The sequence below is a fragment of the Zea mays genome, chromosome 7 (genome assembly GCF_902167145.1).
Source record: "Zea mays cultivar B73 chromosome 7, Zm-B73-REFERENCE-NAM-5.0, whole genome shotgun sequence".
Classification (NCBI taxonomy): domain Eukaryota; kingdom Viridiplantae; phylum Streptophyta; class Magnoliopsida; order Poales; family Poaceae; genus Zea; species Zea mays.
The window spans coordinates 105,770,044-105,842,132 of NC_050102.1; the positions used below are offsets into that span (position 1 = coordinate 105,770,044).

Genomic DNA, 72,089 nt, shown 5'->3' on the forward strand with positions numbered 1-72,089 from the left:
ACTGCCCGGACTTAGAATAGTTCATTCGAGTTGATGGTCACACTGCATTGAAACATTTAGAGGTCAGCACGTAGAGACTATCTAGCTATCTGGTTCATCAGAGACAGAGTCAAGTGAGGAGGATCCGTGTGAACTGTTACCTGTTAGCATACACCCAAATATAATCCCTATTCCATAGCAAATATCTTGATGATATGGTTCTTCTGCACTTTGGCATGGTCATTTCCTCACCTTCTAGGTCTAGGATGGAGTGTCCTAGGCTTTCATTTATCAGCATCCGACATGGCACGCTACGCATTCACAACAGAGAGTGATTCAAGTATTACATCCCTCATGTGAGAAGCAGCAGCTTCTCCACACCGTGTCGCCAACTCTAGATACATGAGACACTTAACCTTGTCTCCTGCCTGTGTATAAAATGAGAGAGACAACGTCACGCCACTCGCCACCTGAGTTACAGGTAAACGCATGAATTTCTTAAAATTGAGGAAGCAATCATAGTACGGGAACCTGGCATGGGTTTGTGTTATGAGTAACTTATCATACTTCAATACAAGGGACTAAGGGTTGGTCTAGTTAATAGCATGCCGTGGAAATTATTATCACCTTGAAATGTGCACTGCTATGCCAAACATTTTGAAAAAAAACAAATCCAGAAAAGCAAGTCTGGCACTCCTATGAGAAAGAGATGAGACATACCGCACAAAGCTTAATACCACACTCATAAAGAGTTTTCTTGTGACCACAATCAGCAGCTAGTTGAAGCCACCTCTTAGCACGCACTGGATCCTATGCAAGCCCTTCACCATAGCTGTAACATAAGGAAATGTTATACATGGCCCGTACATTCCCTCCCTCTGCAGCTTGCAAATACCATTTTGCCTGCATTAATGTCTCTTTCAGATTTAGCACAACTCAAGTACTAAAAAGAGTATGGCGACCTGCTGGTAGTCCAGTATCTGCTGGTTAGTGTATTTTGATTGGTCTAGGTGATAAGATCATAATTACATTGATAGAGGAAACCCAACCAAGATTACCTTTTTTCAAATAAAAAGCTACTTTCTCTTAGCTGAGTTAAAGAGCTTCAAAAGAGTCTGGTACTCAAAGCATCATCAGATCAGAGGGTAACGAGTAGTTCATCAACTGAACATCAGTTGTCTATTCCTAATATATCTAGTAAGAGGTGTGGTAAATGCATAGATTGTATGAACAGGATAGTGTACCAACTATCCAGTTTTTTTCAACAACTGAATGCGTCTAGAAATAGAATTACTTCTACTGTAAGGAAATTTTAAATGGTGTGTGACACCGACATAGCAGAGGTATCATATCTTACAGCTTCCTTCTGATTCCATTTGACACCCTTCCCGTTCTGTAAGCACTAACTCAATGATTCAATAATGATTAGATTGTTTCAAAACACAGGTAAATAAAGACCACGACGCTTTCTTAAGTATGCCTTACAGAGAAATATATCTGGCTTTAAGGTATTCAAACATTGCCAAAAAACCGGGCGCGTGTGTTATCCTAGTGGCGCCACCAACTGATGATGTTCAGGAATTAGAAAATAGATATAACCATCGATCGTCAACGTCTCAATTATCTGGATTCCACGCGCGGATCAGATCATTCTACCAGCAAGATCCATAATCATTGGCTAGTAACTTATATATTAAATAGGGTCCGATTCCTAGAAAAATTGTGTACACAGACACTTGATATCAGCTTCCGAATGCGCAGAGCAGTTAATTAACAAACAAATCACATAGCTTCTTTTGACAACAAAGATGAAGTCATGAGAGCAAGGGCATGATATACGCATTACAGGTCACACAAGTGGATATAACAAAGAGTGCGAGTACCAAACAAATTCGAAGCACCTGGATTCCAATCTGAAAGCAATAAGACAGAGGCACTACAATTATTTGCAGCTGCTAAAGGAGAGGCCACGATACATGGAAGGAAGACAAAAACTCTCGGACACGCTCGACAACTACAGTCATACTGAGTACAGCTTGTATGTTTGGTTCCTTTCAGTTCATATGATCGACGAGGTGGAACTAAGCTGCATCCACAGGAACTAAGTTCCTTTCAGTTCATCCTGATTACAGGTCACACAAGAGGACAGAACTAAGCTGCGTCCATGGGCTTCCTGGCTGGGGCGACGGCGCTGCACCGGCTACGTCCTATGAGAGGATGGGAAGGCGCCAGGGAACTAAAAACATCTCAGGAGAAACAACGCACGAACATCTATAGATGTGGTGTCCGGAAAGAGAGAGGAGGATGAGGAGAGGAGCGGTTACCGTGGAACACCAGCGCTGCGGAGTGGCGGCACACCGGCAGGCGGGAGCGGGGCTCTTTCTTCGTCGCCGGCAGCGGCACACCGGTGATTCACGGTGGAGTACGCAGTGGAGCCACACTTGGAGAGAGCACCGTGGCGTCTACTGTGGACTTGGAGAGAGGAACGGGCAGATGTGGTCGAAAGGGAGGGAGAGAGAAGGGGGAGCAATGGGGGAAGGCAGCCGCAAGACCAGGTGGACGATTTGTGAGCAAAAGGAATGGGGGGAAGGCTGCCATGGATGGAAGGGCGTGGAGGGAGCGCGGCTGCCATGAAGGGGGAGCGGGGCGCGACAGCCATGGATGGAAGCTTTGTGGGCGATTCGTGGCGGATTTGGGAGATCAAGTAGGTGCTTGGGCAGACCAGCGATTTGCAGCAGATTTGGGAGAACTAAGCTGCCATGGATGGAAGCGTGATTTGGGAGGCCGAGTTCCCTGGCACAGCTGGGGAAGCGGGGCAAGGCTGGGGGAGCGGGGCGCGGTTGTTGGATTGGAAGCATCGCGGCTGGGGGAGCGAGCGATTTGTGGGCGATTCGCGGCGGATCCATCGCGGCTGCCATGGATTGGCGTGATTTGTGGGCAATCTCGCCGATCCATCTCGTGCAAGGAAAGGGGGAGCGGGGCGCGCAGGCAGCCATGGATGGAAGCCCAGCATGTGGAGAAGAAAGCGCGGCGTGGAGAAAGGCAGAAAGCGCGGCGTGCGGGCGGGATGCTGTTTCGGCAGAACCGTGCACCATCCGCCTCTGTGGACGTCTACATTAGGCACTTAAGTAGTAGTAGAGATTTGACATGTAGTTAGCTGCTTCCCGCGATATTTTTGCCTTGAGCGCAGTTTGTATTATGTATGTCCTGGCCCAACTGCAAGGATGCAAGGACACAAGCATGTAGTATCGGCTCGATTGTGTTTGTTGTGGCCCACGCTAGTTGTTTTGAAAATATTAGGGATTATTTATTAGCAGTATGATGTGAGTTTAGTTTTTTATGAATTTTTTAACAACCCCAATAAGATGTTTTGGGAATAAATTTTTAGTGCTCTTTTGGAGTTGCTCTTAATTCCTTGCTAGTCAAAATTAAATAGAAAAAGATTAATCTTCCTCAATTCCTTTGATCCTCATGCAACCAAACAAGGCCTTAGAGGATGTTTGGTTCCCTGACTAAAGTTTAGTTCGTGTCACATTTAATATTTAAATGACAACTACGAAGACTACCTCGAAACCATACACCATGAAAAATGGAGTTAAACAGATTGCCCAACTTAAGCCATGTTTGTTTCGGATTACAATCTCTCTAGATTATATAATTCAGCGCAAATAATCCAGTAGGTAAACAAACACATAGATTATGGGTTCAGATTATATAATTTAAAGCCCAAATTATGATAATCTCATAATCTCCTCAAGAGTAGCTTCAAATTATTTTTGGCAAAAGACCCACTACCCATGGTTATGTAAATAGAAATTACTATATATGCCATTCTTCTTCCCTCACCTCAAATAAATAAACAAGAGTACTATTGTCTTTGTGAATAATCTATATTTGTATAATCTAAATTGTCAAACAACTACATATAGATTATAATCTGGATTATATAATTTAGATTATAATCCATATTATATAATCTATAAGATGAAACAAACATGACCTTAGGGTCATTCTCAAGCTCCACGGTACCACCAGGAGCTTAGTGACCCATCGCCGACCAAAACTTGTTGAGGTGGTTGTGGATCCTTGGCTTGAGGCCTTGTAGTATCATGATTTTAGTGCGTTTGACCTACCCAATCATGAGGGGGTGTGCCTAGGGGTGGTAATGGATTGCGATCCAAATGTTTCTTCATAAAATGTTAGGGCTCTAAATAAATTCTAGTTCAAAAATAATTAGAAATAGAGTCCGATCCTAATTCAATCCATAAATCTCATGGTGTAAAATTTAGAGCCTATTGTCACCTCTAGGTGTGCCACAACTACCAAGTCAACCTGAATATGGTAGTCATCACAGAACTTGACAAATTTCTTCCCGATGATTTGTGTGCCATTATTGGTGATGATCGAGTTAGGAACACCAAACCGGTTGACGATGTCGAGCAAGAATTCCATGACTCACTTAGATCTGATCTAAGCAATCGACTGAGCTTCGGTCCACTTTGTGAACTTGTTGATGGCGATAAGCAAATGCGTGTAGCCTCTAGGCACCTTTATGAAGGGTCTGACCATGTCCAGCCTCCAGACTGTGAAAACCCACATGATGGGGATGGTTTGTAAGGATTGGGATGGCCAGTGGGTCTACTTCGCATAGTATTGGCACTCTTCGCATGTGCATAGGATCTGCTTAGCGTCCGCCACCATGGTTGCCAATAGAAGCCTTGTCAAAATTCGAGGAGGGTTCTCGGTGTGGTGTGTGTAACACCTCAAATCCATCAATTAAAATAATGCATTTAAAATATAGTAGAGAGTAAAGTAAAAAAATTAAATTAAGCGTTTGACCTTATTTATCTTTAGAATGATTTTTGTTTGCTCATAATCGATTGATGATTGTATTCATAAAATTTCTTTTATATGAAAACCTAATTAATTAATGTGGGAACCTTGGTCCAAAAGTAAAAACTTTAATGGTAAATATTTTTATATAATTATTATGAATTTTTAAAAATATTTAATATATTTATATTTATATTATTATGGGAAATAAGGCTAAAAACGAAACCGGGCCGGCTGAACCAGCCCGGCCGCCACCACCTCATTTCCCTCTCTCCCTCTCACTTCCACACGGGCCTCACCCGCAGACCCTTCCCCTACCTCCAGCCGCCGTGCCTAGCGCCCGGGCGAGCCGCCCTGGCCGCGTCGTCCCGCACTCGGCCGACCCACCAACACGCCCCCAGCGTCTCCTCGCCTCCCTCAGACCCGAAACCGCCGACGCCCCTTCCTCTTCCTCTCCCCACTTCCTCTCCCCACTCACTCCCCCCATCAATGGAGAAACTTCCGCCATCAATGGAGCTGCCACCTCTTCTTCTCCCCTGGCGCCCTCTCCCCTCCCTCATCTCTTCTATAAAAGCCGACTATGCCCATTGCTCCTCCCCTACCGAGCTCTCCTTCTTCCCTCACCTCTCTCACGTGCTCGCTCACCGGACCGCGCCACACCCTTGCTGTTCACGCCGTGCCGTTCTGGCTGCGCCGTGCTCGCGTCCGGGCCGTGCTCCGTCTGCTCCACGCCCTACCCTGCTCAGCCCACGTCGCGTAGTGCCCACGCTGCGCCGCACCCGTGCCCGTCCCGGTCGCGCCCCACCTCACCGCCGATCGCCTCGTCGTTACCAAGCCCCTCCATTCATCACAAGGTTGAAGACAACCCAGAAGTTTTATTATTTTTCAAATCATTTTTTGAATTAGTTATGAATTTTGTAATTATTTTGTTGTAATATGGGAATATTTTGATTTGGAATGCATGTGTATGTGAACTATTGCTTTTAGATATATATGCGATGAATTAGTGAATTATTATTAGTCATGATATTGGAATCACTAGATAAGTAATTTCATAGTTAACTTTGTTTATGATAAATTTTAGAATTAATCTGGAAGTTTATATTCATAAGTAGTTTCATAGTTACTTTTGTTTATGATGAATTTTAGAATTAATCTGGAAGTTTATATTCATAAGTTCATGTAAACCCACTAAATAAATAATATAAACTTTCTTAACACATAAGAAATAAGTGGTATAGGATTCATAATAATACAAATATTGTAGTCTAACCAGAGATTTACTTTATAATTAAAATGTTTTGACCTCTGGTTATTATAATGACATTTCTTTTAGAAAGAAAAGATAAAACTAAAAGGTTATCATAGTTCATAATAGAAATAATTATATAATAGTTATTTTATTTCTGTAGAATTGGTTAAATCATTACATCTAGGCTATGTTACGTAAAATAGTTTCGTAGTCAAATATCCATATGACCTTCACTAGAGACAATCCAAAGTAGAGTTATAGTGGATTAATAAAATGAATATGAATTAGGTTTTATTCTAGGCACTATCATAAGTATGGTTTGTATGGTATATGCTTGTCCATGTAATGGTGAATGTTATTCATGTAATGGTGTTTGTTTATTTATTTGGTGAATGTTTCCTTTTATATGTACCACTAGTAGGGTGCCCGTGCGTTGCAACGGAACCGAATCAAAACACGATAACTTACATGTCTCTGTTGTATGTTATAGATATATGCCCGTGTGTTGCGACGGAAGTAAAAGATTTGTATGAAACATTAATACGGAACGACAAATATCACTATAATATGTAAAATCCGTGTGGCAAACATTATCAATATCACACTAATCAGCTAATCCTTTTTAGCGATATCGATAAGTCTCTGTTGTATGTTTGCAGGGATGGCATATCGGCACGAATTATCCTCATAACTTAACAGATCAATCACAAAGTTCCTTCGAACAATCTTTGCATCCTATAGACAAAGACATAAGAGAACAAAACATATTATCTTGTAAAAAGAGATATCTGTAATATATGTTTTGAACATAGAACGAACGTACTACACTTACCCCAACAAATTTCATTCGTCTGTCATTCCCCCACATGGACATAGCTTGTAGAACGAGGTAGCTGGTATTAAACCTATAATATAATGTTTGGGCAACTATGTTTTATACAATGATTATCATAGGAAAAATTTAAACTGCTGATAAGGTGGTACTTAGAAAATACCCTCTTAAGTCAATTGGAACACCAGTCTGAATGGTATGTTCCCACTTAAAGATATCCTCCGCCCATCCAGAACGTTTCTTGCTGTAAGCAATCTTATATTTCTTTGAGGCCATGATAATCGCTTCCGCAAACCTCTTGTATGGCATGTGTTTACACCAATCTTGAGTCGGTGTAAAGTCGATAAAAGTCACATGCTTTTTAACATGATCTATTACGAAAAGGGCATGACATCCGTTGAATTTCCATGGCATAAGAACCTGCAAAATATCAGTCATTAGGATTGCAAAGAAGTGTCCTTTATAAATACATTCGAAATGAACACATACTTACATATCTACAACCTGTGATATAATAATTCATTGATGGCCAACAATCGAGTGTTTTTGCTAACTCTTCTGCTGTAGGGTCCTGATGGTACTTTGGAAGTTTACCAAAGCCAACCATTCTCTGGACAGTATATATACATGTCCACATGAGGATTAGATGTAGATATACTATATATTAATACATTAATGATTGGAAACAAACTTACCCAGAAACGCATGTCCATATAATGCTTTCTATTATTTATGATTTCTCCTTTCGGCCTACGTGACTCTTTATTGGCAAGCAGCCGAACAACCATGTCAAAACATCTTAGAATCATATCTTGATTTATCGTTAATATGTTTTGCAGGTCTTTGACAGAGATTTCTATCTTAAAAGGATTGAAACTTCGCACCCATGTCATCCTGTAATGTATCATGACGAAAGTCTATACCAAGAATCTAAGTAGTTGATATACATAAAATAGATAAATAAATGAGCACTTACTCGAGTGTCGTATCGTCTTCTATTGCCATGATATAATCACATAAAACATCTATTGAATCGGCTTTGGTCACTGGCATGTCCTTTGTGGAAAGACCAACCATTAAAAAGTCATTGGTGCACCCATCGTTAGAGACTTTTACAGGAGCTCTTTTATCCCAATCATCAACAAACCACTTTTGCAAGTCTGCTTGAGTAATAGGGCCTTCCTCATCTTCATACACTACTTCGCTATCATGAAGCACGTGGAGTAGTTTCCTCTTCTTAGAATCTATTGAATTTTCTAATATCTCAACATCTGATGGGCTTCCAGAGTCAACTTCTTTATCATTTTTGTATAACAGACACCCCCTTCTCTTATTCAGGTCTGAAGATAGTAATATAGCAGCCATTTTTTTCCTAAAGTGTGACATGTCATCCTACAAATAAGAAATAATTATTTAGCATTATATATGTAACATTGACTGTAGATGTGCATATATGTCGTAGTAGTAATAATATACCTGGGTAAAACTGTCAGACAGTTCATCCCCTGTCCAGTATTCGATATAGTTCAAAATAAAGAGGCCACATGAAGAGCTACAATATACATTAATAAAAACATAAAGATTAGTATGAATGAAGAAATTGGTAAAGAAGATTTTAGGGCGTACCTATCTGTCTGCTTTGCATATCCCATGTCTATTTCTCTGAGCGGCCAAGAAGCAACTTGGAGGTCTGGCCACATGTGGTCTTTTAACTCCTTACGTTGAGATATCATATCAATTTGTCTTTGGAGACCTTTAATCTTTATATATTGTAAAACAAAATTAGAGATTGAGATAAGTTAATAGTGAATTCATAATTGTTTAGTTTGTGCATACTCACAGAGTCAGTGAGGTCTTTACGGTCTTGTGAAGTACAAAGTGAATCGAGAACTTGAATCTCCATATTTATTGCATGGATCACGACAAGATACCAGTGCGTCTCTCGGATGTTTATCGGAATAAACACCAACAAAAACAGTTATAAATACTTGCATAAGAATAAAATACATGTACACACTAACTTTTTGTTTAGATTGTAAACTCATATGTACCATGTCATGGTCTAGGTAAAGTAACACCCTTCGTTCAACGCTACATATTTGTGTCATGCCTTCAATTGGATATAGCTCCTCTGTTTTAATTTCAACATCGCCATCTCGCTTCAAGAAATTAAACTAGAAAGCATTTTCTATGTGAACGCGACCTCCAGATCGACACTTTAGATGCTTTTGAGTTTTTATCAAATTTATATAACAGTCTATAACCTGCAAGTGTGTAAGTTGTGGTTAAAAATACCAGGGTGAGTAAAAAAACCTATACATAACAAGGTCACCAAATTTAAAAACTAAGCATGGATTACCTCGTCACCTATATATGCATTCGGTTGAAATAAACATTCCATCGACTTTCTTTCAACAAAGGCATCATCAATAAGCATGACTTCTACCCTTGGTTCACAAGGGATTTCCTTAATAAAATCGATGAGGGCAAGATCACCCTGTGTGCAAATATAGTCTAGAGCAAACAATCGTGAGATAAAAATAAAATTAGTTATTACAATAAAAAACAAATTGATCCATACAGAACTAAGAAAATTATTAATACCTTTCGGAACTATTGCGGTTGCCGCCGATTTTTTTGCTTGTTATGACACAAGCCTACGGATAGAGATTCCATTCTCGGGACAAAAACCTACATTCATAAAGTAAGATACGCTAGTGTCCATGCTTTGCCATGTTAGTGGAAAAAATAAATGACGATTTAGGATAGTAAGCTAACATGCATAACAAATTGTTAGATGCATAATAAATTAATAAATAAATCACGGAGCCATCTCTGAACTAATAGAGTGGACAAAATAAAAAAATGACACATGATTGCTTCAATCTTTACGAGAACAAACATGTTAATTTCATGTCAGAAAATGAACCAAGACCAAGTTGTTTTTTGTAATAATGTATTAGCTTTTTTTCTTCACTATTCATGGTACTATAGAGTATTAGGAGATACATGGGTGTGATGGGTTCGTCTCTGGTGCAGCAAATGAAATTGTCTATTGGCAGCATTCCAGAAACCTAGCGCCGAGCAGGATGGGGGTTGGTGTGGCTGCCACGCTGACACAGAGCACACATGAGAACATGCATAAAAGAACCCAGACACGAGATCGATCTGAAGGTGAGTGAGTGACACAAATTAATACACAGAATGATTTGCTTGGGTACTGTTCTATAGCATCTTTTTGTTATACAATTTTATGCAACTTGATTCTTTTTTTTGTTCACTCTGCAAACATAGTTGATGAAACTTTATGATATTCTATATTTGTGTCCTAATGATGTGGTAGTATTGATTCACAGGTGTGCACAACAAACATGAAGCCGAACCTTCAGAAAATAGTTTTGAACTTCTGATGATGTGAAGTGTACTCATGGTGCCGAACCTTCAGATTATCACCAAGAACATGCAAACATATCAATGCCTCTGTCTATGTCTAGCTATAGTCCATCAACATTGTTAAGTTTTAACACGAACTGCTATTTTAAAATTCAGGCATTCCAACAGTTCACTTGTATCTCCAACTCGCCAGAAAACAATATAGATAACGATTAATCTAGATGATTCTATATTAAGTGAACATGTAGCTAAACTAGAACATATGCATAAAAGAACTCAGTCACGAGATCGATTTGAATGGAGGATAAAAAAGACAGAGAAAAAACGTTGGGATGGCAGGTTTCTTACGGCACCTTGTAATATGTCTTTGATGTCACAGGCAACTTCGATGGCAACTTCGATGGTAGCTTCTGCGCGGCCTCGAGTCGTCAGCGGCTCTGCATCACGCGATGGCACCAGCGCTCCTCTCCATCTACGGAGAGCAGAGTGGGAGCGAGCATCTGGTTTTTATCACGGCTAGGGATGGCAACGGGTACATACCCGTCGGGTAGTGCCGTTCCATACCCGTACCCACCAAAAAAACTTCTACCCGTTGGGTTACCCATATATGCTCGCGGGTATAAAATCGTACCCATACCCGTACCCGCGCGGGTAATTTTACCCATCGTGTAACTCGTACCCGCTAGGAAATTCTTAAATTCTAATATATCAATCACTCAAAACATTAAATAAACATAAAAAACAAGTCCAACTTCACGTATAACAAATCATATGATTACATAACTTGGTAGCTAGACAAATGATAGCTAGAGAAGAGTTTTATTTTAGCTAAGATGGACTCTATTAGATAATTATAGTGGTATTGTTGCGGGTATATTCTACCCATGGGTAGATGGGTATGGGTAGTACCAACCCGTACCCGTCTACCCAACGGGTAGAGGATCTTGCCCATTAACATACCCGCGGGTAGAGAAATCATCCCATACCCGCCTTCATATCGGGTAAAACCCGTCGGGTAGTCGGGTTTCGGGTACCCATTGCCATCTCTAATCACGGCTCTGCATCACGCGCGGGCACCAGCGCTCCTCTCCAAAGATGGAAGGGCGTCAGGGGCGAGCATCACGGGGCTGTCGCGGGCGAGGACCGTGGGGTGGGGCGGCTGCGGGGGCATCCACGCCCTTCCATCTACGGAGAGCAGAGTGGGAGCGAGGATGGCGGGGGTTGGCATGGGGGCATCCTGGAATGGCGCCCTTTCCATCCACGGATAGCGAGCGCGGGGCGAGGATCGTGGGGTGAGGGCGGCTGCGGGGGCATCCGTGCCCTTCCATCGACTCGTGGCAGAGTGGGAGCGAGGATGGCGGGGGCTGGCGCGGGGGCATCCTGGAATGGCGCCCTTTCCATCCACGGATAGCGAGCGCGGGGCGAGGATCGTGGGGTGAGGGCGGCTGCGGGGGCATCTGTGCCCTTCCATCGACGGGTCGCAGAGTGGGAGCGAGGTTGGCCGGGGCTGTCGCGGAATGGCGCCCTTTCCATCGACGGATAGCGAGGATGGCTGCGCAGACTGTTGGTAACTCAGTATCCGAGTTTCTGTCGGGCTTCAGCGATGGGAAGACAGACTCGGCAGCGAGAGTTTCTTTCAAGGTTAGCTTTCCCCTTCTGCGCCATGCTAGCGTTGGAAGCTCTAAGGATTAGTACCTTGAGTTTTGCTCGTTTTGCTGATGAAACTGCCCCGACTCCCGAACCTTTTATTGTTATGATTCAGTACGGGTGCACGAGGGGAGTCTTTGGCGCGCCGTTTTTCTTTGTGAACGGTTTCCTCGAGCCTAGGGGCGGATCGCCCATCGACTACAGCACGTGGATTGGCATCCTGGACCCCCTTGTTTCCCAGAACGGTGAACGGGTCGAGATGTTTACTTCGATGTAAGTGATTGAAGTGGCCTTGCTACGGAGGATACGACCGTACAGATGTTTCGCTAGTGCCGACGGCGGACAAGCAAACAACTATTATGCAATTGCAAACTGTGTGTAAGCTCTGCAGTGGTAAACAGCATCCCACTTTGCTCGTTGGACTGTTAAGCTAGCAGTTGTGTGCTAGCTACAGCTAGTATATCGGGTAAGTATGTGAAGAAACTCTTGCATTGGAGCCTGCGATATGTTAAACTTCGCATGATCCTATATTCGCATTCGCTCTTCTCCATGCTTTTTCTTAACTATTAGTACTCCTCTGCCTTGTCATTTCGTTGACTAACGATACTATGTTTATTGCCTGTCGTGTCTCAGTGTACACGTATGGTGCCCGTGCTTTGCAACGGTATACAAGAACATACAGAGATTTGCAGGCTTTCTATTGCAACATACACTCTCTAACATACAGATGTGAGATATTCACATACCACTCCCATATATACTTGTAACGGCGAATAGCCAGCTTCAGCCACGGTTTCATGTTTCCATTATATAGCACAACAACAGCACTCTCAATCAAACGATCATCTATGTCTACATCATACCCAAGACATGCCATCTGCGGTCTAGGGGCTCCATCAGGCCGTAAAATGTCAAAAGGCCTGCAGGAAGAATTCCCGTTCTCCAGAGCAATAGATCTGAATTTTGCTCTTGCCAATAATGGTACAACGATGTGGTGTTCGCCTTCCTCCAGGATATCAAGTCAAAAATGTTCATTCCAAAAGCCCATCCACAAGTATGTGGATCAATCTTGGAGCTGATGGTAGGGTGCGAAAAATTTAGATACTTGCTGTATCGATGAAACGACTCCAAACAGGTTTCCACAACTCCAATGACATTGCCATGCAACTCAATGGAGAACAGCTGAGTCAGGTCCTTTTGCACCACAACATCATCATCAAGAAACACCACCTTTCTCCAAGTTGGGAAGTGTCTGAGGAATGTAGAAACGTAAATGGTTCAGTAGAGAAACAAACTTTGGATTATGGAATTTTGTTTCTCTTTTAGGATTCTTGGAACCAGCTGAGTAATAGTAACCTTGAGTTTCCGCCTCAGATAGCTGCCGCCTGCCTGACAAGTGGAGATGAAGAAGCATTCAACCACGAGAACTCATCTATGCAGTGGGCACACCTCTATCAGTTTCACAGTTATACAGTACAGAATTGGATGCGGATGTGGATCTGGAGCCGCCTGGTCATGGCTCCTAAGCATCACGCCGAGGCCGGGGAGGATGCCCAGTCATGAGCACCATTTGTGGCTGAGCCTCTGGCGCCCAGGGCATCCGACGACGACATTGTCGAGCCCGACCATCGGTGACACTGAGGCGGTGATGAGCTCCATGAGCCCAGCGGCCGTGGTGAGGGCGGTAATCTCCCTGTCGCCGGCGGCGATGCAGTGCGAGAGGTCGACGGCCTCCAGCCTTGAGCACATTGCCATGAGCACCTCCAGGCCACGCCAGCCGACGCCGCTAGCCCGCGCGAGGCGCACCTGACGGACGGACAGTGGGTCAGTGGCGGCTCCTCGGGCAACGTGGCAGCGAGGGAGGCATCGTCGAGGCCCATGCACGCAGAGAGGTCGAGCGATGACAGCGTTGGAAGGCGCGCAGCGCCTCCTAGCGAAGTACCGCGCGGCGTGGCGGGACGGGACGCAGCTGGCGAGCCGGCATGACTTGTGGTCCCTGTGGGTCAAGGACGGCCGCTAGTGCGTGGGTCAGCAGGTCTAGCGAGAGGGACTCCACGACAGCACGGAGTCGTGGCTCATCGCGATGAGATCAGCAGCGGGCGGCGGCTTAGGACAAGAGAAGAGTATGTGGTGGTGGCAGGGGTCAAGGGCGGAGACAGGGTAGCGGTGGCGGTGGGGGGCACGGATTCTGCACCGGACTTTGCTGCCGAGCGGAGCAGATCCTCCGACACCTCCCTTTTATGCAGGCATGGCGTTGGGGGAGGGGACAGGCGGTTGTCGCGGCAAGCATCGCGCGAGAGGGGCGGTCGTCAGGGGCTCTCGCGACGGGAATCGTGCGATGTAGGCGCAACGGGGGCACGGCGGGGGCTTCACCAAGGAGATGTGGACGCCCACGTTATATCCGGATCACAAGTCTATTTGTTTCTACGACATCCCATGAATTAATGTAAGGGGTTCGCTACTAACATACAACTGATCAACTGAGTCATCTGAATTGCAGATGCACAGAACCTATAAGCCTATAACAGTTTCATACTTCAAGTATGCTTCGAAATGGACAGGTATAGAAACCTTTCACAGAAAAACTACAACAGAAATCAAACGTACTGCATTCACAACAATATCCATCAACTGACCAACCAATCCTTTATACAACTGCAATAAAGTAAGTCCATGTAAGACATGAGTGGCACACAGGTAAATTTATTATGACATAGGAGATGAAAGAATGTAGCACCTTTGTCTCCAGAGTTGTTCACCAGTAACGACTGACGCCTTAAACTTATCGAAAAATTGAGACATGCTTTCTTAGCAACATCAAATTTGTCGACCAAGAATCTTGGATGTGTACATGCAAGAATAACAATTGGTTACAATATAATTATAGAAAATAGCTTATTACCAAAAGTGTGAAATGATTCTTTGACTGAAATTGATTCCCTAAGATTCTCTACGATAAACTCTGCACATAGTGATTCTGTGCATGAAGAGAATTAGAAGCTACCTTTTTTCAGCTCCCGGTAAATTTCAATATGAAGAAATAGCATTACAGGGGGTTTATTCACATCTGGAGACTCAAACTCTCTTACAGGCAGAACCAGTGACCGACGCATGCAAAAGGCTGAACTTGTGGACTTTGCAAACCGAGATCTATTAGGTTGTCAAGTGGCACACACACTATGAATTTCTTTGTTCGGTGCTTCTATTTTGCTCACAGAAACATTAGCTCTGACATTCCACTAATATCACTGCAAAGTGCAAACTAAACAAAATAGGTATTGAATCTGTTTCACTTGCAATTCCAGACCCTTGATTGGCACATATCAAGACCTGAGTCGTTGGCACGAGGCCAAGCAAATACAAGGACCTCATCTTGGTGATTCTTGCAAAAACTGAGTTACCTTCCATGTCGAATCACGGAGTGAATGGTAATGCTCTGCAACTTTCTTTTGGAACTCTATCTTTTCATATCGCTCACCCCCATAGCCTCCTCTTTCAGCCACTTTCTGTAACATTAGATTAGCATTGACAATCATGAAGCCCGAGGATAATCCATATATGTATATACTATTGAAGTGAGCGTAGCATATATTACATGGTACTGTCGAGTAACATCTTTAACATCACAGACAACATTTAGCATTATAGAAGTGTGGCCAAAGAAATTTGCTGAACAAAATGTGTTCTTCCCCATACTTCCTGGCTTACTATACTTTAGAATCATACAGTGGATTGTTTTCAGTGTTCCAAAAGGGAAATAAATAGTGGACTGTTGATTGGGTTAAGGGCAAACAGTGGCCATCATCTGTGTATAAGTCTAAGCAATGGAGCGGAAGTCAAATTCGTGAAAAACATAAAAAGAAACTAAAACACTGTCATGTTGGAATAGGCTAAGTGAGTATAAATAGAGTACCTTTGGCTGTACATCAAGATATATTACAAGGTTTGGAGCAATAAGTCCATTTTCTGGAGCCTAGAAAAGAGGATAAATAGGCATCACTTCTTAGTTTGCTGCTATATATTGACATGAATGAAAGAGAGCAAGTCATTATTCATCCGTATGGCACGCAGCTCACCTTGCACCACTCAATGTCAAGGACCTTAGCAGCTGAAAAGGCCACTCCCGAATAGGAGTAGCGGTCTACAATGAGAGTAGTTCCACTAAGTAGCTTGCTCTCCATCAAAGCTCTGGAAGTGACAAGCCAAATCAACAGATTCATAGTTACAGCATCTCGAACACTAAACCCATCACATCTTTAATTTTTAAAAACTGGTGACTTACTTTTGCAAACCTATGAACTTCATTTAAAAAAGCATCTAGAGAGAGTATGGCAGCCAATAAAAATCTCAGCACATGTTGAATTACAAATAAAAGAACAACAATGACATCCAATCTCTCGCTCCCATGGACTATTCAGAAGAAGACCAACTTAAGCTGTTGGTCAACATTGGCTTACAGAAACGCGAAGATGGGGGTGAGCCCGAGTTTAGAATACACACATAACCATAGTTGTACGCATGTCTACTCAATAATCCCAAGTCCAAAAACCCCATAAAATTCATAATAGACAATTACGGATTGGAGTGAAAATGATTATCGTCCGTCTCCTCAACGTAGAGTAAGCAATAATGATCCAAGTTGGGGAAAATTAGTAAAATAATTGGCCAGTTCAGCAAAGAGCTGAAACTCAAGGTTTGCGTGGGAACTTGGAGAAATCTGGGCGTCGTCTCTCCATGTACGCGTTCTTCCATTCCTTTGCCTCCTCCGTGCCGTAGAATATATGCGTGGCATTCCCGCCAAGCTCCTAGAGCAGAAGCGTAAACATCAGTAATGCAACATGCAGACAGAAGTTCACCAGCAGCAGTCCCAACTTCCAATGGAAGGGTTAGCATTTTGGCAGGCTTTACCTGAAGGCCTGCATGGCCATCCTCTGCCGCGTTGAGTGCAGATTTCAGCACGCGAATAGCCATGGGGCTGTTTCTTAAGATCTGACGGCACCATTTGACAGTTTCCTGCTCCAGTTCAGATTGGGATGTTAAAATACAGGATAACTTACATGTCTCTCTGAAGGTGTATATGAACTCAAGCATGACAAGGTGTTCATATAACAGTTTCCTGGTGGGGACTTTGTATGCTTACTTGGCATTCTTGAGTTCAAATACAACAAGTGTTCCGATCCGTGCTTGTGTCATGTCTGAAAGTGAACAGCGGGAGAGTGATGAACTGAACTACGATTGAAGCAGCAGTAAAAGGAACAAACATGCAGAGAGGGCAAGTAAAAAGGTAATAAAAAAGGCAAGAACAATAGAAGGGTCCCAGTTCCGATGGGCACATGGGCAGGAAGGCAGACATAAGTTTCAGAGTTACAACATATGTCCTTTGAATGCACAAGCATAAACATGAACCTATCACCGCTTAGAAACTGAATCTAGATCTAGATTTATCATAGAGCAGTTCTACTGATGAATCTAAAAATTATCGTAAAAAGTGTTCAACTAGCTATCATCTTCAGGTCCACGCAAGAGTATTTTAGTTAAAATGGGTTAGATTACGCTTGCGGTAGTGTCTGGAAGCAACATACCAAGCACAGGAGATCGTAGCATCTGGAAGCAATATACCAAGCTCAAGAAGTGAAGCATGAATACCCCAACCTATCAAACAGAACAGTTACAAACAAATCAATATTATTTTATAAAGCTCCTTAACATCTCCTCATCAAAACGTCACAATTACATTTGAGTGTTAGTCTTGTGTCAGTGTCTTTTTATTGAAACAAACAATTGAGTTTTGACAGACTTACCGTAGGTCTAGTTTGTTAGGACCTCCTTGTAGACGATGTTCTTAGTATATGTCCCACAATCTACTGTGGGGTTCTTTCTTACACCCTTCCTCGACGTTTTTCCCATCAACGGGTGGGATTGCAAGAATCTTTATGTTTGATCGGGCTGTCGCTCTAGATAGAGCAACATATAGTTGGCCATGAGAGAACACTGGTTCGGGCAAGTATACACCAACATTGGGAATAGTCTGACCCTATGCTTTGTTAACCGTCATTGCAAAGCTAAGCCGTACAGGAAACTGCTTTCTTTTGAACTGGAAAGGGAACATCTCTTCATCGGAGGGACACAGAGGTATACACGGCAGGAAAATGTGTTTTCCAGCGTGTTGACCCAGTACAATTTCTGCGTCAATGCTATTTCTTTGGAAATCACGAACGACCAGCCTGGTGCCATTGCAAAGTCCATTCGCAGGGTCTATATTCCGAAGCAATATAACAGGGCATCCAATCTTGAGCTTCAAAACATGTGGTGGCAGCCCATTAGGCGTCAGTGTGTTTAGGAACTCGGGTGGGTAGTAGTTATGGGGATCATCCATGGCGCTATCGAAACTATGGTACACCATATGCTCCCCTTGAAAACGATCAATCATCTTAACATTTATCATATCCACCCATTCGTTCCGTGTTGACAGTATCGCCCTTGAAGTGATGTAGGTCGAATCAGACATATTTTTGTTGAGATTTGGGAAAACGAAGTCTATTAGGTTGTCAAGATCGTTGTCACTCCCACTGTAAGGCACACATACCTCGTCAGGAAGACGGATGTCGCCGTCAGTATTTGTGTCCTCAGTTCCACTGCCTACATGCAGCAAATACTCCGCAAACCAAGGGTCGTTTTTTGCCCTCATATTGGTAACAAGCTTTAAGTGGGACATGGACTCCCATAGGTAAGACATCCGTAGCGAAGAAGCGACCACTTGAGCCCTTGACCCTTTACGAACAACAGGCAAGACCTGTCTGAAATCCCCACCGAAGACAATGGTTTTACCACCGAATGGCAGTCCGGGTCGACCCATTATATCGCGCATGCTATTGTCCAGTGCCTCCACGGCTTGTCTCTTAGTCATAGAAGCCTCGTCCCAGATAATGAGAGATGCTTTCCGTAGCAACTCTGCGGTTCCACTCTGCTTCGTGAAGCTACATACATCGCCATCGTCAATAGTGAGAGGTATCTTGAAGCGTGAATGGGCGGTTCTTCCTCCAGGCATTATGGAAGCAGCAACGCCAGATGTAGCTGTTGCCACTGCAATCTTGCCCTGGCTGCGTAGCGTCGCGAGCAGCACTCTATATAGGTAAGTCTTTCCGGTGCCACCAGGTCCATCCACAAAGAATAATCCGCCCTAATCAGTGTCAACGGCAGACATAATCTTATCATAGGCGGCCCTCTGTTCCTTGTTAAGACAGTCTTTGAGAGCCACATCTCCTGCTACTGGTTCGATAATTTCCTCCTCGTAAACCTCCCTAGCAGTACCAATAGCATCGTCATACGCATCCATGATAGGAGGAAGAGGGAATGTCTTTATGTCCTTTCCCATTGACTGCAGCATGTTCCTAATGTCAATCAATACCATCTGCTCAACATGAGTTTTGCACGGATTCCTGTGTTGATAGTCCTCGGACATAGAATCTAGGTGTTTCTGCCAGAGTACAACCACATCGCTTGGCTCACAGTACACAAGTATTGTGGCAAAAAGTCGGCGCAGCGCCGATGGCATCTGGAAAAGAGCACGTTCAGTGAGACACTCATCCAGTGTATTGTCCGACTCAAGCAGTCCCCTTCTCTCTGCTGCCTCACGAAAAGTCGGTAGCGTGACACCATCTACTGTCCTTAGATCCACATAGGAAGTGGCGCCAGTCACATGGTTTAGGAGAACACGAAGATAGTAGCGCTCCCCCTCGGCCGGATGAGCAGAGACTATTCTATCGACTTGTCCACCCGTATCTCGTTTCCTCTGTTGCCATACTTTTCCCTTACCACTCTGCCAAGTGTACCATTCAGGGAAGTCACGATACAGGATGCCACGAGCCTCCTTGTGTAGACTATTCGCCTCAAAATATGCTGTGAGCATTGACCTATCAACACCTGGACGGTTGACGACTTGCTCGACCATTTGCCGCTCGTGAAACGACACCATGTGCATGTTTGGAAGATGGAGTTGCAACTGCATCATAGGTGGAGATATCTGACTAAGCTCAAAGCCGTATATCCTCCATAAGGCTTCTGGAGGATTCACCCACCTTGCATCTCTGTACTGCTTGATCTCATCTACATCATCATCTGCCTTGCTCGCATCTCTCATAACAACAGAAGCACGATCATGGCCTTTGTATATGTACTTGAACAGGTATTTAACAGCCTTGATGCTCCCACATGCCTCAACATTGATGTGACAGTTGAAGAGACGAAGGAGGTATGGGTTGTAAGGGACAACCCATCTATTGTCCAATTCGCACCCTCGAACCTTTTCGGTACGACCATCGTCACGACGTCTGTAAACAGGGTACGAATCCTTCCCTTGCAAGGTTGTGTCACTGAAATTCCGAGGGTAATGATTCTTGCACGATTTACGACCCTTAGTGCATGGGCAGTTAGGGTTTAGCGACCCACACGGGCCATGCATCATATGCTTGATAACCATCTTTCGTAGTTTAGGGTACTTGTTGCTTGGGATCTCAGCTGAGATCAAAAGGTCATACTGCTCAGGGCATGTGAGCTTGTACTTCCTCTGCATTATGAGTAGAAAATGGGCATGCGGCAAACCCCGCTTCTGAAACTCCACGACATAGACATAGGCTCGGACCTTACCAAGAATATCCTGTTTAGTCAGCCTATGCTTTAACTCCTGTAGCTTTGCATGAAAGACACGCACTACAAGATCCGGACGATCTTGCAGTGTCTGCCCAGGGAGAAGCTCCCTCCTTATCTCATCCCAGTTAGGGTTACATGTCATGGTAAGAAAGATGTCTGGTTTACCAAACTTGCGCACCAGAGCCATAGCATCCATATACCGACGTCTCATGTCACGAGGACCGCCAATAAACGATGTCGACAATACAGTTCGCTTGCCAATCTTCTCTGCTCTAATATCTCCATCTAGCATGCTATACACCAAGCCCTGGTATAGGTCTGCCCTTAACCGATCTTGGTTCTTACGTATGAAATCTAAACGAGAGCTCTCAATCTTTATGTACGTGTCGACCGCGAACTGCTGGAAAAGCCGCTTTCCATGAAGTATTGGATTGAATACCCCGAGACGAATCTGGAATTTGTAGCAGTAGTAGTCACGTACAGACACACATAAATGGCTAGGAGATTCTGCATATGCAAGGATTGAAAAGTGAGTGATGTCGAAAGCATAGTTAATAATGTGCAAATATCTCAAATATCAAATTAACAACTAACCCGCATCTTCATCATTTGCATTACTTGCCCTATGTGTCGTGCGGTATGCATCCACTTCGTCCATGGATACTCCAACCTTTGGGATTTTTGCATGCCATCCAAGTTCGCCTCTAGGGAAGAACAATGGATATGATAGTGCATCGTAGCATCCATGGTATGAGCGGATGCAGTGGCTTGAACTGTCCTTCCCATGGAGCATAACACTCTTGCTGAATTGGCCTCGCCCTTCGCTCCCTTCGATCCAGACAGCGGCCACCTCCGAAGTGAGAGGTGTGTTATATGTCTTCTGGTTCAACGTCTGGTCAAGGTTCAATGCAATACGATAGTCATCAAAGTTGTCAACGTGGCCCATGGTCCTAAGGTGCTCGGAGTACGGGTTTCCACGTATTATGTCGACTATCTGTTTGATAACCTCCTTGTCTTTCTGTTGATGCTCTTCACGGCACTTACGGTACCGATGCTCGAGGCTGGGATCGTCATCATAAAAGTAAAGCTCAAGGTGTTTATGCTCTGCCCCACCTTCCCTACCAAATGACTTGATATTGTGGTACATCATGCCCTGTGCTCGAAACGTGTATATACCAGAACCCCTTACATTAGTTGTCATACTATCGAGGCAACATTATAGGGAAGTGAAAGAGAAATGGCCATTGAAAAACCTAATGTTATCACGAAAGTGCCTAGCATCAGAGTCTGCACTATCCCACAACCTCTTGAGTTGGGGAGGGGTCTCCACTGGACCTAGCTCAACCTTCCCACCACGACAACAAAACCCAGGTGGCTCATACTCAAACTTCTTCGCGGTGCAATAACCGTAGTTGGGAACAAGCTTGAGCATATGTGTTTCTTCAGGGATGTTGCTGTACACCTTGTCGTACGGGTCAGAAACATAAGTGGCAGTAGATTCTTCTTGAGTACCATCGATCTCGATATCCTCATCGGTATCCTCATCTGATATTTTTTTGAAAACAATGAGTAAGACATGAATATTTACATAAGCCTTGCTATGATAATAATAATCGAAAATAGTACATTGCGCAGCGAATAGGTATCCCTCGTTCTCATCATCGTCGTCTTCGAATATGACACCCTCATCGTCATCACCTAAATGGATCCAAGATGATGTAAGCACATGTTTAGTCAGACTACATACTATCGATGTCTTGCAAGATCCATATAAACTTGGATAGTAATTACCATTGTTGGTGATCTTCATAGGCGTATGGCGCTGTGTCCAATCGTCCCCTTCAACAGCGTCACCGCTAGTATCCTCAATCGAAGTACCCACCTTCCTTGATATGGCTGATTCAAATAGCTGGTTTCGACGAGCTAATATAGCTTGTCTTTCCCCACGAGGAACATGATGTTTACACTTTAGTGTATTGGTAGACATATCGGGCGAAGCGACATCCTCGGTCTGGGTTGGAGATGGCAAGAAAGGTGCGTTGACGAATTCAGGGATAACCCAGTCGCAGACAGTTAATATGGATCCATCAGATCCCTTTACATCTGCTGTAGGGTGTACCAACTCAGGGGTATATGTTGGGTCCTCCATGGCGATGGATGTGGGATTCAAAGTGTCGGCTTGCATAACTCTACGTCTCCTGTTGTGGTCTACCTTTGCCTCTTTTCGCCTTGGTGTTCTATTATACAACCTAAGGCGTTCACGCCTAAACTCCCTCTCGACGGGAGTTAAGTTTTTGTACCGCTCGCTAAAGTAGGCGGTCCTCTGTCTAGTATGCTTAGGTGTGTGGCCAATATTTTCGTGCACACTGCCTGTAATAAGGCATACTACGTTAAACCGTATGAAACTTTATTTTTTTGCATGTTTAGTCTAATGAACAGTCATGTACCTGGTGTTAGAACTTCTGTCGTTGCATCAATGTCGTTTGACTGTAATGTATAATTGATATGCAACTAGTCGGAATCATCATCTGGATCAACATTTACTTTTTTGTCTCCACCTACAAAATATGAACACATTACTTTCAGTAGTAGGTTTATGCACAGAAACATTACTCTAAAGTTGACGAATTTCATCACCTCTTGGCGCGTTGGGCATCATATTTTGGCAATCATTTCGTTGACTTGCTTCAGGACGCTTCTTATTCAACTCTTTATTCCGTAGACGTGCTTCTCGACGCTTTTTGTTTTTCTCGTTTTTCTGTTCATAAGACATCGTGGCATATCTTTCCTTATCTCTTTGCCTCTTACGTTCCTTAGCATCAACAATTGGTCGTAACGAGTTTGATCCATTTTGATCACCTACAATGTAACTTTGTATATTAGTGTTCTATTACATACTACGTTGCATTCATTAATCTACACGCATGTACTAAGCTTTACCTGTATTAATGGTGTTTGAGATGTCTGCACATGGTGTGCGAGCAACATTATGTGCCATCTGATTTGTTTGTGTTTGTTCTCTGTTCTCCATAAAGAAAACCTAATAGGGGCAATGGACTTTTTAAATAATTTTCAAGTCCGTCAAGGTTCACAGACCATTTCAAACAAACATGTCCACAGAACCAATCTAAAATTGAGTTCAGAAGTGCAGTCTGTCAAAGGACCAGGAGAGTACTAAAGAAAGAAAAGAACTCATTGACCAACAAATGTAGTTGAGAAGCAAAGATTCAAACCAAATGAGCAGTCGAATCTTGTGCAAATTCAGGCCCAAAGACATGCCATTCTCATTGCTTTCAGTTTTATCCTACCAATCTAGTGAACCAAACAGTTTAATTACAAGTGAATCAACAGGAAACAAGATCTACAGACTGCAAGTATCAAAATTAACTAAGAGCAGTGATTGGAACATAGAAAATTGAGTTCACTAAACATAACAAGCATATCAAAGTCACAAAATGGTGAAGCAATGCCCAGATTCATAAGAGCTAACAAATTATTTTTTAGCCTCATACCAGCCAAGTGACATGCTAGAAACACCCAACACATGGTAGACCAAAAGATTTGTATGTGTTTGTGTGGCATACATTTGTTAAGGTCTGTTGTCTTATACCCTTGTTTAAATCTAGTTAAAGGATACACCGGAGAATGTCGAACAAGAAACAGGTGTTCCCTTAAAATTACTGGGTTTACATGCCTAAGTAGAGAAATTCCATAAAAACAATCTTGGATAGGTCACTGAACGCAAACATAGTGTTGGACAAACTTTTTGCTAGTAAAAGTGTTGTCATGGAACGATTAAGATAGGTCCTAAGCCTAAGTGCTTCACTCAAACAAGAATATTACCAGACTAAACTTGATTTAAAATGTACATTCTAAATTACTTGCCAAGAGAATTTACATGAATAGGATGACAAAATGAATAGGGATATCTTTCCTGTTAATACTTTTAGCAACCATTACCCAAGTAACTTTGGCAATAGAGCATCTGAATAATAAGTGGTCAATGGTTTCAATCTGATTACAAAAGCAGCAGTTGTAATGACCCACCCACTTTTTTACTCAGATTGTCCTTGGTTCACAAAATTCTATTTTCAAGGGACCACTTGAAAATTTTAATTTTAGGAGGGATTTTTTCCTTCCATATATGGGCCATAGTTACAAGGTTCAACATGAGCATACATAGATTTCATAACAAATTTCATGGCGATTTTGAAAGGAAAGGAAGAAACTTTGTAACGTCTGATTGAACAGGTTTCATGAACTTGAAACCTGTTTAGAGAGGCCCTCAATCAGTTTGACTGGGATTTATTTCTGCTCTAGAAATTTCGTCGCACATTTAGCGATTCTTTGAGTACTGTATACTATTTATTATTGTGTTATCATATTCAGTAACACTTGACTGACTATTACGTTGTCTATTAACACTTGACTGACTATTAATCCTTACCACTTTACCAGCCCAGCAAGGATGAGTAATTGAGGATCCTGCTGGAAGGATAGGATGAAAACACACATGATGCAGGCCAAACATGAAGAATCCACTGGTGGTTTTCCATGTTGAATTTTGACTGGTGTTTATTTCAGCTATGGCAAAACTAATGATGCTCAGTGAGTATTTTCTTTTTTCACAGTTCCTTAACTCTGCTTTATGTGCTATTGAACATGTTTTTCCCTAGAATTTCAATATAGCTAAAACTACCTTTCATTACGAGATACTAAGCCTTAGATAAACACTATAATATTAGAACCAAGCAATAACAAAAGTTGTCATATATAAAGAAGGGTCCATAGCTACGGTTGATAGAGATATGTGTCGGGCATTGTCATGCGTTGTTGTAATAAAATCTGAAGAACTCGAAATGACAATTGTTACTTATAGTATCGTTATGTATCAAAATCCAACTTGAACTTTCTTGCTTTATCACATATTTCATTCCACATCTTAGCATTCTCCTCTTGTAACTATCTTCTGAAACACAGCTACATGTTTTTTAGCTTCCAGAACTAAGATATTTATATCTTCGGAGATCTCATATTTAGATTTCTGAGATTTTTAATCCCAAGACCTCCATTGGTTTTCTTAGTACAAGCTCTAGATCATTTTACCAAATAATACTTATTTTTTATCTCCCCCATGTCAAAGGAAACGTCTCCTTTTCATATCGAGCTTTTTAATTACAGTTTTTGGCATCAGGTACATGGACATGTGGTATATATGAGTATTAGATAGGCAAGCATTAATATGTGTAATTCTCCCAACTATAGTCAGAACACTGCCTTTACAACTTTGAAGTCCTTTTATCAACCTTTTCCACCAGCTTAACCCAGTCATTCACACGAAGCCTGCTAGGACTTACAGGCACTCCAAGATAGTTCATGGGGAGATCACTGATCTTACTGTCGAAAAGGTTAGCATGTTGTTCTGACTGTCGAAAAGGTTAGTCATGGGCGAGGTTTTTTCTGACTGCGATACTACAGTATGAAGGTTGTTGGGGTGACTGAATAACTACAGTAGTCACCCCACATTGATGATTGGTGTCCTAGCTATAAACTGAAGCTGGTTGATTATGTGCTTACTGGCACAATCTGTGCCTAGCTTAAATTAGCAGACAATGGCTTAAAAGACTCACTCTCCAAGATAGCTTAAATTAGCTTAAATTAGCAGACAATCTGTGCTCATTATCGGAAACACTCACTCTGCAACCGAGTGTAAATTGGCTGGCAGATTGTATGTTGTGATAGTCTGAACTTTTACATGACAGACCAGCAGATATTGTCATGGCTCAGGATGAAGCTGTGGCTACCTAGAAGAGTGGAAATACAACATCTCCTTCAGACCTACATGTCTCATGTGTTCTTAATCTGTCAAAATATGACATGTATAGTGAAAGTTGCCTGGTCATGCTCATTCTTATTGCTGTTTTTGAGATCTTACAAGGAATGATAACATAATTTATTTCTGACTGCGAGGGTTTGATAACATTATACGTGTTGGGGGCCTTCGGCTTCCGAAGGTCCTCAAAAACATGATTTAACAGTGTTTCTAGAGTATAATGTGTGAACAGGTATCTTCGGACTCGTATCAGAGAGGGAGAAGCTCAAAAGATACGAAGGTTGACACAGCGCCGAAGCTGTGAAGCAGGAAAGCTTCGGCATGTTCGCAGAAAAGGGAACCGACTTGAAGATGAAAAGGCCATTTAGACCTCGATAGATTACTATAGAATTACCACCAAATGTAAAGGGCATGTATGTAATTTTGTATGGGTTGTACCCCGTGCCTATAAATAGGTGAACAGTACCCCCGTACTGTTCACGCTGATTTGGTGTTCACTTTTGCGTCACGCTTGTACTTTCATTTCCTTCAAATTGGAGGTACATCTGTAATTCAATGTTATTTTTATTTATATATAATAATGATATATGATGATCTACGTAATTCTTTATGTTCCTTGTAATTCATTCTTCGTCAATATGTAATGCATTTATAAAGGTTTGCCCTTTGTGACCTTCGTCCGAAAATTATTATATCCCAAGGGAAATAATGCTTCGTAGGACGAAGGACTTAACCGATTAACATTTTCTATGTTGCCTTGTTCTTGAAGCATTTGAGAACAAGTCCCCAACATTGGCGCCCACCTCCGGTGAACTCACTTCCACTCTTTGAAGTTTTTTATCTTCGGCGATCATAAACCTTCGTTATGGCGCCGAAGAAAGCTTCAGCACCTGGGACTGCAGCTCTACAACCACTGGACCACAATCAGGAGACAGTCTCTCTTCGGGAGGCCCGAAGCCAGAAAAGGAAGGCTGTTAGCCCGTCACCACCAGAGGACGAGTTAGATCAAGAAATCAGAGATATGGAGATGCTTCATCAACAAGTGCAGAGGAAGAAAGAAAAGATGGCCAGGCTAGCTGAACTACAGAGGCAGATAGACGAAGCCTCTGAAGAAGTTCGTCACCTTGCTCAGGATGAGCAACACCGAAGGCCTCAGCACCAAGACCTTCATCAGGAGGGTTTTCCCAACGAAGATGACTGGTATGACAATTTCCATCATGGGAATTTTGTTTTTGACGATGCTTCTCCTCTGTCCGCTGAGCTGCAGGCTACACCTTGGCCTCCGTCCTACAAGCCTCCTCAGCTTCCCGTATTCGATGGCCACTCAGACCCGAAGCAGTTTTTGATGAGCTACGAGGCAACAGTATCTTCCTATGGTGGCAATGCTGCGGTCATGGCCAAATCTTTTGTTATGGCTGTCAGAAGTGTTGCTCAAACCTGGTATTCCTCCCTTCGACCAGGAACGATCACTTCATGGCAGAAACTGAAGGACCTCTTGTTAACTAGCTTCCAAGGGTTTCAGACGAAGCCGGTTACTGCTCAGGCTCTGTTCCAGTGCACCCAGGATCACGAAGAATACCTTCAGGCGTATGTCCGAAGGTTCTTGCGTTTGAGAGCACAGGCACCAACGGTGCCCAATGAAATTGTCATTGAGGCCATGATCAAGGGGCTTCGGCCAGGACCGTCAGCTCAGTACTTCGCCAGGAAGCCCCCTCAAACTTTGGAGAAGCTTCTCCAGAAGATGGATGAGTACATTCGGGCCGATAACGATTTTCGCCAAAGAAGGGAGGAGGCCTTCAGGTTTTCTGAAATGACCAGTGGCTTCGGTGGGAGGTTTTACCCGAGGCATGTTAGATCAATTCATAACTCTACACAAAGTGATGATAAGGGGAGCCAACAGCAAAGGCCACAATATTCCTCACAGGCTTCGGGGCAACAGCAAGCTCCCTTCCGACCACCAGCTCCAAGAGGCAGAGGTGCCAGGGGCTTCGGAGGAAGATTTGGCGATCAACAGAGAAGAATCTTTTGCTTATTCTGTGGTGAGAACAAGGGCCATACTACCAGGATGTGTCATGTTACCATCCAGAAGCAAAAGGAAATAGCCGAAGCCGCAGCACAACAAGCTCAGCCGAAGCAGGTCATGCATACAGCTTCGTATCACTCGCCCTACATCCCAGAGTATGTAGGCAACCACCCTGCAGTTTCTGTTGCTTCGGCGAGTCAATCTCAAGCTTCTTGGCAACAACCTCCGCCTCCACCTCCGTTACAGCAAGGACAGCAGCCAGAAGGGAGCCAGTATGCTCCACACCAAAGGGACTTCCGAGAGCAGTCCGAAGCTCGTACAGTCAACAGCACCGTGCCAGAGTCAAAGCACATCTATTGACAAATATCCTACCCTAATAGCAATCTTTTCTATCCAGTTTTGTTTTCTGTAATAAAGGATATTGTTTAGGTTTCATATAAATACTTTCGTTGATTCCCACAAGGAAAATATATTTTTCTCAGGCTTAAATTGTTAAAGTTTAAAGACTTGTGATAATCAAGAGGACCTTCGGACTACCGAAAATTATTCGAAACAGCAAAAAGTCGTTCTAAGGAACGCAGAGTAAGTTGCCGAAGTCACAAAAAAGTCGTTCCAAAGGGAACGCAGTGTAAGTTTTTTGCTCCAAAGACGTTCCTAAGGGAATGCAGAGCTTACAGCGAAAAGTCAACGCTGATTCCGCCAAAAGTAAAGGCGAAGAAGCTCCAAAGACGTTCCTAAGGGAATGCAGAGCTTACAGCGAAAAGTCAACGCTGATTCCGCCAAAAGTAAAGGCGAAGAAGCTCCAAAGACGTTCCTAAGGGAATGCAGAGCTTACAGCGAAAAGTCAACGCTGATTCCGCTGAAGTAAAAGGCGAAGAAGCTCCTAAGGGAGGCTTATAATGAAAAATTTTGTATGTTTTGTCACAGGAACGCGTGTATCTTCGGAATAAACAACATTTTACTCAGCATAACATCATCGCATCATTTCGCATAACATAAGCATCATACATCATATTGCATAAAGCACAAGAAGGGAATATGACATCGATCTTCGGAAGAATGTTTTGAAAAGGGCAAACCATGCTAAGTAGCTTCACATTGTCAAGAAGCCTGGATATTATTCATCAGAACACTGGATATTGTTGTGACAAACAAAAATCCTTCTTCACGAAGCATGAAAAGAAGGGAAGGTGTTTTTTCGTCAAAGACTCAAAAAGCGGTACGTGTAAAGTTTCATGCATCGTAAAGAATTAAGCAATAAAAAGGGTATATTACATTCGGGATTACAAAATGTTACAATTCAGAAGTTTACTTTACAATAGTGTTCAATTTTCTTTTAGAACAACTTCTGCAGCTTCATTCAGGAGTCGATTGACGACTTCGTCCATGATTGCTTCGGCCATCTTTTTAATTTCATCGTCTCCTTTCGGCTGAGGGCCTGGAGACGCTTCAGCAGGATCTGAAGGACAGGACACGGCTATGCTGCTATTACAAACGGAAAACGAAGCTTAAAACCAAAAATTACAACACAATACAAACTATTAGTTAATACCTAATTGACCTTCGGGCTCTGTGCTCTTTTCAGCAGCCTTAGCCACTTCTCTAGCATCGTGAATGCCCTTTTCACTTCTTTGAATAATTTCTCCTGCCATTTCTCGGCCACCATTATCCCAGATATCAGTAAAAAACTTTCCACCAATTATGCTTGCTTCGGCCGAAGGGTTTTTTGCGTCTTCAAAGGACAAAGCAGTTTCAGATTGTGCTATCATTTTTACGTGTTCACAGCCCTTCTTCTCTAGAATGGTGGCAATTCCTCTGGCCCCAGAGAAAGCACATATATCCCCACGGCTATTTAAAATTTCTTCGAAGGCTTCAGCTTCGTGGTCGATCCATTCAATAGGACCTTCGGGATTGCCTCTTATAAAGTTTTCTTCACTAGAGAAGGCGCCGACCCTGGCGAAGCTAGCCTTCAACTTCTTAACACATTCTATAGATTTGTTATAGCACCTCTTCTTGAATGAACGAAGCTCTTCAACAGTTGCTTCCAAGTGATCCGCCCATTGGTCGCTGAGCTCTCGCCTTGTTTCTTCAAGTATACGTTCTTCCCTGGCTCTGGCCAGTTGTTTCCGAAGATCTTCTATTTCGCGTTTCTGAGCTTCAGCCTGACTCTTGAACGCAGCTTCGTCTTCCTTTATTTTATTTACTAATGAGTGTAATATTTTATCTTTTTCGAGGCCTTCATTCCTCAGTTCAATTACTTCGGAACGAAGGTTGCTCAGGGCTATAGTACACCCTTCGTCTTCAACATCTTTTTGTGCCCTGAGGGCATTACTAAGTATCAGGCCCTGCAAAGAAAAGTATGTGTGTTTCAATAAAACAAGCAAAAGGTTTTTTTTTTGGTATCAACAAAGAATACAAGGATCCCATTTGTCGCACCTTTAAGCTATTGTAGGCCAGGCTGTCGGCCAAATCGTTCTTCGACAGCACCGAGAGCCCGTCTTCTAAGGTTGGGAATCCGAAGCTCTTGCTCATCTCCCGGCAAACAGAAATTTCCTTGTTGTCAGGGAGACAATACAAAAAGTCTTCTTCTCCACTACCATTGAATATTAACGCCCCCTTTGGATACTTCAGCTTTTGGGCGTAATGCTGGGCCTCTTGCTCCTCTTTTTCTGAAAGTTTTTTCCCCGAAGCATGACGAACAATATAATCGCGAACTCTGATGGATGCTTCGGGGGCAATGACTCCGATCTCTTCAACAAAAGTTGGCTTTGTTATTTTTTCCTCAGTTTCCAAGGATTCTATCTTCGCGGGCTCTGAGGACTCAGCTTCGGCTTCAGTCCCTTGCACTGGAGTTTTGTTATCAGAAATTTCAGTTGTCGTTTCAGGAATGGCAGCAGCCTTCTTCGGAGGTGTGCTTGAAGTTTTAATTGTTTCTAGTACATCTAGCACATTGGCCATTCTTCTTCTTTTTGGAGTCACTGCTGGCACTTTTTGATTTTTTATTGTCTCAACATTTGCTGCAGGACTCACAATTTCTGGTACTTTTTCTTCAGTTGGTTTTTTCACTTCTCCAATTTTTTCTGTGGATGGCGCTTCGGCCATTTCTTTTGTTTCTGGCAGCGAAACCTTCGGTTCTTCTAGTTCTATCTTTTTCGCCGTTTCGGCCATCCCTGCAGCTGCAGGTGGCGTGACTGGTCTGGTTGGCTTTTTAGCCTCGGTAGCCGAAGAAGATTTTTCGGTAAACTCCGACACCGAAGCTGGTTCAATATAGCGCGGCCGGTGAGTGAGGACTTTTATTTTCTTTCTTTCAGGCTCTGGCTCGCTAGAAGCAGTTGCAGCTTCTTCTTTTGCAGAGGTTGTGTTCTTTCTTTTCTGCCTTCGGACGGGGTAGCAATAGTCAGGGTAAACAAACCCAATTGCATCAAATACCCGATTCAGCCTTTTCTTTTTTCGGCCTTCGAAGGCTGCTGACATCGCAGTATCTTCGGCCTTTGAATAAGCACCAAGCAATTCGTCACTTAAATTTTCAATACTCTTTAGCCAGTCATCATCTGGCTCAGTAAATTTATCTCCAAACTTGAAGGTGTACTTCAGTCTCACAAGCCCACCTTCGTCGGCCTCTTTTATGGTTTCTTGAGGCATTTCCCATTTCTCCGCAAGAGGCCAAACCCGGAAGGCAATATGCTCTTGTACTAAATCTCTTGTTCCAATAAAAGAGCAGATGACGCCGAAGGCCCTCTGGCATTCTTCGGCAGCTTCATTCATTTCCACCTTCAGCCTCCGAAGGCCAAAGCTTTGCCAAATAGGACGCATAATTATACCTTTGATATCTTCTCGTGCTGATAGGTCATTCTTCACATAAAACCATTCTGTCATCCAATCCCCGGGCCATCTCTTCCGAAAGGTTGGTACGGGACAGCTTGCCCCGGACCGAGAGACGAAACTGTAGCAGCCAAAGTTATTATGGTACTGTTCTTTGCCCCAAGGCTTTGTTTCATATAATAATTCGTGTATATTACAGAAGCTTCTTGCATCAGGCTTCAGACCTTGGCTTCTCGCGGCCCACACGAAGATATTTAGCCTTATAATTGCCTCGGGAGTAAGTTGATGAAGATAGACTTCGAAGATTTTCAACACCTCCACGACGAAGCTACTCAAGGGAAATCGTAGCCCAGCTTTCAGAAAGCTTCGGTATACTACGACTTCATTTTCTTCAGGGTGTGGACAAGTCTTTTCTCCTTCATCGGCCCTCACAATGGACAAATCCCGAAAATACCTTCCTCTCATGTTGACAAGATGATTCTCTTTGATAGTTGATTTACCATAAACTGAATGGCTTGGTCGCCAGGGACGATCTTCGGAGTCTTCGCTACCGCTGTCCACATCATAACTGTCACTGTCACCAGTATCCTCAGACAAGCCTTCCAGAATTTCCTTGGTAATTTTTTCCGTGTTTGTCTTCGACATCGCTATAAGAAACCCCAAGTTTTTCTCCTCATCAAGAGTCAGCTTCGTCTCACCAGCAGTTTTCTTTTTCTCTTCATCAAGAGACAGCTTCGTCTCAGCAACAACTTTCTTGTCTCCAGACATCTTCGGAAATACTAAAAAACTGTTTTTAAAGCCGAAGCTTTAAAACTAAAGACTCAGGGAATCTTAGCGCGCTAAAGCTAAAAATCGAGCGAGCGAGAGCAAGTGACAAGAGAGCGTACCAAATGAGCTCGCGGTATGCTCTTATTTATATGCTCAGTGCGGTAAAAATGGAAAGACCCCGCCTGTCAGTGAATGTTGCTATTCTAGCAAAGGGAAGGTGTTTTTTCGGACCTTCGGCTTAAAGCCTTCGTCCATGTCGCAATCTAAATTTATTATTATTTTAACAAATTAATATTGCGAGGGGCTACTGTTGGGGGCCTTCGGCTTCCGAAGGTCCTCAAAAACATGATTTAACAGTGTTTCTAGAGTATAATGTGTGAACAGGTATCTTCGGACTCGTATCAGAGAGGGAGAAGCTCAAAAGATACGAAGGTTGACACAGCGCCGAAGCTGTGAAGCAGGAAAGCTTCGGCATGTTCGCAGAAAAGGGAACCGACTTGAAGATGAAAAGGCCATTTAGACCTCGATAGATTACTATAGAATTACCACCAAATGTAAAGGGCATGTATGTAATTTTGTATGGGTTGTACCCCGTGCCTATAAATAGGTGAACAGTACCCCCGTACTGTTCACGCTGATTTGGTGTTCACTTTTGCGTCACGCTTGTACTTTCATTTCCTTCAAATTGGAGGTACATCTGTAATTCAATGTTATTTTTATTTATATATAATAATGATATATGATGATCTACGTAATTCTTTATGTTCCTTGTAATTCATTCTTCGTCAATATGTAATGCATTTATAAAGGTTTGCCCTTTGTGACCTTCGTCCGAAAATTATTATATCCCAAGGGAAATAATGCTTCGTAGGACGAAGGACTTAACCGATTAACATTTTCTATGTTGCCTTGTTCTTGAAGCATTTGAGAACAAGTCCCCAACAATACGTATCGAATTCAACACAACAAAGAGCCAGTTTTTAATACATAAACGGCGAAATACAAATAATTGTGACCATCTTTAGTTGATAACAAGCTGTCACACTACACATCCTGAACCACTGTTGCCAGATAAGCGCGTCTCCTCTCTAGATAATTGTTGATTAAAGCACTCCTCGGATTTTGGATCATGGAGCGCTGAATTGCTGCAATTTAGTAAATGATATGTAATAACATGATTACTTAATTATAATTTCTAAATTATTGCAAGAAACACTCACTCTGCAACCGTTGTGTGGTGTGATGATCTGGATCGAATTCAACAATGCTATGGTCCGAGGTTTGCAAGCATCCTATTGTTATAGTAGTAGACTTAGTTACTAAAGAAGGTCATTGAGTTTACTCCAACAAAGATGTTCAAGGATAATATAATTTACTGTGTAGCTTGTTACGACGCAACATAGTTCCGATAATTATGCTCTTGTTTTCTCTAGCTAACACCCACCGTAGAGCATTTCTTTGCAACAGTTCAGGCCATATACCCACGACGATTATATCCCACCTATAAATAAAGCTTGTATTGTTTGAATAAAATATAACACATCTGCAGTTTAAAAAAGATTGTAGTTATAAATTAATGACCTGGAATCCATTAGTATGGCCTCTCTGTACGGCCTTCCACCGATGTGCTCTAACGGCGCCAAATGAATGACAATTCCTATTACATCTGAGACATTCATATATGAGGGATTAAATTTTTTTTATGGTTTAGTGCGGTATAAGTATACTCCATATAGAAAGACGGGCACATACCTATAAACCTCTTATGAGGTTGTTGGAGGACCTCATGAAATGGCATAAGATGTTTTGGATAAGGCGGGAACTGAATTGGCAAGTGGAATGGTTCCACAACAGTCCGAGTTGCCAAGGTCAATTCTAGCCTATGTCCAAAATTCCGAAATAGATACAGCCCCCAGCTTACATATAACACCACTCCATATAATGTATATGTAGATCCTTGTTGGAGTAAGGTGTCAAATCTTTGGACATTATCGCGGTATGAAATTGCTTCTATTTTTGACCCCTAGTCATTTCAGAATGCACGTCGTATGAGTAAGAGAAATACGTTGATGTCATTTATTTTTGTTTTAATGTTTGACCCTGTGACTTACAGTGATGTCTTGTAGAATAAAATGTTGGCTGTCATGACGTCTAGGGAACTTAACAACGATTCTGGCTACGATACTCTTAAATTTTGGTAAGTCATCGCTCTCAACGTCATCAAATAACACGAAACTACATTAAAAGTGAGTTTAGATTCTTTTGTCCACGCATATATATATGCGACAAGTGAAATGTGTACTTACGGAAACTTTGTAGGGACGTGATGTAGGGCCGCAACCGACCTATGTTGGTTAAGTGTAGATGGTGCCATTGATCTTATAGTATTGATCATAGTTACAAATATGTTTGAAATAAATCAAAACATAAAAAAGCCATGTAAATCTCCACATTTGAAGGAAGTATGAAACAAAGTAGAAAAATAAACCAAAAAAACATAGATTTGAGGTTTATAACATGAAATAAATCAAAACCATGCAACTAAAATAAATCAAAACTTCATAATAAAAGCATAAACATAACCACCTCATTTTAGGTTTGAATCAAACTTGTGTACCGTGATTATTACACGTGGTAGGAGAAGAAGTTGTCAATGAGGTTGCGCTCGCCGCTGATTTCCAAGACCTTTGGAATCTCCTCTGGGCCGGATCACGCTGTGTAAGGAACAAAACTGATCAAAGAAAAGCATAGCTATAGAAGATGGTGTTACGAAGAAAAACACCCTCTTAAGAACTTGATGCTGGTGGTTGGTTGTTACATACATAAAAGAATGCAACCAATTAGAATTTCGATGTTCCAGATGAAAGGGAAATGTGCCCTTGGGCCATTTCTAAGTATTTTGGTGATTGAGTGCCAACACAAGTGCTTAAATGTGAATCTATACCCATGGATGGACAAAGTGCAAATCAAGAGTAAAGGTATGTTTCTAAGCCTTAGTACATTGTTTTGAAGACTAATGTGTTGTGTCTAAGTGCTTGAAACAGGAGAAATCGAGTCAGAGAAAAGTTGGCTGTGTACAGCCAAAAGGCTGTTCGGTCTGGAGCACCGGACTGTCCGGTGGTACACCGGACAGTGTCCGGTGCGCCAGACTGACTCGGGCGAACTGGCCGCTCTCGGGAATTTACCGGCGACGTACGGCTATAATTCACCGGACTGTCCGGTGTGCACCGGACTGTCCGGTGAGCCAACGGTCGGCCGGGCCAACGGTCGGTCGCGCGATCTGCGCGGGACACGTGGCCGAGCCAACGGCTAGAAGGGGGCACCGGACTGTCCGGTGTGCACCGGACATGTCCGGTGCGCCAACGGCTCTCTGGTGGCCAACGGTCGTCTGCGCCGTTTAAGGAAAGAAATCGGGCACCGGACAGTGTCCGGTGTGCACCGGACTGTCCGGTGCACCAGTCGACAGAAGGCAAGATCAGCCATCCAGATTTGCTCTCAACGGCTCCTAGCTGCCTTGGGGCTATAAAAGGGACCCCTAGGCGCATGGAGGAGCACACCAAGCATTCCTACAACATTCCTAAGCACCAAGACATCGATTCCGCGCATTTGGTTCATTGTGATAGCATCTAGAGCTCTTGTTGAGTTGTGAACTCATTGAGTTGTGTTGCGAGCTCTTGTTGCGACTTGTGTGTGTGCTGTTGCTCTGATTTTGAGTCTTGTGTGCGTTGCTAGTTCCTCCCTTACTCTGTATTTCTTTGTGAATCTCAAGTGTAAGGGCGAGAGACTCCAAGCTGTGGAGATTCCTCGCAAACGGGATATTGAAAGGCAAAGCAAAACACCGTGGTATTCAAGTTGGTCTTTGGACCGCTTGAGAGGGGTTGATTGCAACCCTCGTCCGTTGGGACGCCACAACGTGGAGTAGGCAAGCGTTGGTCTTGGCCGAACCACGGGATAAACCACTGTGTCATCTCTGTGTTTGATCTCTTGTGGTATTGTGTTTTGTTGAGACTCCACTCTAGCCACTTGGCTATTATTGTGCTAACACTTAACAAGTTTTTGTGGCTATAAGTTTAAGTTTCACAGGATCACCTATTCACCCCCCTCTAGGTGCTCTCAATTGATATCAAAGCCGTTCTCTTCAAGAAGGGACTAATCGCCCGAAGAGATGGATCCTAAGGGGAAGGGAATCGTGATCAACGACAAGGAGAAGGAGTCCTTCGTCAACAAGCCGAAGGATGACAAGCCTACTGACTCGGGCTCGGGCCACAAGCGCAAAGACGGGAAGAAGAAGAAGACAAGGCGCATCAAGGAGATCGTCTACTACGACGATAGCGATGAGTCTACCTCTTCCCAAAAGGACGACGACAACGACTACAGGAAGATGGTCAATTCAAACTTTTCATTCGATTATTCTCGTATTCCACATAGTTCGAATTCGCATTTGCTTTCCATTCCTCTTGGCAAACCTCCACACTTCGATGGGGAAGACTACGGATTTTGGAGTCACAAAATGCGTAGTCACTTATTCTCTCTCCATCCAAGCATATGGGAGATTGTAGAGAATGGAATGAAATTTGATAGCTCGGATAGCCCTATGCTTATAAATGAACAAATCCATAGAAATGCACAAGCTACTACTGTTCTATTAGCATCCTTGTGCAGGGAAGAGTACAATAAGGTGAGCGGCTTGGACAACGCCAAGCAGATATGGGACACCCTCAAAATCTCTCACGAGGGGAACGACATCACCATGCTCACTAAAATGGAGTTGGTGGAGGGCGAGCTTGGACGATTCGCAATGATAAGGGGAGAGGAGCCAACCCAAACTTACAACCGGCTCAAGACCCTTATCAACAAAATAAGGAGCTACGGAAGCACTCGATGGACGGACCACGACGTCGTTCACCTAATGCTAAGGTCCTTTACCGTTCTTGATCCTCATCTCGTAAACAATATTCGTGAGAATCCCAGGTACACGATGATGACGCCCGAGGAGGTACTAGGAAAATTCGTAAGCGGGCGGATGATGATCAAGGAGGCGAGATACGTCGACGACGCTCTAAACGGTCCAATCAATGAGCCTCAACCTCTTGCTCTCAAGGCAACAAGAAGCAAGGAAACGCTACCTAGCAAGGTGGCACAAATTGAGGCGGCCGGACTTAATGATGAAGAGATGGCTCTCATCATCAAGAGATTCAAGACGGCACTAAAAGGCCGCAAGGGGCAACCAAGCAAGACCAAGACAAAGGGGAAACGCTCATGCTTCAAATGTGGTAAGCTTGGTCATTTTATTGCTATCTGTCCCGACAATGATAGTGTTCAGGATCAAGGAAACAAGAGGGAGAAGAAGAAGAACTATAAGAAGGCAAAGGGCGAGGCGCATCTAGGCAAGGAGTGGGACTCGGACTGCTCCTCTTCCGACTCCGACAATGAAGGACTCGCCGCCACCGCCTTCAACAAGTCATCCCTCTTCCCCAACGAGCATCACACATGCCTTATGGCAAGGGAGAAGAAGGTGAGTACTCAAGACTCCACTTATGCTTCTTCTAGTGATAATGAGTCTAGTGATGATGATGACATAGATTATTCATGCTTATTCAAGGGCTTAGATAGATCTAAGATAGATAAAATTAATGAATTGATTGATGCCTTGAATGATAAGAATAGGCTTTTAGAAAAGCAAGAGGATTTGTTGTATGAAGAACATGACAAATTTGTAGAAGCACAAAAATCACTTGCATTAGAGATTAAGAGAAATGAAATGCTTTCTTTTGAACTATCTACTTGTCATGAAACCATTTCTACTTTAAAAGGTGTCAACAATGATTTAAATGCTAAATTAGAAGTAGCAAATAAATCTAAGTCTTGTGTAGAACATGTTGTAATTTGTACTAGGTGTAAAGATTTTGACATTGATGCTTGTAGTGAACACCTAGTTTCAATTTCCAAGCTTAATGATGAGTTGGCTAGTCTTAATGCTCAACTTAAGACTAGCAAGAATGATTTCGATAAGCTAAAATTTGCAAGGGATGCCTACACGATTGGTAGACACCCCTCAATTAAGGATGGACTTGGCTTCAAGAGGGAAGCCAAGAACTTAACAAGCCATAAGGCTCCTATCTCCGCCAAGGAGAAAGGGAAGGCTCCTATGGCTAGTAGTACTAAAAGGAACCATGCTTTTATGTATCATGATAGGAGACAAACTAGAAATGCTTATAGGAGTTATAATGCTTATGATGATTTTGACTCTCATGCCATGTTTGCTTCTAGTTCTTCCTATATGCATGGTAGAAATATGTCTAGGAGAAATGCTATTTATCATGTGCCTAGAAAGAATATTATTCATGCTCCTAGGAAAGTAGTGAATGAACCCTCTACAATTGTTGTGCTTTAAATGCTTCCTTTGCTATTTGTAGAAAAGATAGGAAAATTGTTGCCAGGAAGTTAGGGGCAAAATGCAAGGGAGACAAAACTTGCATTTGGGTCCCTAAGGATATTTGCACTAACCTTGTAGGACCCAACAAGAGTTGGGTACCTAAGTCCCAAGCCTAAATTTGCCTTGCAGGTTTATGCATCCGGGGGTTCAAGCTGGATTATCGACAGCGGATGCACAAACCATATGACGGGGGAGAAGAAGATGTTCACCTCCTACGTCAAGAACAAGGATTCCCAAGATTCAATTATATTCGGTGATGGGAATCAAGGCAAAGTAAAAGGGTTAGGTAAAATTGCAATTTCTAATGAGCACTCTATCTCTAATGTGTTTTTAGTAGAGTCTCTTGGTTACAATTTGCTATCTGTTAGTCAACTATGCAATATGGGATATAATTGCCTTTTTACAAATGTAGATGTTTCCTTCTTTAGAAGAAGTGATGGTTCACTAGCCTTTAAGGGTGTATTAGACGGCAAGCTTTACTTAGTTGATTTTGCAAAAGAAGAGGCCGGTCTAGATGCATGCTTAATTGCTAAGACTAGCATGGGCTGGCTGTGGCATCGCCGCTTAGCACATGTGGGGATGAAGAACCTTCACAAGCTTCTAAAGGGAGAACACGTGATAGGTTTGACTAACGTACAATTCGAAAAAGATAGACCTTGTGCAGCTTGTCAGGCAGGTAAACAGGTGGGAGGAGCGCATCACAGCAAGAATGTGATGACCACATCAAGACCCCTGGAGCTGCTACATATGGACCTCTTTGGACCCGTCGCCTATCTGAGCATAGGAGGAAGTAAATATGGTTTAGTTATTGTTGATGATTTTTCCCGCTTCACTTGGGTATTCTTTTTGCAGGATAAATCTGAAACCCAAGGGACCCTCAAGCGCTTCCTAAGGAGAGCTCAAAATGAGTTTGAGCTCAAGGTGAAGAAGATAAGGAGCGACAACGGGTCCGAGTTCAAGAACCTTCAAGTGGAGGAGTTCCTTGAGGAGGAGGGGATCAAGCACGAGTTCTCTGCTCCCTACACACCACAGCAAAATGGTGTGGTAGAGAGGAAGAACAGGACGCTAATCGATATGGCGAGGACGATGCTTGGAGAATTCAAGACCCCCGAGCATTTTTGGTCGGAAGCCGTGAACACGGCTTGCCACGCCATCAACAGGGTCTACCTTCATCGCCTCCTCAAGAAGACTTCGTATGAGCTACTAACCGGTAACAAACCCAATGTATCTTACTTTCGTGTATTTGGGAGCAGGTGCTACATTCTAGTGAAGAAGGGTAGAAATTCTAAATTTGCTCCTAAAGCTGTAGAAGGGTTTTTGTTAGGTTATGATTCAAATACAAAGGCGTATAGGGTCTTCAACAAATCATCGGGTTTGGTTGAAGTCTCTAGCGACGTTGTATTTGATGAGACTAATGGCTCTCCAAGAGAGCAAGTTGTTGATCTTGATGATGTAGATGAAGAAGATGTTCCAACGGCCGCAATACGAACCATGGCGATTGGAGAAGTGCGGCCACAGGAACAAGATGAACGAGATCAACCTTCTTCCTCAACAACGGTGCATCCCCCAACTCAAGACGATGAACAGGTTCATCAACAGGAGGCGTGTGATCAAGGGGGAGCACAAGATGATCATGTGATGGAGGAAGAAGCGCAACCGGCACCTCCAACCCAAGTTCGAGCGATGATTCAAAGGGATCATCCCGTCGACCAAATTTTGGGTGACATAAGCAAGGGAGTAACTACTCGATCTCGATTAGTTAATTTTTGTGAGCATTACTCCTTTGTCTCTTCTATTGAGCCTTTCAGGGTAGAGGAGGCCTTGCTAGATCCGGATTGGGTATTGGCCATGCAGGAGGAACTCAACAACTTCAAGCGCAATGAAGTTTGGACACTGGTGCCTCGTCCCAAGCAAAATGTTGTGGGAACCAAGTGGGTGTTCCGCAACAAACAAGACGAGCACGGAGTGGTGACAAGGAACAAGGCTCGACTTGTGGAAAAAGGTTATGCCCAAGTCGCAGGTTTGGACTTTGAGGAGACTTTTGCTCCTGTGGCTAGGCTAGAGTCTATTCGTATCTTGCTAGCATATGCTGCTCACCATTCTTTCAGGTTGTACCAAATGGATGTGAAGAGTGCTTTCCTCAATGGGCCGATCAAGGAAGAGGTGTACGTGGAGCAACCCCCTGGTTTCGAGGATGAACGGTACCCCGACCACGTGTGTAAGCTCTCTAAGGCGCTCTATGGACTTAAGCAAGCCCCAAGAGCATGGTATGAATGCCTTAGAGACTTTTTAATTGCTAATGCTTTCAAGGTTGGGAAAGCCGATCCAACTCTTTTTACAAAGACATGTGATGGTGATTTGTTTGTGTGCCAAATTTATGTCGATGACATAATATTTGGTTCTACTAACCAAAAGTCTTGTGAAGAGTTTAGCAGGGTGATGACGCAGAAATTTGAGATGTCGATGATGGGCGAGTTGAACTACTTCCTTGGGTTTCAAGTGAAGCAACTCAAGGACGGCACCTTCATCTCCCAAACAAAGTACACGCAAGACTTGCTGAAGCGGTTTGGGATGAAGGACGCCAAGCCCGCAAAGACTCCGATGGGAACCGACGGACACACCGACCTCAACAAAGGAGGTAAGTCTGTTGATCAAATAGCATACCGGTCAATGATAGGGTCTTTACTTTATTTATGTGCTAGTAGACCGGATATTATGCTTAGCGTATGCATGTGTGCTAGATTTCAATCCGATCCTAAGGAGTGTCACTTAGTGGCGGTGAAGCGAATTCTTAGATATTTGGTTGCTACGCCTTGCTTTGGGCTCTGGTATCCAAAGGGGTCAACCTTTGACTTGGTTGGATACTCAGATTCCGACTATGCTGGATGTAAGGTCGATAGGAAGAGTACATCAGGGACGTGCCAATTCTTAGGAAGGTCCCTGGTGTCGTGGAACTCTAAGAAACAAACCTCCGTTGCCCTATCCACCGCTGAGGCCGAGTATGTTGCCACAGGGCAGTGTTGCGCGCAACTACTTTGGATGAGGCAAACCCTTCGGGACTTTGGCTACAATCTGAGCAAAGTCCCACTCCTATGTGACAATGAGAGTGCTATCCGCATGGCGGAAAATCCTGTTGAACACAGCCGCACAAAGCACATTGACATCCGGCATCACTTTTTGAGAGACCACCAGCAAAAGGGAGATATCGAAGTGTTTCATGTTAGCACCGAGAACCAGCTAGCCGATATCTTTACCAAGCCTCTAGATGAGAAGACCTTTTGCAGGCTGCGTAGTGAGCTAAATGTCTTAGATTCGCGGAACTTGGATTGAATTGTAGCATACATGTATTTATGCTTTTGATCATGTTCCTTTTTGCATTTTATTGTTTAGTATGATGCTCAAGTTGTACAAACACTCCCTGGACCTCACAAGTCCGTTGCAAAGTGATGCACAGTTTTAGGGGGAGATGTGTTACAACTTGACCCTTTGAGACTAACCATATGCTTGAGTTTGCTTGTTTTAGTCTCGAAGGAGAATTAAAAGGGAAAAGGTGGACTTGGACCATGCAAGACTTCCACTGCACTCCGATGAAAAGAGTAACTTTTCCAAGTTCATCTTTTAACTCTTATTGCCTATTTGCTCTTAATTGAAGATTTTGGTGAGGCAATGGGGTTAAAGGGCCAAGATTGATCCCATTTTGGTGCTTGATGCCAAAGGGGGAGAAAATAAAGGCCAAAGTGATAAATGGATCAGCTACCACTTGAGAGATTTTGAAAAGAGTAGAATAGAGTTTTTTGTTTTGTCAAAACTCTTTTATTGTCTCTCTTGTCAAAAGTTGGCTTCTTGTGGGGAGAAATGTTGATTATGGGAAAAAGGGGGAGTTTTTGGAATCCTGAATCAAATACTCCTGAAATGACTCTCTTTATGACTTAACATGTGTGTTTGACTTAGAGATAGAAATTTGAAGTTTGATTTGCAAAAACAAACCAAGTGGTGGCAAAGGATGATCCATATATGCCAAAATTGAATCAAAATAAATTTGAGTTTTATTTGAAGTGATATTGCACTTGTTCTAGTTGCTTTATGTTGTGTTGGCATAAATCACCAAAAAGGGGGAGATTGAAAGGGAAATGTGCCCTTGGGCCATTTCTAAGTATTTTGGTGATTGAGTGCCAACACAAGTGCTTAAATGTGAATCTATACCCATGGATGGACAAAGTGCAAATCAAGAGTAAAGGTATGTTTCTAAGCCTTAGTACATTGTTTTGAAGACTAATGTGTTGTGTCTAAGTGCTTGAAACAGGAGAAATCGAGTCAGAGAAAAGTTGGCTGTGTACAGCCAAAAGGCTGTTCAGTCTGGAGCACCGGACTGTCCGGTGGTGCACCGGACAGTGTCCGGTGCGCCAGACTGACTCGGGCGAACTGGCCGCTCTCGGGAATTTACCGGCGACGTACGGCTATAATTCACCGGACTGTCCGGTGTGCACCGGACTGTCCAGTGAGCCAACGGTCGGCTGGGCCAACGGTCGGTCGCGCGATCTGCGCGGGACACGTGGCCGAGCCAACGGCTAGAAGGGGGCACCGGACTGTCCGGTGTGCACCGGACCTGTCCGGTGCGCCAACGGCTCTCTGGTGGCCAACGGTCGTCTGCGCCGTTTAAGGAAAGAAATCGGGCACCGGACAGTGTCCGGTGTGCACCGGACTGTCCGGTGCACCAGTCGACAGAAGGCAAGATCAGCCTTCCAGATTTGCTCTCAACGGCTCCTAGCTGCCTTGGGGCTATAAAAGGGACCCCTAGGCGCATGGAGGAGCACACCAAGCATTCCTACAACATTCCTAAGCACCAAGACATCGATTCCGCGCATTTGGTTCATTGTGATAGCATCTAGAGCTCTTGTTGAGTTGTGAACTCATTGAGTTGTGTTGCGAGCTCTTGTTGCGACTTGTGTGCGTGCTGTTGCTCTGATTTTGAGTCTTGTGTGCGTTGCTAGTTCCTCCCTTACTCCGTATTTCTTTGTGAATCTCAAGTGTAAGGGCGAGAGACTCCAAGTTGTGGAGATTCCTCGCAAACGGGATATTGAAAGGCAAAGCAAAACACCGTGGTATTCAAGTTGGTCTTTGGACCGCTTGAGAGGGGTTGATTGCAACCCTCGTCCGTTGGGACGCCACAACGTGGAGTAGGCAAGCGTTGGTCTTGGCCGAACCACGAGATAAACCACTGTGTCATCTCTGTGTTTGATCTCTTGTGGTATTGTGTTTTGTTGAGACTCCACTCTAGCCACTTGGCTATTATTGTGCTAACACTTAACAAGTTTTTGTGGCTATAAGTTTAAGTTTCACATGATCACCTATTCACCCCCCCTCTAGGTGCTCTCACCAGACAAATCAATAAGAGAACTAAGTAGCATTCAAAGAGTGTAGATTCCAGGGTGAAAGAGAAGATATATTCTCAACAAAAACACCTTTGCCATTCACCAGAGCATAATTGGTGAGGTGATTTTATGATTTTACTCACCAAACTCACACAATAGACAACATCACAATAGATTGCAGTTGTCTATGCTAAAACTGTTTAATCTATCATGTAAATTTCGTATGAAGCATATAAACTGCAGTGGTAGTCATCCAAAACTAACGGTCACCAAAATATGACACAAACTAAAGTGGCACTCACCCAAAACTATCAGCTACAAGTAACAGTCACTCAACACTACATTAAACATTTAAACTGACGAGAAATTTGAAGTACAAATAATAGACACTGAATTAACATGAACACTAAAATTCATTGTCACACTCTCAACACAATCTGCAGCACAACCCAGTTCAGTGCACCATGCAAACTCAAATATACAGGGAAATATGCTATTGTGCATGATGAGAAGATGTAAAAATATGTAGCCAGCAATATTATTAGGAAGTGGAAAAATTGTACCTTTGATTGGTCAGGGAAGTTCGCCAAGCTTACTCAGTCACTCCAAGAATGTTGTTCACAAGTTCATGCGAGAGCATCCTACCTGAAATAAACAGATGCAACCTTGAAGCAGATGCAAGGATGAGGGTGAAATACCTAGCCAATAAACAGATGCAACCAAGATCTACAGACTGCAATACCAATAAGATGGATGAGGGTGATTGAATCGGTGAATCTGAGGAGAGTGGGGATGGGTTGCAGACGGCACCTCTATCCATCCCTTTAATAGCATTCCTGTACGGCGAGTAAGGGGCTCTAGAAATGCCGTCGCTGTCAGGTTAGTCCGCGAATCTCGCCTTCCATGAAGGTGCCGTCGAGGGCGCGCGCAGGCGCGCGGTTTGCTGTGGGCGGGATACCCGGCGGGCGGGGACGCGGGGGTTGCGCGGTCGGGAAACCCCACGGCGGTCATCACGGCGCGCCGGGGGAGGGGGGTGGGGGCGGGGTGCCTGGCGCGGGCGACGCGCGTGGGATGCTGTCCTCGCCGGGGATGGCGGGCGGGGTGGCTCGCGCGGGCGGGGTGAGGGGTCGGGGTGCCTGGCGCGGGCGACGCGCGCGGGATGTTGTCCTCGCCGGGGATGGCGGGCGGGGGGGCTCGCGCGGGCGGGGTGGTGGGGCGGGGTGCCTGGCGCGGGCGCCGCGCGCGGGATGTTCTCCTCGCCGGGGATGGTGGGCGGGGTGGCTCGAGCGGGGAACACGGCGCGCGGGCGGGATTGCGCGCGGCGCGAGCGACGCGCGCGGGATGAAGACGCGCGCCGTGGGATGGGTGGCGGTGTGGCCTACGCTGGCGGCGGTCATCACGGCGCGCGGGCGTCGGGGGAGAGAAGACGCGCACGGACGGGATACACGGCGGCGCGACGTGCGTGGGCGTGATTCGCGGGTGTGGGGGGAAGACGCGCGCGGTGGCCAAAATATCGCGGGCGGGGGCATGGGTTCGCTGGTGGACGCCCTCCATTGCCCCTTAAGGATTTGAGGGTGTACCATATGTGAATCTATATTAGAAACTGACTGTGTGGTAGAAGAACCGAATACGTTTGACGACGAACCGCAGAACACTTTTGAGAAAGGCAAGTGGATTCTCCCTTTGCATTTATGTTTGTACCCAAATAATACATATAATATGTTTATGAAAGGGAAATGTGCCCTTGGGCAATTTCTATTATGTTTTGGTGATTAAGTGCCCAACACATTTAAATAAGTTCTTATGTGCTAAATGAAGAGAGAAGTGCAAATCAAAGAGAATGTATGTTTCTAGACTTAGTACATAGTTTTTAAGTACTAATATGTTTTATCTAAGTGCTAGAAACAGTGAGAATAAAAGAAGAAAAGAACCAAAAAGACTTGGCTCGGTGCAGCCAAAACTCAGCTCAGTCTGGCACACCAGACTGTCCGGTGGTGCACCGAACAGTGTCTGGTGCGCCAGGCTGGCTTCCAGTGAACAGGCCACTCTCGAGAAAAATCGGCGGCGTACGACTATAATTCACCGGACTGTCCGGTGGTGCACCGGACTGTCCGGTGAGCCAACGGTCGCCAGCGCAATGGTCGGCCGCGCAATCCGCGGGCGACGCGTGGTCCGCGCCAACGGTCGGCAGGGGGCACCGGACAGTGTCCGGTGAGCCATCAGGCCCGGAGCTACAACGGTCATCTGTGCCAGAAAAGGAAGGAGATCGGCACCGGACCGTCTACAGTGACTGTCCGGTGGCGCACCGGACTGTCCGGTACGCCACTCGACAGAAGGCAAGGATGGCTTTCCTTGTTGGCCTCCAATGGCTCCTAGCTGCCTTGGGGCTATAAAAAGGACCCCTAGGCGCATGGAGGAGCTACCCAAGCTTACAAGAAACAGTCTAAGGCTCCAAGACTCCAACTTCATGCATTCGATTCTTTGAGATAGTGACTTGAGCTCCATTTGAGTTGTGAACTCCGTGCGTTGTGTTTTGAGCTCAAGTTGTGACTTGTGTGCGTAGTTGTGCTGTGATTTGTGTCTTGTGTGTGTTGCTCATCCCATCCTTACTCCGTGCTTTCATTGTGATCTTTGTTGTAAGGGCGAGAGACTCAAATCTTAAGAATGCACAAGCTACCACTGTTTTGCTAGCATCTTTGTGCAGGGATGAATACAACAAGGTGAGCGGCTTGTACAACGCCAAGCAAATCTGATATACCCTCAAGATATCACATGAGGGAAACTACGCCACCATGATCACCAAAATGGAGTTGGTGGAAGGCGAGCTGGGAAGGTTCGCGATGATCAGGGGAGAGGAGGCAACACAAACATACAATAGGCTCAAGACCCTGGTCAACAAGATTAGAAGCTATGGAAGCACAAGATGGACGGACCACGACGTCGTCCGACTAATGCTAAGGTCATTTATGGTAATTGACCCCCATCTTGTCAACCTTATTCGTGAGAATCCCAGGTATACCAAGATGACGCCCGAGGAGATTCTTGGGAAATTTGTGAGCGGGCGCATGATGGTGAAGGAGGCTCGATATGTGGATGACGCCTTGAACAGTCCACTACCCATCTACGAGTTGCAACCAGTTGCTCTCAAAGCAACAAGCAGCAAGGAGGCACTACCAAGCAAGGTAGCTCAAGTGGAGGCTGTCGGACTCAATGAAGATGAGATGGCCCTAATCATCAAGCGCTTCAAGACCGCACTGAAAGGACAAAAGGAGTACCCCCAACAAGAACAAAGCAAGGGGAAAGTGCTCCTGTTTCAAATGCGGTAAGACTGGTCATTTCATAGCACAATACCCTGATAATGATGATGACCAGGAACAAGAAAGGCATGGGAAGAGGGAGAAGAAGAAGGTGTACAAGAAGGCGAAGGACGAGGCGCACCTTGGCAAAGAATGGGATTCAGACTGCTCTTCATCCGACTCCGACGATGAAGGACTGGCAGCCTCGGCCTCCAACAAATCTTCGCTCTTCCCCAACGAACGCCACACTTGCCTCATGGCCAAGGAGAGGAAGGTAATCATTCGAGATACCTCTAAGTATACTACTTCTAGCGATGATGATTCTAGTGATGATGAAGTAGGTTACTCTAGCTTATTCAAAGGTTTAGATAGAGCTAAGGTAGAAAAGATCAATGAATTAATTGATGCTCTAAATGAAAAGGATAGATTGTTAGAAAAACAAGAGGATATTTTATATGAGGAGCATGATAAATTAGTTAGTGTGCAAAAATATCTTGCTTTAGAAACAAAGAGAAATGAAATGTTATCCTCTGAATTATCTACTTGCCATGAATCTATCTCTAGTTTAAAGATTTTGAATGATGATTTAAATGCTAAGCTAGAGGAAGCTAATAAATCTAGTTCATGTGTAGAGCATGTTAGTATTTGTAATAGATGTAAGGATATTGATGTTGATACTTGTGATGAACACCTTATTTCTATTACCAAATTAAATGATGAGGTGGCAAGTCTTAATGCTCAACTTAAGACTTGCAAAATTAATTTTGATCAATTAAAATTTGCTAGGGATGCCTACACCGTTGGTAGACACCCCTCTATTAAGGATGGACTTGGTTTTCGAAAGGAAACCAAGAACTTAACAAGCCAAAAGGCTCCCGTTCTCAACAAAGAGAAAGGGAAGGCTCATATGGCTAGTAGTTCTAAAAAATGTCATGCTTACATTTATGATAGAATTTTTTCTAGGAATGCTCATTATAATAGGAGTTATGATGCTTTTAATTCACATGCTATGTTTACTTCTAGCTCTACTTTTGTGCATGGTAGAAGTAAGCCTAGGAGAAGTAATGCTGTGCCTCATGTGGCTACGAGAATGTGCAATGAACCTTCTACCATTTACCATGCTTGCAATACTTCTTTTGCACTTTTATGTAAGAATGAAAAAGTAGTTGCTAGAAAGTTGGGATCCAAATGCAAGGGAGACAAGACTTGTATTTGGGTCCCAAAAGCTATTGTGACTAACCTTGTAGGACCCAACAAGAGTTGGGTACCTAAAACCCAAGTGTAAATTACCTTGCAGGTTTATGCATCCAGGGGCTCAAGCTGGATTATCGACAGCGGATGCACAAACCACATGACGGGGGAGAAGAAGATGTTCACCTCCTACGTCAAGAATAAGGATTCCCAGGATTCGATCATCTTTGGAGATGGGAATCAAGGCAAGGTTAAAGGACTGGGAAAGATAGCCATTACATCCGAGCATTCTATCTCAAATGTGTTCTTAGTTGAATCGCTCGGGTATAACTTATTGTCTGTAAGTCAATTATGTAACATGGGTTATAATTGTCTATTTACAAATATAGATGTTTCTGTCTTTAGAAGGAGTGATGGTTCATTAGCGTTTAAGGGTGTATTAGACGACAAACTCTACTTAGTTGATTTTTTGAAAGAGGAGGTCGATCTAGATGCATGCTTAATAGCTAAGACTAGCATGGGCTGGTTGTGGCATCACCGTCTAGCACATGTTGGGATGAAGAACCTTCATAAACTTCTAAAGGGAGAACATGTGTTAGGACTAACCAATGTCTGCTTTGAGAAAGATAGACCTTGTGCAGCTTGTCAGGCAGAGAAACATGTGAGAAGCACTCATCACAACAAGAATGTGATGACAACATCAAGACCACTGGAGCTTCTTCACATGGATCTTTTTGGACCTGTCGCCTACCTCAGCATCGGGGGAAGTAAGTATGGTCTTGTGATTGTTGATGACTTTTCCCGCTTGAAGCGTCCCCAATCCTCTGGGACTCAAATGTGATACACTTACTAGTCCCAGGAGGCTAGTAAACACATTTATACATCAGATAGTTCCAGATCTGCTTAAATGAGACAAACCTATAAAGGTGGCGATCAACTTTAAGAGTTGGTCCACAACTCGGGACATATCATCAGAGTGGGGCTAAAGCAGCCCGATATACGCAGCGAAGCAAATCAGCGGTCCAACAGCCACATGCAAGGTTGGGAACAGTCGTAACTCCTACCCGATCTCCTTTTCTGAAAAACAACAAATAAGCAAGGGTGAGTACAAACGTACTCAGCAACCCATCTTCACCCGCGGAATGGGGAAATCAGATATAATGCATGAAATATGTGGAGCTCAGGATATTTTGTAGAAACAACAATATTTTATGTAGGGTTGTTTTGTAAAACATTTTGTATTTTTAAAGCGCATCCTCTCCCAAAGGAGCAGGAAGTTTTTCAATATAGAATAAAATCTCCTGGACTAAACCATCTAGGTATCTTAGCAGTTTCCTAGTGGTTTTCATTTTCAAAAACAACTACTGGACTTCCCGTCCACCATAGCTCACGGCTCAACCGCTGAACCTTTTAAAAACCACTTTTCTCAAACGCATCTCTCTTTTTTTGGAAAACAAAACACTAATTGCCATACCACACCAGACTCGTCCATTCCAGTGGACACATACTATTCGAATAGGTTTGAACTCTGCGTAGAGGTGTACACTTTACCCACTAGTCCGGCTCTGTGATCTCGTAGCTAGTGAGACCCGAATCCGAATCTCTTTCTTTCCTCGCACGTCCCTACCTTAACGGTTATACCGGAAGGAGTCAAGCCACCGCCATGCCCAAACCGGACAAAACATTCTCCCTCCTTATCCTCCCGGTGCTCCCCAGCCTTCATAACCCTGGGTTTGAACCATACGAGTTCAGATTGAGTGACTGCTTACACAGTCTCGAGTGGTTGTACTTATCATGAGTACATGTAGTGAAGGATGACAAACCAGTCCTTATATGAGGGGACAATCCTTCTGCTCACGCCTAAACCAGCTGAGCCATCACCTTAGGCCCTCCCCTAAACCAGGGAGTCCCTGATCATCCCTACTCAAAGGTGATAAGGGTGAAAACCCTTCATCATACACATTTTGAAAAGCATTTTCTTTTGAAAACTCACACCTTTTCTCAAATCATTTGGAACAAATATATCAAGGATTGATTGCGGCAAGCGACTGGGTGGCCATAATAACTTGTCTCAAAATCATATCATGCATAAAATAACAGGCTGAGGGTTGTGGTTGAAAAATCATAGGTAATTTATGCACCAAAGGGATCCAGTGAGCTTGTCGTGCTTATCCGGCGAAGGGGGAAGGAGAGCTCGCGGAACTGGCTTCTGGCTCCACCGCCAGGCGTAGACTTGCAGATCTGGCCTCCACGAGACGGCACGAACGCTCCGATAACTATGCAACATGAACAAGCAAACATACAAACCAGCAAGTATACCAACAAATATTTAGTATAGTGGTCAGAATAGCGATATATGGATGGGTAGAGTCTTGAGTAGAATCTGTGTCATGTGGTGTTGTGATATTACTGGTGGTGGAGCAGAGGTGCTTACTAGGAGGGTGGACTGGAGGCGAAGCGACACTATGCGTGTAGCTGGCAGAGCGGAGTAACTGAGTGGGTGGGGTGTTTGCCTTGGCTGAGGGTGTTGAGTGTGTGTGGAGAGGGAGAGGGTAGCTGGGTGTATTTATAGCTGAGTGTATGTGCTGTAGCACATTGAAGTTCACTGTTGGTGAGAATAGTGACGAATGAATCGTCTGACTTAGTATGAACAGGAGAGTTATAGGCAAAATATGGGATAAGAGTATTTTGGGAGTTTTCTAGAATATGGACCAGGCTTAAGGGATGACATGGTTGGATAGGGAATAGTTTGATAAGAATTTAGAAACAAGAATTATTGGAATCTGAGTTTGGAAGCCTGGTTCAAAGGAATCTCAAAGTTAAGCATGCTCAACTTGGAGAAACCTAGGATGGGTGACCAGATGGGAGGTTCCCTACTGGAAGGAAAATCACAGTCACCGGAGTTCGTATAACTGGAATATGGTCTTAGGTGGACTGGACAACATGATGGATGAGTAGTTGAAATTTGGGGTGATCGGATGATCGATGAATAGTAACGATGAATAGTAATGATGAATAGCGACGACGAAAAAGTAATTATAGATATCATCGATGAATAGCAACGATGATGAATAGTGTCGGTGAATAGTAACGATGAATATTAATGGTGAATAGTGATATGAACGATGAATAGGAACTATGAACGAACGATGAACGATGAATAGGAACTATGAACGAACGATCGAAATTTCGGCAGCATAACGGCAGGACACAGATTATCTGGACGAACGATGAATAGGGACTATGAACGAACGATGAATGATGAATAGGAACTTTGAACGAACGATGAACGATCGAACAATCGAAATTTCGGCAGCATAACGGCTGAACAAAGATTATTTGGATGAATGAACGGACGGACGATCGAACAATCGGACGAACGAACCATGAACGATTGGACGAACGAACGAACAAACTAAGAACAGGTGGATGAACGATCGAAGAACGACCGAACGATCCTTGTGCTAGTGTGTGCTTGTGTGGAACATGGAGTGGGTGTGTGTGGGGGGGGAGTTGCCATGAAATGGCTTGGGGTGGGATGAGAGGAGGCCCTTGCCCCTCTATTTATAGCCATGGTGGGGGATTAGGGGGAGGGATGAGAGGATTAGTGGGAGGATGAGAGGATTAGTGGGAGATTAGCATGTATTTGTCTTGTATAAGTGAGATTAGCTTGTAGAGCTCGCCGTATGACACTGGAGGCATACGTATACGTATGAGCATGAGGAAAGTTATGAAGAAAATATTTATAGGGACTTGAAAAATGATTCTGAAGGTATTTCTCAAGAAGAAAATACTTGAAGATATATCGATGGAATATTTGGACAATATTTCTGGAAAGAATTTGAGGGGGGTCACTAGAGAAATATTTGTAGGATATTTTGAGGAGGATTTTGGAGAGAATATAGACCACTATAATTTATTTGTTGATATCAATTTGCAAACAAACATTTTGAAACAAAATTTGAAATTCATTTTGAGTTTAGAGGGAGTTTGAGAAATTTTCAAGATTTGAATTTTTGGGATGCTACACCGCTTCACTTGGGTATTATTTTTGCAGGATAAATCAGAAACCCAAGGGACCCTAAAGCGCTTTCTAAAGAGGGCTCAAAACGAATTTGAGCTCAAGGTGAAAAATATAAGAAGCGACAACGGGTCCGAGTTCAAGAATCTGCAAGTGGAGGAGTATCTTGAGGAGGAAGGTGTAAAGCATGAGTTCTCCGCTCCCTACACACCACAACAAAATGGTGTGGTAGAGAGGAAGAACATGACGCTTATTGACATGGCGAGGATGATGCTTGGAGAATTTAAGACGCCCGAGCGGTTTTGGTCGGAAGCTGTGAACACAGCTTGCCATGCCATAAACCGGCTCCATCTGCATCGCCTTCTCAAGAAGACCTCCTACGAACTCCTTACCGGTAACAAACCCAACGTCTCTTATTTCGTGTATTTGGGAGCAAATGCTACATTTTGGTGAAGAAAGGTAGACATTCCAAATTTGCTCCCAAAGTTGTAGAAGGGTTTTTACTCGGGTATGACTCAAATACAAAGGCGTATAGGGTCCTCAACAAATCATCAGGTTTGGTTGAAGTCTCTAGCGACGTTGTATTTGATGAGACTAATGGCTCTCCAAGAGAGCAAGTTGATCTTGATGACATAGATGAAGATGATGTTCCGACGACCGCAATGCGCACGATGGCGATAGGTGATGTGCGACCACAGAAACAACAAGATCAAGATCAACCATCTTCCTCTACAATGGTACATCCCCCAACTCAAGATGATGGACAGGTTCATCAAGAAGAGGCACGTGATCAAGGGGAGCACAAGAAGAACAAGTTATGGAGGAAGAAGCACCACGGGACCCTCCAACTCAAGTCCGAGCGACGATTCAAAGAAATCACCCCGTTGACCAGATTCTGGGTGACATAAGCAAGGGAGTAACGACTCGCTCAAGATTAGCTAATTTTTGTAAGCATTACTCGTTTGTCTCTTCTATTGAGCCTTTCAGGGTAGAAGAGGCCTTGCAGGATCCAGACTGGGTGTTGGCCATGCAGGAAGAGCTCAACAACTTCAAAAGGAATGAAGTTTGGAGCCTGGTGCCACGTCCAAAGAAAAACATTGTGGGAACCAAGTGGGTGTTCCGCAACAAGCAAAACGAGCACGGAGTGGTGACAAGAAACAAGGCTCGACTTGTGGCAAAAGGTTACGCCCAAGTCGCAGGTTTGGATTTCAAGGAGACTTTTGCTCCTGTGGCTAGGCTAGAGTCTATTCGAATATTATTAGCCTATGCTGCTCACCACTCTTTCAGGTTGTTTCAAATGGATGTGAAGAGCGCTTTCCTCAATGGGCCAATCAAGGAGGAGGTGTACGTGGAACAACCCCCTGGCTTTGAGGATGATAGGTACCCCGACCATGTGTTCAAGCTCTCTAAGGCGCTCTATGGACTTAAGCAAGCCCCAAGAGCATGGTATGAATGCCTTAGAGATTTCTTAATTGCTAATGCTTTCAAGGTTGGGAAAGCCGATCCCACTCTTTTCACTAAGACTTGTGATGGTGACCTTTTTGTGTGCCAAATTTATGTCGATGACATAATATTTGGTTCTACTAACCAAAAGTCTTGTGAGGAGTTTAGCAGGGTGATGACTCAAAAGTTTGAGATGTCGATGATGGGCGAGTTGAACTACTTCCTTGGGTTCCAAGTGAAGCAACTCAAGGACGGCACCTTCATCTCCCAAACGAAGTACACGCAAGACCTTCTCAAGAGGTTTGGGATGAAGGATGCCAAGCCCGTAAAGACACCTATGGGAACCGACGGACATGTCGACCTCAACAAAGGAGGTAAGTCCGTTGATTAAAAGGCATACCGGTTTATGATAGGGTCATTGCTTTATTTATGTGCTAGTAGACCGGACATTATGTTAAGTGTATGCATGTGTGCTAGATATCAATCCGACCCCAGGGAATGTCACCTTGTGGCCGTTAAGCGGATTCTTAGATATTTAGTCTCTACGCCTTGCTTCGGGATCTGGTATCCAAAGGGGTCTACCTTTGACTTGATTAGATATTCAGATTCCGATTATGCTGGATGCAAGGTTGATAGGAAGAGTACATCTGGGACGTGCCAATTCCTAGGAAGGTCCTGGTGTCTTGGAGCTCAAAGAAACAAAGCTCTATTGCCCTATCCATCGCTGAGGCCGAGTATGTTGCCGCAGGACAGTGTTGCGCGCAACTACTTTGGATGAGGCAAACCCTCCGGGACTTTGGCTACAATCTGAGCAAAGTCCCACTCCTATGTGACAATGAGAGTGCAATCCGCATGGCGGATAATCCTTTGAACACAGCCGCACTAAGCACATAGACATCCGACATCACTTTTTGAGAGACCACCAGCAAAAGGGAGATATCGAGGTTTTCCATATTAGCACCTGAGAGCACCTAGAGGGGGGGTGAATAGGTGATCCTGTGAAAACTTGAAACTTAATCCACAAAACTTGATTAGGAGTTAGCACAGTAAAGCCAAGTGGCTAGAGAGAAGTTCTTGCAAAACACAATAACCACAAGAAGATCAACACAGATAGGCACAGTGGTTTATCCCGTGGTTCGGCCAAGTCCAACACTTGCCTACTCCATGTTGTGGCGTCCCAACGGACGAGGGTTGCACTCAACCCCTCTCAAGCGGTCCAAAGACCCACTTGAATACCACGGTGTTTTGCTTTGCTTACTATATCCCGCTTGCGAGGAATCTCCACAACTTGGAGCCTCTCGCCCTTACAATTTGATGTTCACAAAGAAGCACGGAGTAAGGATGGGATGAGCAACGCACACAAGACACAAAATCAGAGCACAAACACGCACACAAGTCACAACTCGAGCTCACAACACAACCCAAAGAGTTCTCTACTCAAATGGAGCTCTAGTTGCTATCACAAAGAATCGAATGCGCGGAATTGGAGTCTTGGTGCTTAGGAATGCTTAGATAATGCTTGGTTTCCTCCTCCATGCGCCTAAGGGTCCCTTTTATAGCCCCAAGGCAGCTAGGAGTCGTTGAGAGCATTCGAGGAAGGCAATTCTTGCCTTCTGTCGCCTGGCACACCGGACACTGTCCGGTGCACCACCGGACAATGTCTGATGCGGATTTCTTTCCTTCTTTGGCGAAGCCGACCGTTGGAGATTCAGAGTCATTGGCGCACCGGACACTGTCCGGTGCACACCGGACAGTCCGGTGCCCCCTTCTGACCGTTGGCCCTGCCACGCGTCGCGCGTGGATTACGCGACCGGCCGTTGGCCAGGCCGACTGTTGGCTCACCGGACAGTCCGGTGATTTATAATCGTACGCCGCCGACGAAACCCGAGAGCAGCCAGTTCGCCAGAGCCAGCCTGGCGCACCGGACACTGTCCGGTGCACCACCGGACAGTCTGGTGCACCCAGACTGCGCAGAGTCTTGGCTGCCCAGTCAAGTCTTTTCCAAATTGGTCTTTTCCTGTTTCTAGCACTTAGACACAATACATTAGTCTACAAAACAATGTACTAAGTCTTAGAAACATACCTTTACTCTTGATTTGCACTTTGTCCATTATTTGGCATAGATTAACACATGACCACTTGTGTTGGCACTCAATCACCAAAATACTTAGAAATGACCCAAGGGTACATTTCCCTTTCAATCTCCCCCTTTTTGGTGATTTATGCCAACACAACAAAAAGCAACTAAAAGAAGTGCAACATCAATGCAAATGAGAACACAATTTTGTTTTGATTCAAATTTGGCATATTTGGATCATTCTTTGCCACCACTTGGTTTGTTTTACAAATCAACCTCAATTTCCTATCTCTAAGTCAAACACCCTTGTTGAGACATAAAGAGAGTTGTTCCAGGAGAAATTGATCAAAGATTTCACAAACTCCCCCTTTTTCCCATAATCAACCATTCTCCCCATAAGAGGCCAACTTTTGACAAAAGAGACAGTAAGAGATTTTTGACAAACCAAAAGCTGTATTCTACTATTTTCAAAATTCTCAAGTGGTAGCTGATCCATTTGTTGCTTTGGCCTTATTTTCTCCCCCTTTGGCATCAAGCACCAAAACGGGATCAATCTTGGCCCAGAACCCCATTGCCTCACCAAAATCTTCAATTAAGAGTAAAAAGGCAATAAGAGCATGGAGATGAACTTGGAATTAGTTACTCTTTCATCGGAGTGCAGTGTAAGTCTTTCATGGTCCAAGTCCAACATTCCCTTTCAATCCACCTTTGAGACTAAATTAAGAACACTCAAGCACATGGTTAGTCTCAAGGAATCAAGTTGTAGCACAACTCCCCCTAAATATGTGCATCACTTGCAAATGGACTTATGAGGTCCGGGGAGTGCTTGTACAACTTGAGCACCATACATAAGCAACAAAATGCATAAGGAACATGATTAAGGCATAAAACACATGTATGCTATAAATCAATCCAAGTTCCGCGAATCGAAGACATTTAGCTCACTACGCAGCCTGCAAAAGGTCGACTCATCTAGAGGCTTGGTAAAGATATCGGCTAGCTGGTTCTCGGTGCTAACATAAAACACTTCGATATCTCCTTTTTGCTGGTGGTCTCTCAAAAAGTGATGCCGGATGTCAATGTGCTTTGTGCGGCTGTGCTCAACGGGGTTGTCCGCCATGCAGATAGCACTCTCATTATCACATAGGAGTGGAACTTTGCTCAGATTGTAGCCAAAGTCCCAGAGGGTTTGCCTCATCCAAAGTAGTTGCGCGCAACACTGTCCTGCGGCAACGTACTCGGCCTCAGCGGTGGATAGGGCAACGGAAGTTTGTTTCTTAGAACTCCATGACACCAGGGACCTTACTAAGAATTGGCATGTCCCCGATGTACTCTTCCTATCGACCTTACATCCAGCATAATCGGAGTCTGAATATCCAATTAAGTCAAAGGTAGACCCCTTTGGATACCAGATCCCGAAGCAAGGCGTAGCGACTAAATATCTAAGAATTCGCTTAACGGCCACAAGGTGACACTCCCTTGGGTCGGATTGAAATCTAGCACACATGCATACGCTAAGCATAATATCCGGTCTACTAGCACATAAATAAAGTAAAGACCCTATCATAGACTGGTATGCCTTTTGATCAACGGACTTACCTCCTTTGTTGAGGTCGACATGTCCGTCGGTTCCCATTGGTGTCTTTGCGGGCTTGACGTCCTTCATTCCAAACCACTTTAGCAAGTCTTGCGTGTACTTCATTTGGGAGATGAAGGTGCCGTCCTTGAGTTGCTTCACTTGGAACCCAAGGAAGTAGTTCAACTCGCCCATCATCGACATCTCGAATTTTTGAGTCATCACCCTGCTAAACTCTTCACAAGACTTTTAGTTAGTAGAACCAAATATTATGTCATCGACATAAATTTGGCACACAAATAAGTCACCGTCACAAGTCTTAGTGAATAAAGTTGGATCGGCTTTCCCAACCTTGAAAGCATTAGCAATTAAAAAGTCTCTAAGGCATTCATACCATGCTCTTGGGGCTTGCTTAAGTCCATAGAGCGCCTTAGAGAGCTTACACACGTGGTCGGGGTACCGTTCATCCTCGAAGCCAGGGGGTTGCTCCACGTACACCTCCTCCTTGATTGGCCCGTTGAGGAAAGCGCTCTTCACATCCATTTGGAACAACCTGAAAGAATGGTGAGCGGCATATGCTAGCAAAATACAATTGGACTCTAGCCTAGCCACAGGAGCAAATGTCTCCTCAAAGTCCAAACCTGCGACTTGGGCATAACCTTTTGCCACAAGTCGAGCCTTGTTCCTCGTCACCACCCCGTGCTCGTCCTGTTTGTTGCGGAACACCCACTTGGTTCCCACAACATTTTGCTTGGGACGAGGCACCAGCGTCCAAACTTCATTTCTTTTGAAGTTATTGAGCTCTTCCTGCATGGCCAACACCCAGTCCGGATCTAGCAAGGCCTCTTCTACCCTGAAAGGCTCAATAGAAGAGACAAAGGAGTAATGCTCACAAAAATTAACTAATCTAGAACGAGTAGTTACTCCCTTGCTAATGTCACCCAAAATTTGGTCGACGGGATGATTCCTTTGAATCATCGCTCGAACTTGAGTTGGAGGGGCCTGGGCTGCTTCTTCCTCTTCCACTTGGACATCCTGTGCTCCCCCTTGATCACATGCCTCCTCTTGATGAACCTGTTCATCGTCTTGAGTTGGGGGATGCACCATTGTTGCGGAAGAAGGTTGATCTTGCTCCTTGAGTTCCTGCGGTCGCACGTCTCCAATCGCCATGGTGCGTATTGCGGCCGTTGGAACGTCTTCTTCATCTACATCATCAAGATCAACAACTTGCTCTCTTAGAGAGCCATTAGTCTCATCAAATACAACGTCGCTAGAGACTTCAACCAAACCCGATGATTTGTTGAAGACTTTATACGCCTTTGTATTTGAGTCATAACCTAACAAAAACCCTTCTACCGCTTTGGGAGCAAATTTGGAATTCCTACCCTTTTTCACTAGAATGTAGCATTTACTCCCAAAAACTCAGAAATACGAAACATTGGGTTTGTTACCGGTTAGTAGCTCGTATGACGTCTTCTTGAGGAGGCGATGAAGGTAGACCCGATTGATGGCGTGGCAAGCCGTGTTCACGGCTTCCGACCAAAACCGCTCGGGCGTCTTGAACTCTCCAAGCATTGTCCTTGCCATGTCTATAAGCGTCCTGTTCTTCCTCTCTACCACACCATTTTGTTGTGGTGTGTAGGGAGCGGAGAACTCGTGCTTGATTCCTTCCTCCTCAAGGTACTCCTCCACTTGAAGGTTCTTGAACTCGGACCCGTTGTCGCTCCTTATCTTCTTCACCTTGAGCTCAAACTCATTTTGAGCTCTCCTTAGGAAGCGCTTGAGGGTCCCTTGGGTTTCAGATTTATCCTGCAAAAAGAATACCCAAGTGAAGCGGGAAAAATCATCAACTATAACAAGACCATACTTAATTCCTCCTATGCTTAGATAGGCGACGGGTCCGAAGAGGTCCATATGAAGCAACTCCAAATGTCTTGATGTGGTCATCACATTTTTGGTATGATGAGAGCTTCCTACCTGTTTACCTGCTTGACAAGCTGCACAAGGTCTATCTTTTTCGAAAGTAACATTTGTTAGACCTATCACATGTTCTCCCTTTAGAAGTTTGTGAAGGTTCTTCATCCCCACATGTGCTAAGCGGCGATGCCACAGCCAGCCCATGCTAGTCTTAGCGATTAAGCATGCATCTAGACCGGCCTCCTCTTTTGCAAAATCAACTAAATAGAGTTTGTCGTCTAATACACCCTTAAAAGCTAATGAACCATCACTCCTTCTAAAGATAGACACGTCTACATTTGTGAATAAGCAGTTATATCCCATATTACAAAGCTGACTCACAGGCAACAAGTTATATCCAAGCGACTCAACTAAGAACACATTGGAAATGGAGTGCTCGGATGAAATAGCTATTTTTCCTAACCCTTTCACCTTGCCTTGATTCCCGTCACCGAATATGATTTGTCTTGGGAATCTTTGTTCTTGACGTAGGAGGTGAACATCTTCTTCTCCCCTGTCATGTGGTTTGTGCATCCGCTGTCGATAATCCAGCTTGATCCCCCGGATGCATAAACCTGCAAGGCAAATTTAGGCTTGGGTCTTAGGTACCCAAATCTTGTTGGGTCCTACAAGGTTAGTGACAATATTCTTAGGGACCCAAATGCAAGTTTTATCTCCCTTGCATTTTGCCCCTAATTTCCTAGCAATCACCTTTCTATCCTCTACAAATTGCAAAAGAAGCATTGCAAGCATGATAAATTGTAGAAGGTTCATTAATTTTCCTAGGAACATGAGCAACATTTCTCCTAGGCATATGATGAATGACATTTCTCCTAGGCATATCTCTACTATGCACATAGGAATAACTTGAAGCAAACATTGCATTTGAATCATAAGCATTACAACTCCTATCATGATGAACATTTCTAGAAAATTTCCTATCATAAATAAATGCATGATTCTTTTGAGCACTATTAGCCATAGGGGCCTTCCCTTTCTCCTTGGTGGATATGGGAGCCTTATGGCTTGTTAAGTTCTTGGCTTCCTTCTTAAAGCCAAGCCCATCCTTAATTGAGGGTGTCTACCAATAGTGTAGGCATCCCTTGCAAATTTTAGTTTGTCAAATTCACTCTTGCTAGTCTTAAGTTGGGCATTAAGACTAGCCACTTCATCATTTAACTTTGCAATAGAAACTAGGTGTTCACTACAAGTATCAACATTAAAATCTTTACACCTATTGCACATCACAACATGTTCTACACAAGAGTTAGATTTATTTGCTACATCTAGTTTTGCATTCAAATCATCATTAACACTTTTTAAACTAGAAATTGTCTCATGGCAAGTAGATAGTTCACAAGAAAGCATTTCAATCCTTTTAACTTCTAAAGCAAGAGATTTTTGTGCCTCTACAAATTTATCATGTTCTTCATACAAAAGATCCTCTTGCTTTTCTAACTATCTATTCTTATTATTCAAAGCATCAATCAATTCATTAATCTTATCAATTTTAGTTCTATCTAAGCCCTTGAACAAACTAGAGTAATCTATTTCATCATCGCTAGATTCATCATCACTAGAAGAAGCATAAGTAGACTTTCGAGTACACACCTTCTTCTCCTTCGCCATGAGGCATGTGTGACGCTCGTTGGGGAAGAGGGATGATTTGTTGAAGGCGGTGGCGGCGAGTCCTTCGTTGTCGGAGTCGGACGAGGAGCAATCTGAATCCCACTCCTTTCCAAGATGTGCCTCGCCCTTTGCCTTCTTGTAGTTCTTCTTCTTTTCTCACTTTCCACTCTTCTTTTCCTGGTCACTCTCATTATCGGGACAATTAGCGATAAAATGACCAATCTTACCACATTTGAAGCAGGAGCGCTTCTCCTTCGTCTTGTTCTTGTTGGGATGCTCCTTGCGGTCCTTTAGCGCCGTCTTGAAGCGCTTGATGATGAGGGCCATCTCTTCCTCATTTAGCCTCGCCGCCTCAACTTGCGCCACCTTGCTAGGTAGCGCCTCCTTGCTACTCGTTGCCTTGAGAGCAATGGCTTGAGGCTCATGGATTGGGCCATTCAATGCATCATCGACGTATCTTGCCTCCTTGATCATCATCCGCCCGCTTACAAACTTCCCAAGTAATTCTTCGGGCGACATCTTGGTGTACCTAGGATTCTCACGAATATTGTTTACAAGATGTGGATCAAGGACAGTAAAAGACCTTAGCATTAGGCGGACGACGTCGTGATCCGTCCATCGTGTGCTTCCATAGCTCCTTATTTTGTTGATGAGGGTCTTGAGCCGGTTGTACGTTTGGGTTGGCTCCTCTCCCCTGATCATTGCGAATCTCCCAAGTTCGCCCTCCACCAACTCCATCTTGGTGAGCATGGTGACGTCATTTCCCTCATGTGATATCTTGAGGGTGTCCCAAATCTGCTTGGTATTGTCCAAGCCGCTCACCTTATTGTATTCTTCCCTGCACAAAGATGCTAAAAGGACAGTAGTGGCTTGTGCATTTTTATGGATTTGTTCATTGATGAACATGGGACTATCCGTACTATCAAAGTGCATTCCATTTTCTACTATCTCCCATATACTTGGATGGAGAGAGAACAAGTGGCTACGCATTTTGTGACTCCAAAATCTGTAGTCCTCTCCATCAAAGTGAGGGGGTTTACCGAGGGGTATGGAAAGCAAATGAGTATTGGAACTTTGCGGAATACGAGAATAATCAAAGGAAAAATTTGAATTAACCGTCTTCTTTTTCTCGTAGTCGTTGTCGTCGTCCTTTTGGGAAGAAGAAGACTCGTCGCTGTCGTCATAGTAGACGATCTCCTTGATGCGCCTTGTTTTCTTCTTCTTCCTGTCTTTTCTTTTGTGACTCGCGTCCGAGTCAGTAGGCTTGTCATCCTTTGGATCATTGACGAAGGACTCCTTCTCCTTATCATTGACCACCATCCCCTTGCCCTTAGGATCCATCTCTTCGGGCGATTAGTCCCTCACGTGAAGAGAACGGCTCCGATACCAATTGAGAGCACCTAGAGGGGGGTGAATAGGTGATCTTGTGAAAACTTGAAACTTAATCCACAAAACTTGATTAGGAGTTAGCACAGTAAAGCCAAGTGGCTAGAGAGAAGTTCTTGCAAAACACAATAACCACAAGAAGATCAACACAGATAGGCACAGTGGTTTATCCCGTGGTTCGGCCAAGTCCAACACTTGCCTACTCCATGTTGTGGCGTCCCAACGGACGAGGGTTGCACTCAACCCCTCTCAAGCGGTGCAAAGACCCACTTGAATACCACGGTGTTTTGCTTTGCTTATTATATCCCGCTTGCGAGGAATCTCCACAACTTGGAGCCTCTCGCCCTTACAATTTGATGTTCACAAAGAAGCACAGAGTAAGGATGGGATGAGCAACGCACACAAGACACAAAATCAGAGCACAAGCACGCACACAAGTCACAACTCGAACTCACAACACAACCCAAAGAGTTCTCTACTCAAATGGAGCTCTAGTTGCTATCACAAAGAATCGAATGCGCGGAATTGGAGTCTTGGTGCTTAGGAATGCTTAGAGAATGCTTGGTTTCCTCCTCCATGCGCCTAGGGGTTCCTTTTATAGCCCCAAGGCAGCTAGGAGCCGTTGAGAGCATTCCAGGAAGGCAATTCTTGCCTTCTGTCGCCTGGCACACCGGACAGTCCGGTGCACCACCGGACACTGTCTGGTGCGGATTTCTTTCCTTCTTTGGCGAAGCCGACCGTTGGAGATTCAGAGCCGTTGGCGCACCGGACACTGTCCGGTGCACACCGGACAGTCCGGTGCCCCCTTCTGACCGTTGGCTCTGCCACGCGTCGCGCGCGGATTACGCGGCCGGCCGTTGGCCAGGCCGACTATTGGCCAGGCCGACTGTTGGCTCACCGGACAGTCCGGTGATTTATAGCCGTACGCCGCCGACGAAACCCGAGAGCAGCCAGTTCGCTAGAGCCAGCCTGGCGCACCGGACACTGTCCGGTGCACCACCGGACAGTCCGGTGCACCCAGACTGCGCAGAGTCTTGGCTGCCCAGTCAAGTCTTTTCCAAATTGGTCTTTTCCTGTTTCTAGCACTTAGACACAATACATTAGTCTACAAAACAATGTACTAAGTCTTAGAAATATACCTTTACTCTTGATTTGCACTTTGTCCATTATTTGGCATAGATTAACACATGACCACTTGTGTTGTTACTCAATCACCAAAATACTTAGAAATGACCCAAGGGCACATTTCCCTTTCAGCACCGAGAACTAGCTAGCCGATATCTTTACCAAGCCGTTAGATGAGAAAACCTTTTGCAGGTTGCGTAGTGAGCTAAATGTCTTAGATTCGCGTAACTTGGATTGATCTATAGCATACATGTGTTTTATGCCTTTGATCATGTTACTTTATGCATTTATGAAATTTGTTGCTTATTTATGGTCCTCAAGTTGTGCAAGGGATCCCCGGACCTCACAAGTCCATGTGTGAATGATGCACATATTTAGGGGGAGAAGTGCTACAACTTGACCCTTTGAGACTAACCTTTGTGTTTGAGTATAGTTGATGTAGTCTCAAAGGTGAATTGAAAGGGAAAGGTGAACTTGGACCATGCAAAGACTTCCACTGCACTCCGGTATTAGTGTACTCACCTCCAAGTTCATTCTTATGCTCTAGTTGCCTTTTTGCTCTTAATTGACATTTTTGGTGAGGCAATGGGGTTCAAGGGCCAAAAATGATCCCGTTTTAGTGCTTGATGCCAAAGGGAGAGAAATTAAGGCCAAAGCAAATGGATCGGCTACCACTTGAGAATTTTGAAAATAGTAGAGTTAGAATTTTTGATTTGTCCAAAATACTCTTATTGCAAAATTTGGCCTATTTTTGATTTGTCCAAAATACTCTTATTGCAAAATTTGGCCTCTTGTGGGGGGGGGGAGAATTTGTGATTATGGCAAAAAGGGGGAGTTTTTGTTACTTGATCAATTTTTCCATTGGAATATCTCTCTTTGTGCCTAAACAAGTGTGTTTGACTTAGAGATAGGAAAATGAATTTGATTTGCAAAAACAAACCAAGTGGTGGCAAAGAATAATCCAAATATGTCAAAATTTGTGCAAATACAATTTTGTTCTCAATTGCATTGATGTTGCACTTCTTTTGGTTGCTTTTGGATGTGTTGGCATAAATCACCAAAAAGGGGGAGATTGAAAGGGAAATGTGCCCTTGGGCAATTTCTATTATGTTTTGGTGATTAAGTGCCCAACACATTTAAATAAGTTCTTATGTGCTAAATGAAGAGAGAAGTGCAAATCAAAGAGAAGACATGTTTCTAAACTTAGTACATAGTTTTTAAGTACTAATATCTTTTATCTAAGTGCTAGAAACAATGAGAATAAAAGAAGAAAAGAACCAAAAAGACTTGGCTCGGTGCAGCCAAAACTCAGCTCAGTCTGGCACACTGGACTATCCGGTGGTGCACCGGACAGTGCCCGGTGCGCCAGGCTGGCTTCCGGTGAACAGGCCACTCTCGGGAAAAATTGGCGGCGTACGACTATAATTCACCGGACTGTCCGGTGGTGCACCAGACTGTTCGGTGAGCCAACGGTCGCCAGCGCAACGGTCGGCCACGCAATCCGCGGGCGACGTGTGGCCCGCGCCAACGGTCGGCAGGGGCACCGGACTGTCCGGTGTGCACCGGACAGTGTCCGGTGCGCCATCAGGCCCGTAGCTGCAATGGTCATCTGTGCCATAAAAGGAAGGAGATCGGCACCGGACCATCTACAGTGACTGTCCGGTGGCGCACCAGACTGTCCGGTGCGCCACTCGACAGAAGGCAAGGATGACTTTCCTTGTTGGCCTCCAACGGCTCCTTGCTGCCTTGGGGCTATAAGAGGGACCCCTAGGCGCATGGAGAAGCTACCCAAGCTTACAAGAAACACTCTAAGACTCCAACTTCATGCATTCGATTCTTTGAGATAGTGACTTGAGCTCCATTTGAGTTGTAAACTCCATGCGTTGTGTTTTGAGCTCAAGTTGTGACTTGTGTGCGTAGTTGTGCTGCGATTTGTGTCTTGTGTGTGTTGCTCATCCCAACCTTACTCCGTGCTTTCATTGTGATCTTTGTTGTAAGGGCGAGAGACTCAAATCTTGTGGAGATTCCTCGCGAACGGGAATAATCTAAGAAAGGAAAAACGTGGTATTCAAGTTGATCATCAGATCACTTGAAAGGGGTTGAGTGCAACCCTCGTCCATTGGGACGCCACAACGTGGAAGTAGGCAAGTGTTACTTGGCCGAAGCACGGGATAAAAATCGCGTGTCTCTTGTGTGCTTTCTCTTTGATTGTCTGTGTTCACAAGAACACGCTTCAAGCTACTTAGCCGTTCTAACTTTCATAACTAAGTTTTGTGGCTATTAGTGTTGAATTTTACAGGATCACCTATTCACCCCCCTCTAGGTGCTCTCAGTTTACTTTTTGAATATTTTCATAATTTTATGGGATTTGCCTAAATAGGATTTCCTAGAAATACTAACCATATTCCTTTATTACCTTGGGATAAATACTATGCTTAGCAATTTGTGCTACCGCTCAACTTGATAATTATGATGTCACTTTTTAATGGTACTATTGTTTTGAAAATGAAGTTTGTATTATGATGTTGATCCGATGGTTAAACAAGTTCATTTCATATTAAATGGAATATGAAGTGACCACCCAGGATAACAGTGCAACCACGAGTGCTATCATGACTCTGGCTTTGGTAATTAGCTTAATGCGCTTAGTACCTAACAACATTTCCTAAAATGTGGGCAAGAGGGGGGTCGGCAGTGGTGGCAGCTCACGTTAACATGGGAACATAGACTTGGCTAAGCTGTCTCGCCTAGAGGGCCTTCACACTGACCTGGAAACATTAGCAGGTTGTTTCGTATTAAGTGTGTTTTGTGAAAGTCTCATAGTGGATCCTTAGCCATTCACCTCGACAGTATTTATGGGTCCGTACAAACCAGGATAGATGGGATACATGGTTTGTGGGTAAAGTTGTACCACCTCTGCAGAGTGTAAAACTGATATGTGAGCCGTGCTCACGGTTAAGAGCAACCTGGAGCCTCACATGATGACTAAACTTAAATATGGAGAATAAATCGTGATCCGGTGATTTATAAATGGTTTGTTTAAGTGGTTTCACTTAAGTGTTTTTGATATAATCATATGCTTATGATTAATTGGGATATACTTATAATTAGTAAGTTAGACGTTGTTAATAAAATATTGACGAACTAAAATGCTTACCGCATAACCATAGCCTACCTTGTTAAACTTGCATAACTCCTCCCACCTGCTGAGCTCCCACCATAAGTGATCTCACCCCTTGCTAATATTTTGATCAGAAGCTGATGAGGAAGATTTTGATGAGGATGTTGACGATTACTAAGTCTAGCGACGCGCCGATCATCTTCTTGTGGGAGATTGCCCCTGATATTTCTGTTATACTTTGATAATGAAACTATATAAGACATTTATGTTTAGATGATGTAATAAAGTTATCATATTTTATTTGCGCCTTTATTGCATTGTCTTTTGATATATTACACTTGTGATGTCAACATATGTGTGAAAAATGGATCCTGACACATATATGTTATACATTCGGTTCTGTCCCTAAAACCGGGTGTGACAATGTGGTGGCCACAGATACCACCATGGATGTCTTGCAGCAGTTGCTTCCCTTGTTTGATTGGGATACAGAACTAGAATATCTTGATGAGACTCCGCTTGTACAACCCACTGTTGATGATCACGAAGAGGGGTTTAAGGCGGACTCAGAGGAAAGGTTCTTATTGGTGGTGGCGACGCAGGGTCCCCTGCCCACATGATGCAGCGGTACGACGGCGGAGGAAACGCTCCAGTGAGCGATTTTTCGGGCTTCGGTCGCTAATCCCACGCGACGAGGCAACGACCACCTTACCCATGGTCTGGAGAAGCCTCTGGGCACAACTCTGAAGGCGCAACGGTGAGGAATACATGGGTCGACGGCGGCGGCGCGGTGTGGCTCTGCCACAATGATGAGCATTGGTGTATGATATCTCTGTGGATCCCGAGCCTGACCAAGTACACGTGCGTGCTCCCAATGATCTCGTGACTCACTCGAACCACACGTCGGAGCCAGAGAAGCGTCCCTGTGTAGCTCGACGGCGGCGGTAAATTCTCCCTCACTCTCTGACCTTTCGAGGCGAGGATCTCTGCCGATCAAGGGCATGTTCGCTTAGACCAATCCAGATGGGGATTGGAGGGGTTTAAATCCCCGTCTAGTCAAAAATGACTAGGCAGGGATTTAAACTCCTCCAATTCCCCTTTGAATTGGTCTAACCGAACAAGCCCCAATGGGATGCGGTGCCCACGTTTTATAGGCTGAAGTCGAAGACTCCGCGGTGGGTGCCAGCCTGGACCTGGAGGTTGTTACGATCGCGCGGTGATTGCGGAAGTCTCCATGTGAGTTCGCTGGCGACGAGGGGGACCTACATGTCGGGCCTACATGGTTGTGATGGAAGGAACGAGTGTGGTGCGTGGCTGCTTCACTGGCCGGACGGGCCCTGTTGACAGTCGGCGGCACCGCGGGCGAGAGCAAGCAACTGATGAGGAGAGGCTGGCGGCGTGGTCCCACACGCCAGAGGCGATGGCGTGCTTCCTGGGTCGAACGAGCAGAATCAGCCTAGACGCAGGCTTCATTTTTTATTTTTTTCATTTTCTTTTCTGTTATCTATCTTTGATTTTCCAAATTAATCTCAAATTCAAATGGGTTTTGAACCCCACATGCACACACAAAACTCTTAGCATGAATGCACGATCTATCGTTATATTACTTATTTTATTTGGACGAATGCTTCAAATATGCAATACTCTATTTATTCTGGTAATTTGTTATTCTTGAAGGTGTATCCAAATTAAAGATGTATTATCACTTTATTTACCTTACGAGAAGTTAATAAGTATTTATTTCAATTCAAATGTTTTTAGAGTAACTCTAATTGTATAATATTTGAAGGAAATAATCTATAATAAATCAATCGAATGTCTTTCTTTTATTCCCTTTTGAGCTTCTAATTACATTCTAGTTTTAGAATTCAAAATCTGAATTTGAATCATCTAAATTTTCTATTTGTTTGTCTTAGGAGAATAATCTAAAAGGTGAGAAAATCCTTATTAAGTCCACACTTTTAGATTTTAACTTTTTAGAGGTTTTTCTTAAATATTAAAATAGGATTTTAGGGTGTTACATGAATCATAGACTAATTAGGTCATCTTACCGTTTGGTTCCCATATGTGTAATTATTTTTATAAATAGACTATATTTAATACTTTTAATTAGCATTCAAACATTATGAAAGGGAATTAGGCTTACACCTATTTTCTAATTGATTTTGGTGGTTGAATTGTCCAACACAAATAATTGGACTAACTAATTTGCTCTAGTCTATAAGTTCTACAGGTGCCAAAGGTTCACAATAAGCCAATAAAAAGACCAAGAAAATGGTTCAAACAATAGAGCAAAAGACAACCCGGAAGGCACCCTGGTCTGGCGCACCGGACAGTGTCCGGTGCACCAGGGCGGTTGAAGCCAAACTCGCTACCTTCAGGAATTTCCAAGGGCGCTCCGCTATAATTCACTGGACTGTCTGTGAGTCACCGGACAGTCTCCGGTGCACACCGGAGTGCCAGCGGAAGCAACGACTACTACGACGCCAACAGTCACCTGCAGAGGCATTTAATGCGCTACAGTGCGCGCCAGAGTCAGAGCACGCGCGGGAGGCGCACCGGACAGTCTACAGTACCTGTCCGGTGCACCACCGGACAGCCAGGCGATCCCACCAGTCAGAGCTCCAACGGTCGAACCCTAACGGCCGGGTGACGTGGCTGGCGCACCGGACACTGTCCGGTGGCGCACCGGACTGTCCGGTGCGCCCGTCGACAGCAGCCTTCACCAAACGGCTAGTTTGGTGGTTGGGGTTATAAATACCCCCAACCACCCACCATTCAAGTCATCCAAGTTTTCCACCTTCCAACTACTTACAAGAGCTAAGCATTCAATACAAGACACACCAAAGTGATCAAATCCTCTCCCAATTCCACACAAGGCTTTAGTGATTAGTGAGAGAGATTTGTTGTGTTCTTTTGAGATCTTGCGCTTGGATTGCTTCTTTCTTTCATTCTTTCTTGCAATCATCTCAATTGTAATCAAGGCAAGAGACACCAATTGTGTGGTGGTCCTTGCGGGAAGTTTGGTTCCCAATTGATTGAGAAGAGAAGCTCACTCGGTCCGAGGGACCGTTTGAGAGAGGGAAAGGGTTGAAAGAGACCCGGTCTTTGTGACCACCTCAACGGGGAGTAGGTTTGCAAGAACCGAACCTCGGTAAAACAAATCCGTGTCACACTCTTTATTCGCTTGCGATTTGTTTTGCGCCCTCTCTCTCGGACTCATTATTATTTCTAACGCTAACCCGGCTTGTAGTTGTGATTAACTTTGTAATTTTCAGTTTCGCCCTATTCACCCCCCTCTAGGCGACTTTCAATTGGTATCGGAGCCCGGTGCTTCATTAGAGCCTAACCGCTCGAAGTGATGTCGGGAGATCACGCCAAGAAGGAGATGGAGACCGGCGACAAGCCCACTACAAGCCACGGGAAGGCTTCATCAGAAGAGTCCCGCAACAAAGGGAAAGGGAAGGAGAAGAAATCATCTTCCCACAAGTCGCATCGGAGTGGCGACAAGAAAAAGAAGATGAGGAAGGTGGTCTACTACGAGACCGATACTTCATCGCCTTCCACCTCCGGCTCCGACGCGCCGTCCGTTACTTCTAAGCGCCATGAGCGCAAGAAGTTTAGTAAGATCCCCCTATGCTATCCTCGCATTCCTAAGCATACGCCTTTACTTTCCGTCCCATTAGGCAAACCACCAACTTTTGATGGTGAAGATTATGCTAGGTGGAGTGATATGATGCGATATCACCTAACCTCACTCCACAAAAGTATATGTGATGTTGTTGAGTTTGGTGTACAGGTACCATCCGTAGGGGATGAAGATTATGATGAGGACGAAGTGGCCCAAATCCAACACTTCAACTCCCAAGCCACATCTATACTCCTCGCATCTCTAAGTCGAGAGGAGTATAATAAGGTGCAAGGGTTGAAGAGTGCTAAGGAGATTTGGGACGTGCTAAAGACCGCGCACGAAGGAGACGAGGTGACCAAGATCACCAAACGGGAAACGATCAAGGGGGAGCTCGGTCGCTTCCGTCTTCGCCAAGGGGAGGAGCCACAAGACATGTACAACCGGCTCAAAACCTTGGTGAACCAAGTGCGCAACCTCGGGAGCAAAAAATGGGATGACCACGAAGTGGTTAAGGTTATTCTTAGATCACTTGTTTTCCTTAACCCTACTCAAGTTCAATTAATTCGTGGCAATCCTAGATATACACTAATGACTCTCGAGGAAGTAATCGGGAATTTTGTGAGCTTTGAATTGATGATCAAAGGCTCAAAGAAGATCAACGAGCTTGATGGCCCTTCCACATCCGAAGCACAACCGGTCGCATTCAAAGCGATGGAGGAAAAGAAGGAGGAGTCTACACCAAGTAGACAACCAATCGACACCTCAAAGCTCGACAATGAGGAGATGGCGCTCATCATC

At 44.2% G+C, this 72,089-nt stretch overlaps 4 long non-coding RNA genes and 1 pseudogene across 4 annotated transcripts; 1 reads left to right on the forward strand and 4 right to left on the reverse strand.

Annotated features, from left to right (window-relative positions):
• Positions 1–11,833: 11,833 nt before the first annotated feature.
• On the forward strand, positions 11,834–12,479 carry LOC118472955 (uncharacterized). The gene is made up of 2 exons (XR_004851487.1): positions 11,834–11,930; positions 12,052–12,479. It is a non-coding gene; the product is annotated as an uncharacterized lncRNA (long non-coding RNA).
• A 136-nt stretch (positions 12,480–12,615) lies between these two features.
• Positions 12,616–13,453, reverse strand: LOC109941125 (probable galacturonosyltransferase 11; annotated as a pseudogene).
• Positions 13,454–16,849: 3,396 nt separating this feature from the next.
• LOC103632665 (uncharacterized) lies at positions 16,850–23,097 on the reverse strand. Its single transcript, XR_002263604.1, has 3 exons — positions 23,033–23,097; positions 17,519–17,588; positions 16,850–16,949 (listed from the first exon to the last, which is right to left on the reverse strand). It is a non-coding gene; the product is annotated as an uncharacterized lncRNA (long non-coding RNA).
• Positions 23,098–34,437: 11,340 nt separating this feature from the next.
• On the reverse strand, positions 34,438–34,872 carry LOC103632666 (uncharacterized). Its single transcript, XR_556087.2, has 3 exons — positions 34,784–34,872; positions 34,613–34,697; positions 34,438–34,532 (listed from the first exon to the last, which is right to left on the reverse strand). It is a non-coding gene; the product is annotated as an uncharacterized lncRNA (long non-coding RNA).
• A 91-nt stretch (positions 34,873–34,963) lies between these two features.
• Positions 34,964–35,385, reverse strand: LOC103632667 (uncharacterized). The gene is made up of 3 exons (XR_556088.2): positions 35,338–35,385; positions 35,143–35,266; positions 34,964–35,054 (listed from the first exon to the last, which is right to left on the reverse strand). It is a non-coding gene; the product is annotated as an uncharacterized lncRNA (long non-coding RNA).
• Positions 35,386–72,089: the final 36,704 nt, after the last annotated feature.